This window comes from Schistocerca cancellata, chromosome 9, assembly GCF_023864275.1.
Source record: "Schistocerca cancellata isolate TAMUIC-IGC-003103 chromosome 9, iqSchCanc2.1, whole genome shotgun sequence".
Taxonomy (NCBI): domain Eukaryota; kingdom Metazoa; phylum Arthropoda; class Insecta; order Orthoptera; family Acrididae; genus Schistocerca; species Schistocerca cancellata.
Genome location: NC_064634.1, coordinates 255,852,034 through 255,919,760, shown reverse-complemented (window position 1 = coordinate 255,919,760; position 67,727 = coordinate 255,852,034). Strand labels below are relative to the sequence as shown.

At 41.4% G+C, this 67,727-nt stretch overlaps 1 protein-coding gene across 1 annotated transcript; it reads left to right on the top strand.

Annotated features, from left to right (window-relative positions):
* Nucleotides 1-32,827: 32,827 nt before the first annotated feature.
* Nucleotides 32,828-63,353, top strand: LOC126101613 (odorant receptor Or2-like). Its single transcript, XM_049912295.1, has 5 exons — nt 32,828-33,653; nt 36,721-36,820; nt 42,931-43,032; nt 52,073-52,228; nt 63,233-63,353. The coding sequence occupies exons 1-5, from the start codon at nt 32,845-32,847 to the stop codon at nt 63,287-63,289; spliced, it is 1,224 nt and encodes a 407-aa protein (XP_049768252.1). The 5' UTR covers nt 32,828-32,844; the 3' UTR covers nt 63,290-63,353.
* The last annotated feature ends 4,374 nt before the right edge of the window (nt 63,354-67,727 follow it).

The window sequence follows — 67,727 nt, the reverse complement described above, 5'->3', positions numbered from 1 at the left end:
ACATGTAACGACGTTTTGCTGCAGTTAATAGGGTAAATGTCACTGTCATTAATGTGGTACATCCAGTTCTTTGAATGATGCTCACCACATCAGGTAAGTCTAGACAGTTATACATTTTGCTGAGACACATAAATTCTACAGAAAATTTACTTTTTCTCTATATGTTATTTTGCGAATCGCTACAACAAACTGGGAACACATTCCCATTGCACAACACATGGCTGTAAGTCACATTGCCTAACACTTTTACGCTCACTGAGGTGTACGATGTGATTGCTCAAACTCATTTAAACCCAATATTCGTTTTGCTATTCCCATGATAAATCGTTGTGGTAACTGAATGTTAACTGCACTGTTTCTTTTATGTCCATTTTTGGTCAGACGCGTTCCTGGTTAAGAACATTGTACATAAGATGGCACAAATTTAAAATAGGGCATATCAAAATTTATTTTCTCCCATAATCGAAATTCAAAAGCTAACATAAATTTTACAAGATAAAACCAATGATATTAAATGTAAAAGAACAAGCTTTAAAAATTACTGCAGATTAGAAACAGAAATCAATTAATTTATTCAAATAATTCAGTGTTATGCTTAAACATTCCCAACTTCACAACCTTCTTACACTTTTGTGTTCTAAACACAAATGTCTCCCCTATAATTTTTATCAATTTTTGTAATATACCTATCAGATAAGTTAAGTTCATATCTCCCACCATACATCTCATTGTTTTTGCTAAGAATTCAGCGATGCCACTTACCAAGTTTCGTTTCCCATACATACCACATAATGCATTGAATTTTCAGGTATCTCAGTATCAAAAATATTATACGATTTATTGGTTGAATTCTTAGTTCCTGAAACATTCTTCCTAGAAGTCTTTTTAAAATATAAATTAGGAAATTAATGTACAAATATATGGGGCACATAAATATCTCGTATTAACTGCTTATTTCTCCTCAGATCTCTGAATAAGTGCTACGCTTTTTTAAAGTTATGTTGTGGATTCAAATACCACACTTCTTGAGCGAACACCTATTCCTCGAATAAATATTCTTTAGTTTCATATGATCAAATAGGGGCGAATCTTTCTATCTATCTGAAATACTACACATATGCAGTAAGGCATAACAAATTCAACTGAATTACAATAATTTGTGATATCTAATTTGAAAATTTTCGTACCACTTAACCCAGTAACTTTTTGAATCTGTTGCTCATAAAATGAAATTCGACTTCTAGTATTTTGTGTCGAAGTATTATAAACTTCAAGCTCGTATTCAGATTCGTACTTTATGACTAAAAGTCTAATTTCTGTACGTCCTACAGCAGTTTTGTCTACTTCTGGGAAAGTTTCTTGAGCTTTTCTACCATTATTCACACCTGCTCATCTTTGGAGAAGTAATAAACATAATTTTGAAACTTAGCATCAGCCCTGTTTTAAGACTCCAATATGTGAATTCAGGCCTGCCTATTACGTGAGCAGCTGTTTACTGTAAGGTACAGACTGGTTTCAGCACTTCTGAGTCATCAGCAGGGAATACTTCTATTAAAAGCAAACAAGTTTTATGTATAATTTATCTTAACGAAATTTATTCATAATCATTTTAACCTGTAGTCATTACTTCCGTATATTCTACGTCCCTCTTTCGTTTAAACTGGTAGCTATTCGTCTGCTACTGAATGATGTAACTGTGATTTTTGGCTGATTAGCTTCAAATATCTTTTGCGTGACATCGCGTGTGCTGGGTTGCTGTTGAAATTGCTCGTGAATATATCATAAAGTTTTAGTCTTCAGTGACTTATTTTAAAGTTTGTATGTATTTATATTTGCTGTAAAGGTAACTTCTTAGTGGATTTTCATTCATCTCACCCTTTCTTTCTGTGTTATTGACTCGAGCGGTCTGTTATTCGTGAGTGTTCTTACGTCGTTAGTCGAGGTTTCACGTCTCAGCAGTGTGTTTACATGTCGTGGCTTGCGGTTGAAGCTGTAGCGGTTATAAAGCTAAGTACTGTGAAAGTTGTTTGTACAGTGTTCGAATATTAAATTTAGTAGTTTTCAATCGTTCATCGAAATATTAGCAGTATGTTTACATTTGGTGGCGAGCAGTTGCAGCTGTAGCGGTTCTTAAACTCTGCCAAAGCTGTTTACGTACTGTTATAAAGTTTTTAAATTTAGCAGGTTTCAACGGTGTGTCGTGCTGTTTGTGCTGAAAAACGGTTTAATAAACTTTTGGAAACGTTCGCTCACTGTGTTTTTTAGAGTTGTCTGTGTGTTGAAGTCGTTTGGTAAATTTCATGCGGTAGTTTCAGCTGATGTTTGTTATTGTTTCTAGTGAAACATTTCAGAAATATTTGCATTCACTGTATTAACTTCGTTGTGTTTAAATGGCCGCTTGAAGTTTTGGTTTTAGCTAAGAAATTCGGTGAAGTTTTGATGGTATTGGTATTAGTTGTGGCTTAGTAGTATTAACGAAAGTTGTTGCTTTCTTAGTAGAGAGAGAATTTAGATACCACTGTTGTTAGTTCTATAAATAGGTCTACTGGTGTAATTGAACTTACGTAATATAGTCGTGTAGTTTTGTCAGTAGCTGTAAAATGTTACCACGAGTGAGAAATGTTGGCTCTGTCGTAGGATTGTGAGTAGCAGATTATGGTGTGGGATTTGTTCAAAGTATTTTAATTGGGGGGAATGCAGTGGGGAAGCTAGTGGGCATTCTAAAGAGATACACTCCTGGGAACACAGAATCTGTAGCAGAAAGAAGTTGATACAGGAGCAGGAGTGTAACATCTGTGCCCTTCAGGTGCAGTTACAACATGCGAAGGAGGAACTAAATAGGTTGAGGAGGGCCAAGGGAGTTGGGGAATTTGAACTGTCAGTTGGCAAGAAGGGAACTAGACAGTTGTACTCTGAATATGTGCAAAACATTTGATCTACTGTCAGAGTTGAGAGGAGCCTCTTGTAGCTGTAGGTGTAGGAAACATGCAGCAGTCCTGAGCAGTTGCAAAGTATAACAGAAAGAAGAAGGTTCTGCTGCTAGGTAGTTCGACGGTAGAGGCGTGGGCCTGCAGTTGCAGAAAGTGTTGGGGAGTGAGTACCAGGCCACCAGTATTGTGAAGCGTAGTGCAGGGTTGGCTCAGGTGACTGACAGCACAGGGGGATTTCACGAAAGAAGGTCTGGTAATGATTGTGTGATTGTGGGTAGAGCAGGGAGTAGTATTGACAGGAACGGGGAATATAATGTAGGTGGTGACCTAGTAAAGGTATCTCCTGAAACTGGTGGCACTGATGTGCACTTCGTGTAACTGGTTCAACGTCGTGAATGGCCCCATCTTAATGCTGCTGTTATGCGTGTTAACATGGGGCAGGAGAAACTACTGATGGCAGGTGGCATGGCTCACATTGCGTTGGTGCCAGTTGAGTCTATCAGTAGATCTGGTTTCACTACGCATGGCCTGTACCTCAATAGGTATGGGAAGGGGAGGCTGGAAAAGCTTATATGTTACAGTGTAGTGGCCGGTGGTGGGATCAATCACGGAAAAATTGCTGTTGTAGTTGGTGTTAGAGCTGCAACTTTTTTAGATTGAAGTCAGCTGATAGGTATACCTGCTTAAAGGAAGTCCCTCTAACAAAGGAATCACCTTCAGAGGAGTTTAGGGATCTAAGTAAGAAGGAATGGGAATATTCCATCAAAATATGAGACGTATTGGAGATAAGGTTAGTGAAATGCTTATAGGCGTTGACTCTGACATTATTGGTACATCAGAGCTCCACTTAAATAATTTGACATTTCAGAGGCTTTCTTTGCCAGGATACAGTTTAGCTTGCTGTTATTCAAGGAGTTCCTTCAGAGTGGGGGATTTTTGACATAATAGCTCACAATTGGTTCACCTCTTACTTTATCAACAGGCAGCAGAAGGTCATTAATCACAGTGTTGGAAATGGCGTGATGTGGGCTCTGAGTAGGGTACCATCAAATGATCAGTGTTGGAGCCACTCCTGTTCCTTATTTATATAAAGGATATGCCCTCTAGTATTAAAGGTGACTCTAAGATATTGCTGTTTGCTGATGACACTAGCTTCGTAGTAAAGTATGTTGGTGCAACATTAGCTCTGTTTCAAATAGTGCAGTTCATGACATAAGTTCATGGCTTGTAGAAAATAAACTAACGCTAAATCACAGTAAGACTCAGTTTTTGCAGTTTCTAACACACAATTCAACAAACCCGACGTTTTTACTTTTACTCAATTAATACTAAGTAGAAATCTAATTTACATTAGAATCGTACTTCCTTAACTCTTGTGCAGAAAGGTGTGCAGCATACTACTGCATCCTTTTTAACAAGCTACCACAATAATTCAAAAATCTTAACAGCAATCCAAGTGCTTTAAAATCGAAACTGAAGAGCTTCGAAATGGGTCACTCCTTCTATTCTGTTGAGGAGTTCCTTGTTTTATATTGTTGATTGTGTACAGTTAAATTTATGGCTTGACATTGTTTGAGTTCATAATCATTTTATCTGTTATTAATTCTAAATTTTAATTTCACGTACTGACATATTCCGTGACTTTGGATATTTGCTCCTCAATTTGGTCCTACAGAGCTCGATGTGTAAGTAAATAAAATAATCAACCAAAAAGGATTAAAAAGGATTAAAAAATAATGGTTGGCTACTAACAAATCATAAAAAATGACACATGCACACACACACACACACACACACACACACACACACACACACACACTCACACACACACACACACACACATATATATATATATATATATATATATATATATATATATATATATATATATATATATATATAAAGAGAGAGAGGAAAACACAAAGAAAACTATATATAACTTATAATCTCTCATGGAAAGTATTTTATTTTATTTTATTTTTTAAATACAATATGCACTGGTTGCAAATGTTAAAAATTCTACATCCATTACTTCAAGATCTAATAAAATCGGGAATTTTTTTTATACAGAAGGCTGTGGATTGCTGTGTTATAAAGGTTAAATTACGTGTTTGTATTGGTAGCACTGTCAAAAGCCGTACTGTATCGTTTCAAAGTATAAACACGCGTTGTATGTCGAATTGCTAACGTTTTTCCGAGGATAAGTGTGCGAATAGATTGGTAAATCTCTCAAAAACTAAAGTATGACGCCAAAATGAAATGTTTTTAAGAAACGTGGGTTTCATGGTAGTAGATTTTCGAATAAACCGGAATCAGTTTGTTGAACATGTGGCATGTGAAGTTACAGACAATGAAATCAGTATCTAGACAAACACCCATTAGTGCTTCGAAGATTAAAATAAAACGTTGTGTTACACAGTTTTCTCAAAACGAAAGTGATGTCAATGGTAGGTTAGGTTATATTCTGATAGATTTACTCATCCTCACAAGGGTGTTAGGTGAATCTGTGAGTTGTGCAATATGTGGAGGGCCAGTTAGTTTTCATGAAGACAGTGAGGTATCAAACGGACTATCAAGGAAATTTATCATTAATTGTGCCAGTTGTAAATATAATCATTCATTTAGGAATTCTGATAAGTGTAATAGATAATTATTTTGAAGTAAATGTTGGATGGGTTCATGGGTTGAGCTATTGGTAACGGACACACCAAAGCAGAAACAATGTGTGCCATGATGAATATACCACACCCACACTGTAAAATCGACAGGTATGGAGGATTTATTTTAGCTGCTGTGGAATCTGTTGTATGTCAGTCAATGAAGGTTGCTGCAAACGAAGCTGTTGACATAGATGGTGTTATGACTGACATACCAGTAGCTTTCGATGGCACTTTGCAGAAGCACGGCTACTGTTCTCAGAATTTTGTTGCTATGGTGAACAGTGTGAATATTGAAAAGGTAACAGATTTTAACTAAACATTGTTATAATTGTAAATCAGGGAATGAGGAAGGGCATATCTGTGACAGAAATTATGAAGGAACAAATAGTGGTATGGAGGCCTCTGCAGCTACTGAAATTTTTAGTCGATCTGTCAACGAAAGGAAAGTGTGTTACGCTAAGTTATTGGGTAATGAAGACTCAAAAGTAAACGAGTGTAACAGCGTAATAGCAGCTCAGCCTCAACATGAGAATATTATCACAAGACTGGAATGTGTTGGCCATGTCCAGAAGAGGATGGGCACCAGGTTGAGGCAGTTGAAACAAAGTCTGAGAGACAAGAAACTTTCTGACGGTAAAACCATAAGAGGCAGGCTGACAGACAAAATGATTGATGAACTGCAGCAGTATTATGGGATGACCATTAGAAATAATACTTAGAATTTGTTGAAAATGAAGCAGGCAGTATGGGCTACCTTCTTCCACAGACTGTCAACTGATGAAAAACAAGTACACCACCTTTGCCCTCCTGGACCTGATTCATGGCGCAATTACCACAATGGTGTTAGGAGCGCAAACATTGGACGATTGAACAGTGGAAAACATTGTGTGGCGTGACGAATCACGGTACACAATGTGGCGATTCGATAGCAGGGTGTGAGTATGGCGAATGCCCGGTGAACGGCATCTGCCAGCGCGTGTAGTGTCAATAGTAAAATTCTGAGGTGGTGGTGTTATGGTGAGGTCGTGTTTTTCATGGAGGGGGCTTGCACCTCCTGTTATTTCGCGTGGCACAATTACAGCACAGGCCTACAATAACGTTTTAAGCACCTTCTTGCTTCCCACTTTTGAAGAGCAATTCGGGGGTGGTGATTGCATCTTTCAACACGACGGAGCACCTGTTCATAATGCACGGCCTATGGCCGAGTGGTTACACGATAATAACATCCCTGTAATGGACTGGCCTGCACAGAGTCGTGACCTGAATCCTATAGCACACCTTTGGGATGTTCTGGAACGCCGACTTCGTGCGAAGCCTCACCGGTCGACATCGAAACCCTCCTTAGTGCAGCATTCCATAAAGAATGGTCTGCCAATCTCCAAGAAAGCTTCCATCACGTGATTCAACGTATGCCTGCGAGAGTGGAAGCTGTCATCAAGGGTAAGTGCGGGCCAGCACCATATTGAATTCCGGGATTACCGATGGAGGGGGCCACGAACTTTTAAGTCATTTTCAGCCAGTTGTCCGGATGTTTTTGATCACATATTATATATATGTTCTGAACCATCAACGACATACCGGCCGAATCAAAAAGACCAACTACAAAAGATAGAAAAACTTTGAGCATGAATTGGATAGTCTGTAGCAACAAGAGCATATTTTATATTGGAATTTGTACTAAGCTATTTGATTGCTCAGGTGCAACATGAATTTCACCGCCTATTTCTCAAGAAGCTGCCTCTGTACAAACAGCTTTATGACAGGCAAACCAAATTTTGGGATTCACAATCTGCGACATGGTCGCGATGGAACGGTGACCCGAAAATGTAGAATAAATTTCTTTTATTCACTCTATGGTCACAAACTTGCAGCTTCCCAGACTATCGGTTTCCATCAGCAATAACCATATTCGATAAAACGTTTCTCAGTTTGTGACCGCATTGTCAATACATATAAAACTACCGACGATTTGGTCCCCATTGCAAGCGAACTTCTTTAGGTTTACAGTAAACAAACAGCCTGAAGAAGGTCGCTTGCAATAGGGACCGAAACGTCGGTAGTTTTATATTTATTGAAAATGCTGTCACAATCCGAGAAAAAATTTGTTGAATGTGACAAAGGACGTGGAATCCTACGTTTATAGCAATAACCATCTTCAGATCTGTTCTATAAAAATATGTCCTAATACATTGGGGCCAGATATGCAGACGGTCATTGCTGACCGAAACCGGCAGTCTGAGGACATACAAGCTTGTGAGCACAGACGTGAATAAAACATATTTATTCTAAATTTTTGGAATTTCGTTGCTTACGAAACAGGAATAGCACTGGCCGGCCAAGCATGTTTGATAAAAACGACTAGCACATACGCGATTCATTAACGTGGAGTCCTCGGAAGCCTGGAAGAATATCAGTGATATGATTCGCTAATAACATGGCTATCCTGAGTGAAAGTGAAGAAGAATTACAAGATCTGTTGAATGGAATGAATAATCTAATGTGTACAAATTATGGACTGGGAGTAAATCGAAGAAAGACGAAAGTAATGAGAAGTAGCAGAAATGAGAACACCGAGAAACTTAACAGCAGGAGCGATGGTCACGAGGTACGTGAAGTTAAGGAATTCTGGTACCTAGGTATTAAAACAAGCAATGACGGACAGAGCAAGGAGATCATCAAAAGCAGACTAGCACTGGCAAAAATGGCATTCCTGGCCAAGAGAAGTCGAGTGGTATCAAACATAGGCCTTAATTTGAGGAAGAAATTTCTGAGAATGTACGTTTGGAGCACAGAATTGTATGATAGGGAAATATGGACTGTGGGAAAACCAGAACAGAAGAGAATCGAAGCATTTCAATTGCGGTGATACAGATGAGTATTGAAAATTAGGCGGACTGATAAGGGAAGGAATGTGGAGGTTCAGCGCAGAATTGCAAAGGAAAGGAATATGTGGAAAACACTGACAAGGAGAATGGACAGGATGGGTGTGACATCTGTTAAGACATCAGGGAACGACTTCCATGGTACTCGAGGGAGATGCAGAGGGCAAAACTGAAGAGGAAGACAGGGATTGGAATACATCCAGCAAATAACTGAGGACGTAGGTTGCAAGTCCTAGTCTGAGATGTACAGTACCAATCCAGTCCGGAATCTGAAGAGTAAAAAAAAATCAAATATTAACTACGTACGGCAACGTGAAAAGTGTACGGCGTGCTGGGTAGCGACGTCGTCCACGGCACTGCAATGGGCTTCGTGTAACAGACCTGCAGCTGACAGGTCTGACGGTTCACGTCTAGAGGCATCTTTTTCGTTTGGATTAGCGTACAACCTGTCCAGGCGGTCCACAGTAGAAATACTCCGGTGTTCTGTCCTCTATTCTCCAAATGTATGTCCTCCTAATGACCTCGTCACTGTAGCGGGAGTGGTCGTAGCTGCTGAGGCGTTCTGCTGTGTTGTCGTTTGACTGCTGCGACATAAATCACGAAATCCATCATGCGGAGTCCATTCTTCCTGGCACTGTCGACTGATGGGGGTGAGTGGTGCCGACGACCTACGCACCTCTAGAGCACTCTGTCGGAAAATGCCGGTTGCCCTAAAAGTCTTAATCTCTTCTCTCACTACCTGGATTATGAGCGCGGCGATGTCATGTTGGTCTTCCACAACCGCCAACGGACCACGTTTCGGAGTCGATTGCACTTCAGTTGTTCGGTTCTTTTGTGCGGCATTTCCTCGGTTTACTGGCTTCCTCGATTGATGTTGTGGGATTAATTATCTGAAAAGCTTATTACATGTCTTCAGCGACTACTTTCATGAAGTGTGAGATTCTTTCGACTTCTCGTAGTTTTCTGTTCACAATGTGGCTTAGGGTCAAAAGAATATATGGCTATATGTCAAACAGTGTTGTTTCCACATAATGTTGAGTCCTATTCTCTAGCTAAGCGGACTTCCCGATATTTATCGCCAGATATCTTCCTCAGTTTTGTTAGGAATTTGTCCCAGCTAAAGGGCTCTTCGTCGGAAAAATCTGGAAATTTGGGGTAAGGTCTTATGGGACGAAACTACTAAGGTCGTCGGTCTCTGTGCTTGTGCACTACTTAATCTAACTCACGCTAAGGACAACACACACACCCAGTCTTCTTGTACAGTTTTTTCCCTCTACTGCTCCCTCTAGCACCATAGAAGTCATCCCTGATCTCCTAACTGGCATCGTATCATCCTGTCCCTTCTCCTTGTCAGTGTTTCCCACATACTCCTATAATCTTCGAATCAGTGCGAAACCTCCTCGTCAGTCAACTTAATTTTCAACATTCGTCTGTAGCACCACATCTCAAATGCTTCGATTCTCTTCTCTTCTGGTTTTCCCATCGTGCATGTTTCACTACCATACAACGCGGTGCACCAAACGTACATTCTCAGAAATTTTTTTCTCAAATTAAAGCCTATGTTGGATAGTAATTGATTTCTCTTTGCCAGAAATGCCTTTTTGGGGCACCAGTGATAGTCTAATTTTGATATCCTCCTTGCTCCGTCCGTCACTGGTTACTTTGCTGCCTAGGTAGCAGAATTCCTTAGCTTCATCTGCTTCGTGACTATCAATACTGATGTTCATTTTCTTGCTGTTCTCACTTCTGCCACTTCTCACTACTTTCGTCTTTCTTCGATTTACTCTCATCCCGTATTCTGTACTCATTAGACTGTTGCTCATTAGACTATCCATTCCGTTCAGAAGATCATGTAATTCTTCTTCATTTTCACTCACGAAGTAATGTCATTAGTGTATCATATCATTGATATCTCTTCACCTTCAATTTTATTTCCACTCCTGAACCCTCTTTCTCTTGTGCATCATAGCTTCTTCGATCTACAGATTGAACAGTAGGGGCGAAAGATTACGTTCCTGTCTTACACTCTTTTTAACTTAACACTTCTTTCTTTGTTGTCTACTCCTATCAATCCCTCTTGACGCTTGTACATAATGTATATTACCCGTCTCTACCTATAGCATACCCCTGTGTGTCTAAGAATTTCGAACATCTCGCACCATTTTATACCGTCGAACGCTTTTTAAAGGTCGGCAGATCCTATAAACGTGTCTGGATTTTCCTTAGTGTTTCTTCCATTACCAACGGCAACGATAGAATTGATTCCCATGTGCCTTTACGCTTCCTAAAGGAAAACAGATGTTCATCTAACACCTCCTCAATTTTCTTTTCCTTTCTTCAGTATACATTTCCAGTCAGCAGTTTGGACGCGTGAGCTGTTAAACTGACTGTGCGGTAAACCTCTCAATTTTCTGAATTATCTGGATGATATTTTTCCAAAATTCGGATGACACGTTTCTAGACCCATACATTCAACGTGCCAACGTGGATAGTTATTTTGTTGTCACTTACCCCAAAGTTTTCAGAAATTCTGATGGAATGTTAACTAACCCTTCTGTCTTATTTGATCTTATGTGCTCCAAAGCTCTCTTAAATTATGATTCTAATGCTGTATCCCCTGTCACTTCCAAATCGAATTCTATTTCTTCCTCTATCACATGAGACATATCTTCCCACTGATAGAGGTCTTCAATGTACCCTTTTGCATTTCACAGTGGAATTCCCGTTACGCTCTTACATTTACCATTTCTGCTTTTACTTTCACTGAACGTTCTTTTGACTTTCCTATATGCTGTGTCAGTTCTTCCGACAATCATTTCTTTTTGAATTCGTTCACATTTTTCATTCAGCCATTACATCTTGCTTCTCTGCACTTCCAATTTACTTCATTCCTAAGCAACTTGTGTTTCTATATACCTGAATTTCCCTAATCATTTTTGTACGTCTTTTTTTCATCGATCTGCTGAAATGTTTCTTCTGTTACCAATGGCTTCATGGCAGTTACCTTCTTTGTACCTATGCTTTTCTTTCCAACTTCTGTGATTGTACTTTTTAGAGTAATCTATTCCTCTGCAATTGTAGTGCCTACTGGGCTGTATTTATAGCGTTAGGGAACTTCAAGCATATCTCTCCATTCCTTAGAAATTTCCTGTCCCACTTCTTTGCATATTGATTCTTCCTGACTAGTCACTTCAACGTACTCTTCATCATTGTTATATTTTGATCTGAGTCTATATCTGCTGCTGGGTAAGGCTTCCAATCCAGTATCTGACTTCGGAATCTCTGTCTCGGCATGACATACCAACTCCTTTTATCATTCTTGTACAGTGTATTCGCTATTACTAGCTGAAATTTATTACAGAATTCAAATAGTCTTTGTCCCAGGCCCATATTCCTCTGTAGCCTGTTCTTCAATTCCTTCCCATACAACTTAATTCCAGTCTTCCATGACTGTTAGATTTTCATTTCCCTTCACGAACTGCATTACCCGTTCAGTATCCTCGAATAATTTCTGTAGCTCTTCGTCTTCAGCTTGCAACGTCGGCATGTATACTTTATCTATCGATTTGGATGTTTTCAGATTTTCTAGATTCCCTACCACTTTCAAGCTTCTGACATTTCACACCGTAAGTCGTAGAACGTTATCCTTTCGCTGGTTATTCGATCATTGTCTCATGGTCACCTCCCCCTTGACAGTCCCCTCCCGAAGATCGGCATTAGGGACTACTCCAGACTCTATTGCCAATGGAGAGATCATCATGACACTTTTTTAGTTACAGGTCACATGCCCAGTGCAGTCTATGATGCAGTGGTTTGCATTAGATTCTGCATACTCATGCCACTGATCATTGCTGTTCCTTCCCTTTACGGCAGCTTCACACCCCAAGGACAAGAGAATACCCTAATCCTCTGTCCTCTCCTCCTCCTCCATTGACAGGGTCGTTGGTAGAATAAGGGTAACGTCTTATGCCGGAAGTCTTCGGCCGCCAATGCTGGTTTTAATCAAAATTTAAGCGGTGGGCGACCGAGGTCGTTGCAATTTGTAATGAAAGAAGTTAACCCTACACCACAGACACATGTCTACATCCACTAGGCACCTTTGGGTCTTGGTCAGCAAGTTGTGTAAGGTGAATAGAAGCTGTACTACTGAAATTGCTGTAACCTCACCCGAAATATTCTGCTGTAGTTCTTGAAGGCTATGGGGTGTGTTGCCATACACCTTAAACTTGAGGGCTACTCACACACAGTTATCACATACTGTCAGATGAGGTGAACTAGGTGGCAAGCTGAGACCACGACTAGACTGTCCTCTGCTAACAACTCAGTCTGGCGTCATGACTGAGTAAATGTGCTCGAAGTTTCGGGGGGCTATTTGGCCAGTTGTTCCACCATGTTGGAAGTAACTGTAGGTCTTTTCCTCTCCCGTTGATGCTACCAAAAATTCACATTTTATCATATCCACTCATCCAGTCCAGTTTTATTTTCCCCACCCTGTGTAGCCTTTCCACATCCTCCCACTAAAAGATAATCTATGTTGCTCATTTAATTCTAAGCCCTCCTCTTTCAAATGTTTCCATCAATTTCTTTATTATAAATTTGACGACCTCTACTTTGTGCTATCAGCACCTGATCATTGGCAAGTATAAATGAATAGATAGTCACATGCTACAAAGGAGTACCCATACCTCTGCATGACTCATTGCACTGTTCCAATACATACTGAGTATACACTGAAGAGTCAAAGAAGCTGTTACATATGCCTAATATCGTGTAGGGCCCAAGCGCGCACGCAGAAGTGCATCAACACGACATGGGAACTGACACCATGAATCCTGCAGAGCTGTCCATAAATGAGTAAGAGTAGGAGGTCAAGAGATCTCTTCTGCACTTTGCCAGGAGCCCATATATGCTAAATAATGTTCTTGTCTAGGGGAGTTTGGTGACCAGTGGAAGTGTTCAAACTCAGAACAGTGTTTCTGGAGCCACTCTGTAACAATTCTGGACGTGTGGGTGTCACATTGTCCTGGTGGAATTGCCCAAGTTCGTCGTAATGCTCAAAGGACATGAATGGACGCAAGTGATCAGACAAGACGTTTACGTACGTGTCAACTGTCAGACTCGTATACAGACGTACCAGGGGTCCCATATCATTCCAACTGCACACGCCCCATACCATCACAGACCCTCCACCAGCTTCAACAGTCCCCTGCTGACATTCAGGGTCCATGGATTCATGAGGCTGTATCCATACCTGTACACGTCCATTCTCTCGATACATTTTGAAGCGAGACTCGTCCGAGCAGGCAATATGTTTCCAGTCAACAACAGTCCAATTGTTGAGGTCGATGGGCCCAGGCGAGGCGTAAGGCTTTGTATCGCGCAGACGTCAAGGGTACACGAGTGGGCCTTCGGCTCCGAAAGCACATTCGTTGAATGGTTCAAATGGTTCAAATGGCTCTGAGCACTATGGGACTCAACTGCTGTGGTCATAAGTCCCCTAGAACTTAGAACTACTTAAACCTAACTAACCTAAGGACAGCACACAACACCCAGCCATCACGAGGCAGAGAAAATCCCTGACCCCGCCGGGAATCGAACCCGGGAACCCGGGCGTGGGAAGCGAGAACGCTACCGCACGACCACGAGATGCGGGCTTCGTTGAATGTTTCGCACGCTGACACTTGTTGCTGGCCCAGCATTGAAATATTCAGCAGTTTGCGGAAGGGTTGCTTTTCTGTCACGTTGAACGATTCTTTTCATTTGTCGTTGGACCCGCTCTTGCAACACCTTTTTCCGGCTGCAGCGATGTCGGAGACTGGATGTTTTACCGGCTTCCTCATATTCACGGTACACGGTACACGTTCCCCACGTCATCGCTGTCTCGGAGATGCTGTTTCCCATCGCTTGTGCGCTGCTATAACACCACGTTGAAACAGACTTGAATCTTGATAACTTGATCTGACATCTCAGCCAGACTCTTGTTGTCTTATATAGGCATTGTCGTCCGCAGCGCTGTGTTGTACCCATTTATATGTCTCTGTATTTGGATAAGCAATCGTATACCAGTTTCTTTGGCGCTTCAGTGTACATTTTCTACAGAGCCTATACTTGCGATGGAAAATGCCACAGACAAGTTCATGTGATGTTTAGGGTTGATTAATGACGTCACAATGGACCAAATTTCAGCAGAATCCTGCCCAATGCCACCGTGGACGTGTCACACGATCGATAGATTGTTATCTTCTTCCCTTCTTACCAAAACTTCACCCATTAGTTTGAAACCTCTGCGGTGGAGATCAGAGCCACGATGCCATGTTGTTTAAACTTTCTGCATCTTCGTTCTTCATGACTACACATGTATTTTTCAGCGTAGACATCATGGTGACGAAATCGTTTCTCAGAAAGTGAGATCAGTTTGTTGATACGGTCACTGTCGGAGGTTTGACTTTGTTGACGGAGACAAGCCTCACCTCTGCTTGCACCTCTTCTTCACTGTCAAATCGCGGTCCTCAAAGGTACTCTTAAAGTTCTGGAAACCAATGGAAATCGGATGGGACCAAGTCGGAACTCAATGGAGGGTGATCAAAGACAGAAGGCCTAAGACGACGGATTGTTGCAGGTGCAGTGCTGGTGTGTGGTCTGGCATTCTACTGCTGAAGGAATGAGTCCTCCATGTGTTGACGAAATCTTCGTGTTTTCAGTTTTCTGAGAGTCTCGCAGTACGCCAACATACTGGCGTTACACACTCTCATATTGCACACTACACATGAGAGATGACTGGTGGCAGACGGTAGGAAATGTGAAAGCGAAGTGGGAAAGTCGACCAGTAATATGCATGACATATAATACTTGAACCAATCTTGAGAACAGAACAAAAAATTCAGAGGATGTACAACAGTACTGCCTCGTAGACATATCGCACCAGGTGCATACTTTGTTTCGAGGTAGTGGAAAAAACATTTAGATTCAATGGCATATCTATGACATCTAAAGAAAGTATATCCCTGAGCCATAATCAGTAAGTTCTGCGACAGAACTGACAGGCATTTAAGATATCTGCCAGCAGAGACTTGCTATTGCAGACGTCCATCTTGAAGAACCAGCGGACAGTAGCGGCTAGGTCTCCCTGACGGGCAGGACACTACAAGTTAACCTTGATCGAGAGGCAACTTATATATTTTATACATTTATTTATCAAGTTCCCTGGTTCCATCCGACGTACTTGGTCATGGAACGAGTTAATGCATACACTGCATGAAACCGCCATGTTCCCCCATTGCGGCGTAGAAGCATGAAGTTTGGTGTCAAAGTGGCTACAGCTTTCCTGTGTAATGGTCGTGGTGTCCTGCGGTTTCTAATTATGGATATATGCAGACTCTGACAGTGTTGTGGGATTGTGATTGGGATTTAGTGTACAGCTCCGTCTGACAGAGTTTGTATTCTGACCTCGCGTGAACCTCAGTTGAGAGATCAAACTTGTTTTTCCACTCATGCCTCCAGTCTTTTTGTACAGCACTTCCCAGATACAACAACTAAATTGCATGCCTATGGATTACCGTCTGAGTTGTGCTACTGGATTTGTGATTTCCTGTGAGAAAAGTCACATATCATAACAACTGGCTGGAGTCATCGAGTAAAACAGAAGTGATGTCTGCCGTTTTCCATAAAATTGCTACAGGCCCTCATCCGTCAGTACTTATAAAAACGATTTAGGATATAATCTAAGCGGCACTCGTAGACTGTTGGCAGATGAAGCTATCATTTACTGTCCTGTAAAGTCATCAGAAGATTAACAGTAATTAGAAAATTATTTAGACAAAATATTTGTATAGTGTGAAAAATGGCACCTGACCCTAAATAATGGTTGCTGTGATATCACTCACGTTAATACTAAAAATAATCCGCTAAATTCGCTTACATGGTAAACTCCACAGATCTAAAGGCTGTCGACTCAACTAAATAACTGAGGATCAAAATTACGAATAACCTGAACTGTAACGATCAAACAGATACTATTGTACAGAATGCCAAACGAAGACTACATTTCACTGGCACAACACTTAACAGATACCAAAGGACTACTAAAGAGACTCCCTATACTATGCTTATCCATCTTCTTCTGGAGTTTTGCTGTGTCTTGTGGGATACACATTAGATAAGATGGGAGCAGGACATCAGGGAAGTTCAAAGAAATACAGCACGTGTTACACGGCAAACCCCTCTAAATGCCGTCAATTTGTAACACGCCTGGTTTCTCACCCAGTGCCCTGTCCACAGCACATACTTGATACTCCCGTGGCGGTCGTATTGTTCTGCTCCACATTGCTGCTGGCTTGCCTGAAGTTATCTATCGAAATATGCAGAAGTGTTTATCCAAATTAATGGATGATTACCAGTCCACAATATCACTCAGACGAGCATACGCGTAATCGCCATGACGCGGGTGTTTGTTGATGATGCGTAAGTCAAGTGATCGCACGAAAGTTATTACGCTCGTCACGCAATCACAAATATTTGGTATCAGTCCTCCTTCACACTAGTAATAAATTTTAACACAGTTGACAAAGTTAAATATAAAGTTCACAGTTCTCAATTGTACGAGCGTGTGCATAACCGTTGCGGCGCGGTTGATTGTTGATGATTCGGAACGCGATGACCGATGCACGTTCTCACGCTGTCTACAAGAAAGACACTGGCACTTGAATGCTCTCTTTTGTGGTAAATAGTATTACTGATTCACATTAGTTCATTCTGGGAGACTGAACGCGGCGCGGATGATTGATTTACGGTGCAACACGCAAGAACAGGATACACAAATACGTTATTGGCGGCACTACTCATTTTTAATTACACCAATGCGCACTTTACTCTGAATCACTGCCATATTCCATCACTTTACTGTAATAGCACTTGCAGCAACACTTGAACTTCCATAATCTCGACTCAGCAAAAATGCAGCTGCCTGCAAAGATACTCTGAAACTAAGCCTGCGATATGACAGTACGCTTACATTCTCACAGATGAACAGGAAGATCATTCGCGATCCGGTATAAAGAACATAAAGATGCGCTCAGGTTAGGAAATTATGACAAATCAGCTGTTGCGAACCATATATATGAAACAGGCCATCCCCTTAAGAGCATAGAAGACAACGTGGAAATATTGCATGTAGAAAAGAAAGGGAGGAAACTTGATTTACTAGAGGAATTTGAGATAGCTATCCATGAAAAGAAACAAAGCAATATTCTAAATGCACAAGATAATTTGAAAGAAATGAGATTTTTAGCGGGTTTTTAGAATTATTTTAGGGTAGGTATGCGACTTTAAACTTGTAGCATGACACTGACGGAGTTGCGAGAGGCTAACAGTAGCAGACCAATACAATAAGGAAATCAGGCGCCCAATAACATGGCGTTACCGTCAAGCACACGGCTGTAACCACGCCACAACACCTAGGCACGTCAGTCCACAACAGCTCCCGAGCCGACACAGTGCGACAGCATATTTGGTAGCTATGGGACGGCCATCGACTGGTGTCAACAACTTCAATGTAAGACGAGGACCCACAGTCCAATACACTTTTAAATCTGTTTTATTCTATGGACTTCCCAACCATATGTGATGGTATTTTGTCTTTTTAGTCCGTTTAATTTCATGACATAGATTTTACAACCTGATGATGGGAGCATTGTCTCTTGAAACGCGTTGTTAAAATATATGTATAAGAATCGCGGTTGAATGCTAACAGTGATAACCAGCATCCTAGTTAAATCTCACTTGATTCGAGTGTCCTCATAAAACCTCATAATAATCAGAAATGAATGTTTGCAATTAAGTACAACAGCAGTGACGTATATACAGATTCAGACATGTCACAATATATCATTCAGTCATTAATCTTGCTCACTATAGTATAGTTTAATGTTTTCCACATGGTGTTTGCACTCCTGGCATAAGGTATACTGTTTAGTACACCTTCAAAACAGGTTATATACTCTTTCCACTTGCTATGTTTCCAGTTTCGCACCTGGTCATCCGATGCATCGTGCTTTGAGTTCAGATATCCGTAGCCGCCATGGTCACTTCTGTGACTAACATGGCCACAGAAACCACAGTAATGTCTCCTGTCATTATTATTAGTCGTCCACTACGTCCATTATTATGGTTCGAATGGTTATTTGTGTTGGGTTCGTTGTTCCCTGATACTCTTCTCCTCCTCCTTTTCCTCTTGACGCATACGTGTATAATTGTTCTAAGGCGGACTCCATTGCCACTTTGTCATATCTAGGGATTGCTAGCAACTTATCCTGAACTCCAGTTGGTAGTTTATTTACGATCAGGGACACTATTGCTTCTGTCGTCATCGGTTCATTTAAATACAAGTTCCTTTCATGATAATCTTGAAAAAATTTCTTTAAGTTCTGGTCACGCCCTCTCTCGAACCTCCTATCCTGGTACAGACTGTTAGATACTTCATTTTGCTTCCGTCGTGACCAATATTGTTGCAAAAACTCCTTTTCAAATTCAGCAAACGTTGTATACGTATGTCCTATTCTCACACTCCGGTACCAGCTTTACTTTCCAACCTTGCTGCAACAAAACGTACCTTTCTCTGCTCGTCCCATAATTCAGGTAACACGCCCTTAAATTGATGAAGGAACTCTCTGGGATGCCACCTTCCATTTGGTTCGAAGTTCTGAATATTCCCTATGCCAAGGAAGCCCTCATCATTTTGTGTACCGATTAACCTACCTCCAACAATGTTTCCATCATGTAATAGTGATTTCACTTGGTTCTTCACCCACTGACCGACCTGTTCTTTAGTCGTTGCTACCTCACTGTACACCTCTTCTACTCGCCGTGCGTACGCATCCTGGTTTGGCGCAACAGCTGATATCCTGTGTTTACAGTGTTTCACTTCCTCATCCAGCTGTTCGAAATGCTCGTCGTAAAGCTCAACCATTTTACTAAGTTGTTCCTTCGCTTCTTTGACATCTGACTCTACCTTTTCAAAACGTTTAGCATAAACTGCAACGTTCTCCTCAAACCGAACGGTAAGTTCATCTATCCTCTGATGACTTAGCCAGTTTACTTAGAGCATCAATAGTCTCGTCGATCTTTTTACTGAGTTGTTCGTTTATCTGCTCTACCGATTGCCTAATATCTTCCTTTAATTGTTTTTTTTTCAAGTCTCTGGTGCTTAATGTCTTCCTTTATTTGTTTGTTATCATTCGGTAATGTTTTGTTGTCATTCAATATTGTTTTGAGCATGTCCACGATAGATAGGACAGCCCTAAGTTTACACTCATCCTCTCTGGGCGTCTCCATGATTGGTGGCGACACTGCATTAGGGCCTCCCATCTCTGTTGATAGACAACTGTCCCCTATACCGGAATCCTTCGTCATTTCACTATTACTTGCTTCTGTCTTAGTCTCTATCTGATTACTTTCGTCTAAAGAGTCTGCTTTCACCTCCCTGTCTAATGCAGTTTCAACGACCTCATTATTTGCCATATTGAACCACCGCGAAGTCACCCAAGCAAGGAATGAACAAATCACAGTAACACTCGCAGCACAATGGATGGCAATAACTTCAACCAAACTACAACGCCTTATGCCTTCAACGCTGTAATTCGTTCTCAGAAGCACACATAACATACAAGATCACGTAAAGGAAAAAACAACTAAATATTAGCTAACGTAAACATAGTTCTGCATTTGCATTAACTGTTATAAAAAAATTAGACTACTAAGTAAGCAGGGTCTGACAGTGACATTTACTTTACTGTACGATTGGCAAGGTAAATAATGTCTCATGACATTAATTTAATGATACAAAGGAATTTTAACTTCCACTGTTTGTAATTACGTTACTATAGAACGCAACCTCCACTGCCCATTAATTACTCTCGTTGCTTCAGTTGTGTGAAGTAACGTTGTGATGCGCGACTTACTTTGTGTTGTCTGGTGGCCTCGCAGTCGTAGCTGCTCCACAGCGGCGTGCCGCTGTCAGCACAGCACTTTCTCTGCAACGCGTGGTAATGGTTACAGCATCGTTCCTAGGCGCCGCTCACGTCGGATAGGGTGATGGCTGCTAAAGAGTTTTCACTTTTGCCCACGGGTGCCACTAGAGTCGTCTTCCGTAATGGCTGCCAAATAAGTGATCCCTTTCGTATATAGGTGGCGCTAGCGTCGTCAAAAGTGCACCACCGTGGAGTATATTTACATCGTAGCATTAGTTCTTTGCACTGTCACGGATCGGACGAGTGTATACACTGTGTCACTAGATCTTTAGCGTACACATTCTACAGCTCACATGACGTCACTCAACAATCCAAATCAACAGTCACTGTTTATACACAAATAGCTCACTCTCCTAATTAATTATACAGCACTTCTTATCCGAAATTGCAGGTCCTGAATACAAGTCGCCATGTAACACGCACGGGGTTTCAAATGGAAGGGGGGTGGACCTTAAACTAGTTTCTCACCTCGGACCGTGCACTCTGTCCACAGCACATACCTGATACACTCGACGCGGTTGTATTGTTCTGCTCCACACTGCTGCTGGCTTGCCTGAAATTGTCTATCGAAATATGGAAGCGAGTTTTGGGGAGCCACTCAACGTTAAATTGCAACAGTGTTCTACATCTGGTATGAACAACCATTTTCTGAGACGATAAAAGGAAATCGCTGGTTGCTCTGTTTACATTCTAATTCATAACTGTTTATCCCAATTAATGGACGATTACCAGTGAGCGCACGATTTGGATGGGATCCGGTTATGAAAAAGGGACATACAATTCAAGGTTTATTTCCCCAAAACAATTAATTAATTGCAATAAATAACACTGTGGCTTACAAATTACAGTGACACAAACAAATCAAGCTGCTTACAATATGAGGTAATAAACATGTTATATACCACAGCTAAACAGAGAAACTTGAAAACTGTTTACAATTTGATACATTAACAAATAATCGTTGTGCATTAAACTACATACTTTAACCTAATACAGTTTAATTTTTAAATGTGAAGCGCAAATGTATTATTTAAAATTAAATTTTTAGTTGAAGCTACTCCTTCCTATACCTTCTTTAAAAGAGTGATAAAATTTTCAATAGGTATCTCAGTTAAAAATGCCCCAAAACCCTTAACACAACAACATGTACATAACTAAATATATGTACGGCAAAGCCCAATATCAACAGCGCAAATCACATTGAAACTTTCGTCAACATGGGCCGCCTGCCGATCAAAACACGTTACGACTACAGCAGCGGGAAAACTTACATAGGTAATAATAACACAGGCCACCTACCAATCTTGCCAAAATCAGTTTACACGAAGGAGGAAGAAGGGGGGGGACGGGTTAACACAATAAATACCATACGCAAGTGCATTTGCCAAACCTACTACTAAAAATACAGTATAAAAAGCTCTCAATTAATGACAAATCCGGGATAGGCCCGGCAATATTGCACCTGAGCGCTAGTAGCCAAAATAAGGTAGACAGATACCAAGGTCTGACATCATCTTAGGGCTAACTGGCGCAAAAAAGAGTAAAAGAACAAGCAAATGCCAATGCTCAAGAATTTAAATAGGATTAAGTACACACGAGGCTAAAATCAATTGCTAGCACCTAGGACATCGTCTCAGGCTTAATTGACACTACAAATAAATAAAGGTAAAAGGACAGACAAATGACAATGCCCAGCAATTTAAATAAAATAGGTAAGCACAAGGCTGAAAGCAATTGCTAGCGACTTAACAAGCAGACATAAAAATATCAGACTGCCGCCACATGACAAACGGAACAGGCGCGCACGCAGTCCCCAGCAAGCCAGAAAACCAACAACACACACTCAAGCAACCGAGCCAGCCTGACCACAGTAATTTCAACACAGAATCAGGGCGCGTGAGCACACCGGGTCCACGCAAAACACACACTGCTAAATACTTCCCACCAACAGATACAGCTGCCTCCCGGGCGGGAAAACAGGGGCGACGACCGGGTACACACCAGCAGAAAACTCGACACCCAGACTCCGGCTAAAACGGAATCACGCAGAAAATATAAACAACAGGTGAAGGAAGGTTAAACGAACCCCGCCACGCAGACCGGACAGAGCAGACATACAGAAAGCCTGCCCTGCAGTCCTTACAACTCCTGGGTGCGGAAACCCAAGCGATATCGTGGCACCATTTTCAGAGGCTGAGAACCTCAAGCGATCTCGTGCGGCAGTCCATCAGTTGTCCACTACACCACACCATCAACACGCCACACTGCCCAATGCCCAAATCAACGAGGCCCGCCAACAACGAGACCACACCTCCGTGCCGGGGCGGAAGACAAAATACCACCAGCTCGGTGCGAATCCAACTGCCGAGCCGAGAGCGTGCGGCCCCCCGCGAAAAACGCTCCAGAGGGCAGCAGCCGCCTCAGCGCCCGCGCAGACCGAACCTGACGGAAACAGAAATACAAGTCGCTATCGATGGTGCCGGATACGCAACGCGCCAGAGAAATGGCACAACCAGTCCACAATAGCACTCAGACGAGCGTACGCGTAACAGACACGACGCGGTTGATTGTTGATGATGCGGAACAGGATGACCGAATGCACGTTCTTACGCTCTCTACAAGAAAGACACTGGCACGTAAATGCTCTCTTTTGTGGTAAATACACTCCTGGAAATGGAAAAAAGAACACATTGACACCGGTGTGTCAGACCCACCATACTTGCTCCGGACACTGCGAGAGGGCTGTACAAGCAATGATCACACGCACGGCACAGCGGACACACCAGGAACCGCGGTGTTGGCCGTCGAATGGCGCTAGCTGCGCAGCATTTGTGCACCGCCGCCGTCAGTGTCAGCCAGTTTGCCGTGGCATACGGAGCTCCATCGCAGTCTTTAACACTGGTAGCATGCCGCGACAGCGTGGACGTGAACCGTATGTGCAGTTGACGGACTTTGAGCGAGGGCGTATAGTGGGCATGCGGGAGGCCGGGTGGACGTACCGCCGAATTGCTCAACACGTGGGGCGTGAGGTCTCCACAGTACATCGATGTTGTCGCCAGTGGTCGGCGGAAGGTGCACGTGCCCGTCGACCTGGGACCGGACCGCAGCGACGCACGGATGCACGCCAAGACCGTAGGATCCTACGCAGTGCCGTAGGGGACCGCACCGCCACTTCCCAGCAAATTAGGGACACTGTTGCTCCTGGGGTATCGGCGAGGATCATTCGCAACCGTCTCCATGAAGCTGGGCTACGGTCCCGCACACCGTTAGGCCGTCTTCCGCTCACGCCCCAACATCGTGCAGCCCGCCTCCAGTGGTGTCGCGACAGGCGTGAATGGAGGGACGAATGGCGACGTGTCGTTTTCAGCGATGAGAATCGCTTCTGCCTTGGTGCCAATGATGGTCGTATGCGTGTTTGGCGCCGTGCAGGTGAGCGCCACAATCAGGACTGCATACGACCGAGGCACACAGGGCCAACACCCGGCATCATGGTGTGGGGAGCGATCTCCTACACTGGCCGTACACCACTGGTGATCGTTGAGGGGACACTGAATAGTGCACGGTACATCCAAACCGTCATCGAACCCATCGTTCTACCATTCCTAGACCGGCAAGGGAACTTGCTGTTCCAACAGGACAATGCACGTCCGCATGTATCCCGTGCCACCCAACGTGCTCTAGAAGGTGTAAGTCAACTACCCTGGCCAGCAAGATCTCCGGATCTGTCCCCCATTGAGCATGTTTGGGACTGGATGAAGCGTCGTCTCACGCGGTCTGCACGTCCAGCACGAGCGCTGGTCCAACTGAGGCGCCAGGTGGAAATGGCATGGCAAGCCGTTCCACAGGACTACATCCAGCATCTCTACGATCGTCTCCATGGGAGAATAGCAGCCTGCATTGCTGCGAAAGGTGGATATACACTGTACTAGTGCCGACATTGTGCATGCTCTGTTGCCTGTGTCTATGTGCCTGTGGTTCTGTCAGTGTGATCATGTGATATATCTGACCCCAGGAATGTGTCAATAAAGTTTCCCCTTCCTGGGACAATGAATTCACGGTGTTCTTATTTCAATTTCCAGGAGTGTACAAGTCGCTATCGATGATGCCGGATACGCAACGCGCCAGAGAAATGGCACAACCAGTCCACAATAGCACTCAGACGAGCGTACGCGTAACAGACACGACGCGGTTGATTGTTGATGATGCGGAACGGGATGACCGAATGCACGTTCTTACGCTCTCTACAAGAAAGACACTGGCACTTAAATGCTCTCTTTTGTGGTAAATAGTATTACTGATTCACATTAGTTCATTCTGGGAGACTGAACACGGCGCAGATAATGTACAGTGCGACACGCAAGGAGAGGATACACAAATACGTTATTAGCGGCACTGCTCAATTTTAATTACATCATTACGCACTTTACTTTGAATCACTTCCATATTCCATCACTTTACTGTAATAGTACTTCCAGCAACAGTTGACCTTCCATAATCTTATATGCAGAGCTACCCACAACACAAGAGTTCCGTCTCCCATGCTCGAATCAGCAAAAATGCGGCTACCTACAAAGATACGCCTGCGATATGACAGTACGCTTACAAATTCAATTAAATAATTGAGGATCAAAATTACGAATAACCTGAGCTGTAACTATCACACAGATACTGTTGTAGGGAAAGCTAACCAAAGACCACGTTTCACTGGCACAACACTTTGCAAAGGGCTACTAAAGAGACTCCCTATAGAATGCTTATCCATCTTCTTCTGGAATTTTGCTGTGCATGGTGGGATACGCATTAGATAGGATGGGAGGAGGACATCAGGTGAATTCTAAGAAAGACAGCACGTGTTGTATTACGGTGAAATAGGGGAAAGGGAGTCAAGGCCTACAATACTCTTGTTCGGGTGGCAATCATTAACACAAAGTGGGTTTTCGTTGCAGCAGGATGTTTTTACGAAATGTCAATCGCCAACGTTCTCCTCCGAATGGTAAAGTAATTAGTTGGCGCACATCTACATGGAGAGAAATAATCGTCGACAAAATATAAGATAAATAAAAGCTCGCATGTTAAGGACTGAGTGTTCGTTTTTCCTGCGCGTTGTTCGAGAGTGGAACGGTATCGATATAGCTTGAAGGTAGTTGAATGAACCCTCTGCCAATTATTTAATTGTGAATAGCAGAGTTTTCATGTAGATTTAGATGTACGCTGCATATTTTAAATAAGAGTCTGTTATCATGTAGACTACAGAAAACGTGATCGTAAGATATCATGTCGGTAGTGTTGAGAAGTTTGTGACCATGTGAAGACATAGAGGAGGATTCTTTTGGGAAATGATGGTCGAAATATGTGGGGGAGGGAAGCACCGAGATGGAAAGGAAAAGAAATATCGTGTTAAAGCAGAGATAAAGGGTGGGTGTGGGATGTGTTTTACGCTTGTTTATGATAAGATGTGGAGGATGTATTGTATAGGGTTGGAGGAATATATTGACACAAGTTAGGCAGGAAAAGAAGATTCATCGTAAACATTGAAACAATAAACTTGTTCGTGTCCAGTTTGCGGAAGGTGTAATAAATACTAAGAAGGGGAATGTGTTAATCGGTCTTGTTAGGAGCTCCTGCCTGCTGTTATTGCGCAGCGGTACGGCATAGTGGGGTAGTCTAGTTGTTGAAATCGGGCACAGTCTCGAAGAACTCTCGTTATTTTAACGTACTTTTAGCCCGTAAAATAGTCTCAGTTTTGTCCCATTTGGTGAGAATGTCAAAATAATCATCGTTTTACAGCAAATACCACATTAGAGAAGTCCCAGATTCAGACTAAATAGAACATTACTTCACTTTCTTCGTTGTACCAAAAGTACTACATTGAGATAATTTTTCTCAGTTCCACCGGTGCATACAGAGGAAGCACTTCATTCGAATCATTTCTTAGTATTACAGCAATCTTCGATCAGATGTACTGACATAGCAGTTTCTAAAAGTTCCACCTAATACTGTGCCTGATAGTTCTCCTCTATTAATAATAGCGAGGAAGTCTCGATCACTGACAACAAGACTTTGTCCAAAACATAAGAATATAAATGCAAATCAGTTACATTCATCGTCGATCATCCAACGACATTGTTGGATAAACGTCTTCTCTACACTTTTTCGTGTGTTATGGCGTCAGTGCCATGTGCAGCTCCTACCATTCATCCAGTTGTGATGGTGTAGGTATTTTCTTGGCTTCTTAAACCCAGCTGAGAGCTTTCTAGATCTATCAATCATCCGCAGTTCCACATGCCTTGAACATTTCTGTTTCTTTCTCATTATGGTCATTACTGCCCTTTCCACGCGACTCTGTTCTCTGAGCATTTTGTCTGTTTTCCCGAATCTTTTACCAGTTCCAAAGGGTGGAACGTTTCTATTTTTTTTAAATTTTTGACTTAAATATGTCCGCTCTAAACTCTGACTACTGCCCTCTTGCAATGTAATTTTATACGCCTTCTAAAATTCCATTCAGAAGAAGATATCCTTCGAGGAACTGAAACCTAGGTCAATGTATTAAACAATTATTTGCTACCAGTTGCCTTTGTTATTTCTCCGTTGTAAATCGAAATTGTATCTCTGTCTTGCTTTATGAGTAAATCTCATTATCTCGATAGTTTTTGCAGTGTTATAAATCAACTGGAAATACGCAGGGTGATCAAGATAAACCGTTAACCTCAAATATTTCCAGGATAAATCTGTTTTCACCCAGATGAATTGAAGACCTTGGCTGTAAACAATGGATAAGATAAAAGTTGGTTGCTTTAAAAAAATGCACAGTATAGCCTCAACAAAATCTAATAACTAAAATATGTTAAGTATATCCATTGTGATCCTTTATTCACATACGCCATTAATTACTATTATTGCAGAGTAACTACATATTTTTAAAATCGTAAATTCTAACGAAAATCATAAGTCAGTACTTAAGATCGTTTACTTGCAAAGAAACTGCACTTAACATTACACTACTGGCCATTAAAATTGCTACACTACGAAGATGACGTGCTGCAGACGCGAAATTTAACCGACAGGAAGAAGATGCTATGATATGCAAATGATTATCTTTTCAGAGCATTCACACAAGGTTGGCACCGATGGCGACACCTACAAGGTGCTGACAAGAGGAAAGTTTCCAACAGATTTCTCATACACAAACAGCAGTTGACCGTCGTCGCCTGGTGAAACGTTGTTGTGATGCCTCGTGTAAGGAGGTCAGATTGTAGCTTATTGCGATTGCGGTGTACCGTATCGCGACACTGCTGCTCGCGTTGGTCGAGATCCAATGACTGTTAGCAGAATATGGAATCGGTGGGCGGGTAATACGGAACGCCGTGCTGGAACCCAATGGCCTCGTATCACTAGCAGTCGAGATGACAGGCATCTTCTCCGCATGGCTGTAACGGATCTTGCAGCCACGTCTCGATCCCTGAGTCAACAGATGGGGACGTTTGCAAGACAACAATCATCTGCACGAACAGTTCGACTACGTTTGCAGCAGCATGGACTATCAGCTCGGAGGCCATGGCTGCGGTTACCCTTGACGCTGCATCACAGAAAGGAGCGCCTGCGATGGTGTACTCAACGACGAACCTGGGTGCACGAATGGCAAAACGTAATTTTTTCGGATGAATCCAGGTTCTGTTTACAGCATCATGATGATCGCATGCGTGATTAGTGACATCGCGGTGAACGCACAGTGGAAGCGTGAATTCGTCGTCGCCGTACTGGCGTATCACCCGGCGTAATGGTTAGGGGTGCCATTGGTTACACGTCTCGGTCACCTCTTGTTCGCATTGACGGCACTCTGAACAGTGGGGGTTACATTTCAGATGTGTTACGACCCGTGGCTCTACCCTTCATTCGATCCCTGCAAAACCCTACATTTCAGCAGGATAATGCACGGCCGCATGTTGAAGGCCCTGTACGGGCCCTTCTGGATACAGAAAATGTTCGACTGCTGCCCTGGCCAGCACATTCTCCAGGTTTCTCTCGCCATGCGCTCGTTTTACTGTATCGCCAGCACTGTGAAGTGTCAGTTGGCGGCTCCTATGTAACAGGTGGCTGTCGACCGCGGCATGTGGCGGTCTCCAGCTCTGGTCCACCTTTGGTCCATCATACTATTGTAGTGACAGTTGTCCATTAACAAGTATCTCCGCCACTATTCTCTGAACATGTGAAAAAGAACTACACGAGCCGAAGGCGTAAAACTGATTATCTCCAGCACAAGGGTCAAATAACTGTGAGAAACGCCTTGAAATGTCTTGTTAAACTCCAGAAAAGTAAGAGCACAGTGAACAGATATGACTGCAGCAACTGAAATCATGTCCCAGTACTCCGCTACTGGAGTGAAAATCGAGTGACCAGGAAGGCATCTCTGATGGTCCCCAATCGCATTCGCCAGCAGATCAGACAACCTGTAATTTACTGTCCTCGAATTAGTTTTATAACAAAAACGAAGCAAGGTCAGAGGGCGAAAAGAATCCACAATGACAATGGCAACTTGTTTCACTATCAATACTATTTTACCCACCTCAGTCTGCCGGCACAGTTCTGCCGTACTTTAAAGTCCCCGTTAACATCGCACCCAAGAGGGGCCAAAGGCGGGCATAAAATCCCTTACGGAGAGCATCCCGGGGAGGTGTTTTACGAGACGAAGAAGCAGTAACATGATGGAACACCTCATCTGCCTGAATGGCGGCCAAAAATTCAACCTTCTCATCAGGCGGGATCCTCCCGCTTAGGACTCCGCATAATCGGAAAATGGTTTCACATCGTTATGCTCTGCATACAGTTCCATGTTGTAGTGGTTTTCAGCACGAACAGTAGCACTTTGTTCAGTTAGTTGGCATCCTGCAGCGCCTGCGGCAGACGTGATACAGTGATATAAACTCCAATTCAAGAAGTTTTTCCATCATCAGGTCGTTGGGATAGAGGGTGGTACGGACTGACGTAAAAGAGCCGAGGAGGCTTATTTTGCCATCATCAGGTTGTTGGGAGGGAGGGTGGTACGGACTGACGCAAAAGAGCCGAGGAAGCTCGTATGCTGTTTTCCAGAGCTCCTTATGATGGAAAAGTGGTCGCTTGGCGAGACTGACATGGAGCCGTTCATCCGTAAACAATTTCGTCATGAAGTCCACGTGCAGAAGCTGAAGAATCAGATCAACGTTGTTCGCAAACTGCACATAAAAGGCTTTGATACGTAACAAGTGTTTCCTCCTTATTAGAATAACTGGAGCGACTGCAGACAATACATGGAATTCTGTTGCTCGCTTCAGGTGCTACATCAAGGCAATAGATTCTTTCTTCTAAGAATTCTCTTTACAAATAAAGGGAAGCTGATTCAAAGCCATATGTGTTATTAGTCGCTGAGAATTCTCACTGGCTGAGCCCGGTTGTACGTCAGTTATGGTGGAGTGTGAGCGTTTGATGTAATGTTGTTGAAGACCACGTCATTCGACTTTACTTTATGCAGTAACTTTATCAGATGAAAGACACGCACAGTTACTTATCGAAGTGCTACTGGCTTTACTAGAGGAAGTATCAACTGAAATACGAAAATGTACATTGAGGTGAAACGTCATAGGATAATTCCTAATATCGCGTTGGACTACTTTTTGCGCGCATGAGTCCAGTTACTCAACGCGGCATGGAGTCAACTAGTCGTTGGAAGGTCCTTGCAGAAAGATTGAGCCATGCTGCCTCTAAGGCCTTCCGTAATAGTGAAAGTGTTGCCGGTGCACGATTTTCTGCTCGAACTGACATCTTGATTATGTCCCATAAATGTTCAGTGCCCGCCAAAGCCATTTGCTCGAATTATCCAGTATATTCCCCAAACCAACCGCGAGCACCTGTGGACCGGTGACATGGTGCACTGTCATCCATAAAACTCCCATAGTTGTTTAGAAATCATTGGTCTCCAAGTATCAGAACATAACAATTTTCAGATGCATCAGAGGAATCAGTCCATTCCATGAAAACAGCCCAAACCACTGTGGAGCCACCACCAGATTGCACAGTGCCTTGTCGACAGCTTGGGTCCATAGCTTCGTGAGATCTCCGTCGACCTCTAATACTACATTAAGCTCTTACCATCTCTAATCGAGACCCATCCGACCAGGGCACAGTTTTCCAGCCGTTTAGGTTCTAAACGGAAAACGTTACGACACTAGAAGAGGCGCTGTAGGCGATGCCGATCTGTTAGCAAAGGACCTTGCCTCGATCGTCTGCTTCCATAACAAACAAGTCCAGATTTCGGCGCACTGTCCTAACGGATACGTTCGTCGTACATCCCACATTGATTTCTGCGGATATTTCACGCAGTGTTGCTTGTCTGTTACGACTGACAACTCTGTGCAAACGCCATTGCTATCGGTCGTTAAGTGACGGCAGTCAGCCACTCCATTGTGTGTGGTGACTGGTAACGTCAAAAATTAGATATTCTTGACACACTCTTCACATTGTGGATTTCGAAATAATGAATTCCCTAGTGATTTCCGAAATGGAAAATCCTATGAGTCTAGCCCCAGATACCATTCCGCATTCAAAGTCTGTTAATTCCCGTCGTGCGGCCGTAATCACGTCGGAAACCTTATCACGTGAATCACCTGAGCACAAATGACAGCTCCGCCAATGCACTGCCCCTTCGTACCTTGTGTACATGATACTAATGCCAACTGTATATCGCTTTCCTGACTTCCTCACCTCAGTGTATGATATGTGGCACCAGAATGAGCGGTGCCCGGCTCAATACTCGTATGTGGCTAGGAAAGCGCCCAGCCAGGTTTCCCCCGATCAGTGGATATGACACAAAAGCGTTATCACCTGGACGCTCGTTAGCCTGATTTGCCACCACTGGATTTTTCTTAGTGGAAAACTTGAGATTGAAATTCCAAGGAACCGAGATGAATTAAAACATCGCATTCCTATAGCTTGCGCAATGCTGTCAAAGGAATCTCTTCAGTCTGCCCTGATTTTCTCGTACTAACGGCTGCAAATGTGTTTTGCAATAGATGGTGGGCATGCTTTATTACGTAACTGCTATTTTAACCGAGCGATTATGGCTACATTCTTTTGTGATTTCGTTTTTCTTGTTGTCGATGACGTAATTTAGTACCATATGTCTTTATCTAATGATGCGAAACTAAGTAAAAGTTTTTGTACCTGAATTACCAGTTTAACGAATCAGTTGAATTTGTGACGTACGCCTTTCTATCAAGACTGGCAGAAACAAGTGCAGAACTGTTACCGTAGTTAACTAATGAATCGTCCATAGACGCCAAGTCTTTTACCTTCTGACTCATTAATGTGTCCAATCAAACGTAACGAAGTGTAGTTAATACCTATATGAAATTAAACTTCCTTTCTCCATTCTGCTTTTATAAATAGACTCTCCTAGCTATTTCAGGTCGGAGTGCTCCACCAGCTTCGTGCGACACTTCCGTAAAACAACAGGAACTTTCGCTTAAGATGTCGATAGGTTTACTTTTCAAAATAGGCAAAGATAAATTCTAAATATTACAATTTTTCTGAAACTACTAAAAGAAATTTGAAGAGTGAAATGCTATTCGAATCTGCTTCTTTATAAGTAAGATATTACATAAAGTTACCTCACCTTAAATTTTCAGTTCCTTGATACTTGCAAATCACATTATGTTTATCACATCGGAAAAAAACGTACCGAAATTTTTACTTCATACTGATATCGTAACTAATGACTATAAAACTTTGTGCAGGTGTTTATGTTTCAAGTTATCATAGCCAAAAGCTCAACGCGACCTTCGTGGGCGTGTTTTGTGTTCTACAAACATAATTTTTTTGTTTAGGGAAATGCAGTAAATACGTTTAAAACAGGTTCGAGCTATCTTATTTCGTGTGTGTCGACTACTTTCTGCTAACGGATGCACCGTCAGTCACGCAAAGGAGAGAGGCGCAATTTTAAATTTCCAGTTTCAGATATTTATTTAACACTTCATGGAGGCAGCGGGAGGTATTCATTATTTATTTTCATTGATGTCCTACGCTTGTTTACATTATATAACTTGAACATAACTACGCTCAAAACAACATGAATAAGTCATCCACAAAATATCGAAACTTTACCAGATTATTTAATATTTAGCAGTATAGAGCTGCGCTCGTGTATATAGGGGCCACTTGGAACGCAGTTTCCGAAGAACGAGCGAGTTAGTGAGTCGTTCAGTAGGCCTTTCCGTTCTCCAGCGGTTGTGCCGGTGTCGATATATAGACTGGAGTAGCGAAGGGCTACTTAATCAAAACGTATCGACTGTTTGGAATTCGATAGATATTTTCCTCTGACATGGGCCATGGATGGGAAGACGACTTGGAAAAGTCTCTGTCCTGGACTGAGAGTGGCGAGTCCGTACTGAAGCTCAACATTCGCCACCTGTGGCTATTCGGCCTCTGGCCACTGAACGAGTCCTGGGCGTTCCACATATACACAGCGTACGGTTACATTATAGGCCTCTGGAATTTCATTGAGTGCTTGCTGGCCATTTACTTTGCCTGGGGAGACATGGACGAGGTGACGCTAGTGTTCATGGCAATCGCCTCCAACTTGAACGGCCTGATCAAGATGACGTTCTTCCTGTACGACAGGCGACGCTACAACTCCCTGGCCCGCCGCGTGGGCGCGCTGCTGTCGGTCCAGCGCGACGTCTGCGACAGGGAGCCGCCTCTGGCGGCCATCTTGCGCAGCTCCCAGGGCCGCGCCTTCCGCCTCACGCTGTCGCTGTTACTCTTCATGTTCTCGCAGTGCTTCGTGTGGTTCCCCATGCCCTTGATCGCACACCCGGAGCTGAGGCGCCTGCCCTTCGCCCAGCACGCCTGGGACGACAACAAGAACCTGTACGGCCTCTCGTACTTCGCCCAGTGCGCGGCAGGCTTGTGGATGACGCAGATGAGCTTCGGCATGGACTGTCTCTTCGCGTCGGTCATGATCCTGCTGGCCGCGCAACTCGATATTCTCGCACGGCGTGTTGCGGCTTTGAGGAAGGAGGCGTACAAGGAGAAAGCCGAACACCGTGAGAAGAGGCCAACGGCAGGCTTCTGCGATAAAATGTACGATGATTTGTGCCTTTGCGTTGAAAGTCATCAAAAAATTCTTAGGTACGTGGTGCTACACTTTACAAATCGTAGGGACGATTAAAATACGAGGGCTATTAGGAAAGTGAGGAATGATCGGTCGCGAAATGGAAAGCACTGTGAATATCCGACGAGGCTTATCAGAAACGTTTTGGGCAGTGTCTCTAGTATGCCGGGCGGCCTGTGTGGCCGAGTGGTTCTAGGCGCTTCAGTCTGGAACTGCGTGACCGCTACGGTCGCAGGTTTGAACCCTGACTTGGGCATGGATGTGTATGATATCCTTAGGTTAGTTACGTTTAAGTAGTTCTAAGTTCTAGGGGACTGATGACCTCAGATGTTAAGTCCCAAGAGCCACATTTTAGTATGCCCGTCGATTGCATGAAGATGCTCTTTACAGCTATGAGCGCACTGTGAGCGAGTAAAGGTGCCTAGAACAACAATGTCTCCCATCGAGTAGAGGGCCCGCTAAGAGACTTCGCCTTAATGATGCAGCCCACGTAACACAACTGCCACGCACTTTCTCCTTCATGACAAGTCTCAGCCGCACTCTGCAGGGGCAGTGAAGACGCTCCTGCAGCCTTTTCGATGGGAAGTGTTCGATCACCTACAAAACAGCCCTAATTGGCTCGTCCTGAGTGTCATCTCTGCTCAAATGAAACGCTGAATACGAAGGCAACACTTGGGCGCAAGCTACGTAGTATTGACCAGCGTAGAGAATTATCGGAAAGCGCAGGCGGCTGCCTTCTATGACGATGGAGTTGGAAATTTGGTATAAGGCTCCAACAAATGTCTAAGTTGGAGGAGGACTATTTAGGAGAAGTACCTGGAAGATGTAGCTAAATTGGAAAAGAAAACAGTTTTTATTTTCACTGTGGTTTACATTTCGCGACTGATCGTTCCTCACTTTCCGAAAAACCCTCGTGTGGAAAGCCATATCGTTTCATGAACTGTATCCATCAGAAAGAGTTTCCGGCTATTAAGAAAAAATTACGCAAGTGAACAAATGTTTTCCTATATGTCAGACACACGTATGTTTTTATCAGTCAATATACTGAAGAACTTATTTGGTTTTTAACGGAAACGTCCTTAACCTAAACTACCGTTCTTCAACAACAAGCTTAAAAGTACACTGATACAATGAAAGTATCTGGCAAATTAAAACTGTTCGCAGGAGAGCTTCTGTGAAGTTTGGCAGGTAGGAGACGATGAAGTGGCAGGAGTAGAGCTGTGAGGACGGGGTGTGGGTTGTGCTTGGCTAGCTCAGATGGTAGAGCACATGCCCACGAAAAGCAAAGGTCCCGAGTCGAGTTTCGGTAGGGCACACAGTTTTAGTCTGCCAGGGAGTCCGCTGCAGAGTCAAAATTTCATTCTGGACACTGATACAATGTTAATCTAGAATTGCAAACAAGAGTTTCCCAAAAGTAGATGATCAATTTCTTAAAAGTGGAGCCGTGGTCTGATGGTTGCTGTTAAGCATTGTTTACGACAAGGTGAGGCCTTAAACCTCACATTTATCTTATATCAAGGCTTTTCTTCTTAAAAACTTTTTATTAGTGAACGTTGACATGTATTGTATGTGATGCAATTCGAATGGATGGAATAGAATTTCGGATTGGCACTCACGATGACCTATTGTATGACGTAACTGAAAGAAAATAGACATTCCATTTAATGAAATTGTAATATTTTTGATATATATAGGGTGGTCAGAACTAGCCTTAAACGCTTGTAAGGAGGTTGGAGGGTAGGTTGGGTTAAGAAACAATTTTTAAGAAAAATTTCAATATATTGCGCCATTTCAAACTTCATAAGTATTGAAGTCAGCCAATCAGGCTGTTGCATGCACAAATTTAAGCAGCCTGCCAGAGGCGGTGATACGAAATCTGTTCTTTTGTTCAGTATGAGAAAACCAAACGAAGAACACATTTGGCAACACCGTCTCTGGCAGGCTGCTTGAATTTGCTCCCACAACGACCTGATTGACCCATTTCAATGCTACTTAAATCGAAAATCATGAAACTTATAATTTTGTTTTTCTTAAGGATTATTTTTCAGCACAACATACATTGCAACACCCTTACAGATTTTTCAAACTGTTTCGTATCGTTGATTGGAAATGTTATCCTAGTATTGTAAAAATATTGTCCATATATGAAATATATGTGGAGAGCTTTCATATAGTTTATTATTATTCAGGTGATGAACGTATATTAAGTATGTACAACCACGAACTACTTACAACCATAACTGCTTTTTCTAAAACAAATTTAGGTGGTTTTAGATGTGTATGACACATCCCTCTCCCACATATAGATAGGTGACTTTGATACATCTTCAGTTATCAAGGTAAGGTACCATTTTGTCTGTTGTAATGTTCATAACCTACAGAGAAGCAGTGCAACAATCTTTCCAGAAAGCTCATCTCTGAATCTACAAGATGTTTGATGCTCATATATGAAATATGGATTATTTAGAACGCGAATTGCGTTTTCAGTCATAGTGAACGGACTGACAAGTTCACTATAGAACATATGGCACTATAAAAACAATAACTCTTTCCAGATAATTTATGTGCTCATTCCAGCATCGAAACTTCTGCTCTTTCCCCCCTCCCCCCACCCTGTCTTCTGCCACTGTGTTCGTATTCGTCATGAATGAACCAAGTACCGTCGGAACATTACATTATAATCTTTCACTTTTTCTTGATTCTAATGGATTTTACTTGCCAATACAAGTATATCTCGCACTCTCTTCTTTTTAACGTCCAAAGAATTCGCACAGGATAACTGCTAATAGAACCAACCAGGAAATTTAATATCCTACCATTCCATTATGAACCAAATAATAAATGGGCTCTTGATCTCTAAGTTGTGTTTTGGGACGACTATATGCAGAAGTAAAAGATTACTCCATAACAATAACCTGCTATGTTCCAAGTCATATGTATTATCTTAAAGTTTATGAAGATCTTTTTTCATACGTAAGCTACCTTCGAAAAAAAGTACATTTGTTATTTATCTAATTATAACGTAAGAATGAGAGCAGCATTTCTCTCATAGTGAAACAACGGTTTCATTTTCTTCTGTTACAGTTTCGTCACTCATCTGCAGAACGCAATGAGTCCTGTCGCCATGACGCAGTTCGCTTTCAGTGTCCTTGTCATATGTCTAGGGCTCTTTCAAGCAACATTCGTAAGTCCATTACAGTAAGCACTAAGATTTTGTGATGTTTATTAGAAGTTAGGCAATTCACAATTTCTTACAGGCTGATTTACTTGGCTTACAACATCAAGTATGTAATTATTCAGTTTTTCAAATATATCTTTGTGTGATGTTATTTAATTACAACAAATAATCGATAGTAGAAATGCCTGTCAAAGACACGATAGACATTCCCGTGGACATATTTATTTACTTTAATTCTGTAGCATCGGTGTGACTGTGTTACTAAGGAGCGAGTTACGAGTTTTCGAAAAATCTTGGTAATACTTGTTCATTAAAGACACTACTTACGTTTTCCACTCAGTTTGTCAAGTTCTACCGCTATGCAAAGTACGCCCCTACTCACCAATACACATTATCACTAATGCTCGCAGAAACAATCTCGCAACAGTGCGTCTGAAGCGATAATGTAATCAGTAATTCCAGTTCTAATGTTTCGAAGATTGTTAGTACGAGGTAAATATATTGTTGCCTGTCTCCTGTGTTGGATAGCTACTGATTGCTAGAACAACACTTGCTTTAAAAATAGCTATAACAAGTCCTTCTTGAGTATCTTACAGAATGAGTACATCCTACATATACGCGATCGAGTCACATTATCGTGATTACATCCTGTGTTAGATATATGTGATGTCCAACAAGGCATGATAATTGGCTCTCGGATCGAAGGTGAGATCATTTACCAAACGGGCAACATGTCACACAGCTCGCATTACTCGAAGAGCATAGGGACGAGTTCAGTATACTCCACTCCCCGGATATAAACCCAATCGAGAATCTGTGGAACCACCTCGATCGCGATGTTCGCGCCACGGAACCTCAACCGAGAAACCCAACATAACTGGGCACGACTCTGGAGTTGGCATGGCTCACAACTCCGCGGTACTTTCAAGAACTTCACTGACTCTTTTCCTCCACGCGTCGCAGTGGTCCAAGCTGCAAAAGGTAGGTATTCAGGCTGTTGAGATGTGCTCATAATAACGTGAGTAGATAGGGTATAATTGCTTGATTACAGTCTAAGACGAGAAAACATTTTTGGTTGTGAATCAGTTCAGCCAGCAAATATCAACTAACCCTTTGTTGTTATTCGGTTAGTTTATGCACATACGTAAGTTTAACTCATGACTCTAGAAGTATAGAGTTATGTTTGTGTGGGATGACTTGTCACACTACTATCTTCTCCTTAAAATACTCCCTAAACATTAGTAATATTTCTTTTTAGTTCTTCCACCAAGCTCGTGAAAGAAATGTTGTAGAATTTGAATATTTTTAATAGCTTTGCGAAATCGTGCATATTCTTTCCACACTGGGATCTAATATTATTATCCCGACCTTTTATATAAACCACGCGCAAAAGCTCTGTGTTAAGAATCCTGCAGTTTATACTCTTTAAAGTAAAATAATACAGTAAACGTTCATAACATTTTAAATTTACGAATTTACTTCCTTATTACTGTTTTCGCAAAATTTGAGAGATTCACTCTGTCTTTTTTACGTAACGTTTTCTACAAGCAAGGACGTATATTATGACTTTCTTGTATACAAGTAACCAAAGAAACATTTTACCTCACACTCAGTGATACATTATTTATGCTTCTTCTGATAATTTCCAAGATAGGTTAGGTTGTCTAAAAACACGCAGTATTTCGCTTTGAAGCCGGCTCCGCCAAATTAGTAGCCTCTAAACATTAGCAGACTACTATTTACAATTGCTTGTTGTTCTTTATTTCTGTCGTGTCCACGAAATAGTTATTTCAATAGTAAATGCTACTTGCCTTCGTCAATAACTTTATCAGGAAGTCTTTTTTTGTTTTTCTGTTGTTCTATGCATATTTGATCGAATAAAAATGACGCATCACCTCATTAACATAAGTTTCTGTTTGTTAAAATTTCTAATAAACGAGGACTGTGATGAGAAAAGGCTTGATTCGTAATGCAGCATTTTTCTTAATATGGAATGATGAAAATTATGTTGCATATGCGCCTCTTCACGAAGATGCTGAGAAAGTATTGTACTATATCTGGACTGCGTTCATCAACTGTTTACAGTTGCTTCTTATTCTTAATTTATGTTGTGTCCACGTAATAGTTCTTTCAATAGTAAACACTTCGTGAATAACTTTGTCAGGAAGGCATTTTTGTTTCTGTTTTTTTTCTGGTCTTCTGGCATATTTTACCCATTAAAAACAACGCATCCTCCTTAACATAAGTTTCTCTTTGTTACAAGTTCCGAATAAACGAGGTCTGTGATGTGAAAAGGCTGGTTTCGTAATGCAGCATGTTCCTTAATGTGGAATGACGAAAATGATGTTCCTTCTACGCTTTTCTCGAAGACGCTGAGAGCGTATTGTGCGATGTCTGGACTGTTTGCAACACTTCCTTCCCACAGTGTTCACCCACAGGGCTTTTCCAGTTGTACTGATAGGAAATGTAAATTATAATTACAAAAGTGAAACAACTATAGTGAACGTAACCAGCGTATGCAGGAGAAAATATGGCTTGAACGAGTCCAGATACGAATAAAAATAAATTATAATCAGAACGACTAGTCACCTATAAGTGAAACAGAAGGGAATATTTTTTATCAAAGCATTTACCCCAGACGCTCATGTTTTGCCCTAGTAACATGTTGGACGTCGGCTTCAAGCTTGTGACGTCATGGCAAGTCCCCTTATAATACGTCCATAAATATTGTCTAAGGTCACTTGTGGACTAATATTTACATATCTCCGTTTTTCTTAATCCGATTGGTATTTAGTAAACCAAATATACTTATTTATCATAACTGGAATAGTTCCTACACTATCCTATAGATTTCTCTTTGGTAATGTAAATATTATTATTCTGATGCAAAATTAAATAAATCAATTTCTACAGAATTTTTGCAATGTTATCTTGAAATTATTCTCACTACAAGATTTATAATATTTCTGTCCTACATGTTGCTATTCCTCATACACCTTTAATTATTTCTCTTCTCCTGATATGATCACTTTTCACTGCTTACAAAGAATTGTCGTTTGAATACTTTACTGGGTAAAAAGACGAAATCTGGATCTTTGGATTTTATTCCTTGTTAAAAAACAGGTTCTCTGTTTTCTAAAGTGGCTGATATATTATGGTGAAAATTTCGGGCCAGATGTGTTGTATTATGAATCTATAGTTCCGCAACCGCAATGAATAGCGCAGACCTTTACTATTAAAAGAAAATGAGTCGTCAGCGTGCACTCACTGCATTTTCCCCACAGCGGATCCCCACAATTCCATCAGGTACCACTTTTCACAATGGCTGTTCAGGGCAGACCACTGTTCCAATATATCGGAACACCAAATCAAATTCCATACGAGTGATAGTTCTATCAAGACAAACCCACAAACAAGAATTAATTCGTTAACCTAACGCCAGTTCACGACGAAATCTCGAAGGATTCAATTATTTAGTTACATCCCCCAATTAATAATGAGCTGGCAAGAGCTCACCTGTGGTTTAATATCGATTCGAATCTGAACAACACAACCTTACGTTCGGCACCTGTGCCAATCTTCACAATATTTGCACAGATTATCTTTATTGTGACGACATTTGGTGAACGTTCAACACCCTCGCTGACTTACTACTATCAACTACGAGTTCAAACACGCTCTGATAATCTGTCTCCGTCTTACCCAAACCGTTTCCCGTTAAAATCCGTACTATTACAATCACTAAAACCACTGAGGAACAATTGAGAACGAATAAAAGAACAATATTATTAGCACTTTTAATAATTTCAGTTTGTCGTTTTGTGCCATCGTGACTATAAACAGCGGCCAGCTGTAGCATTAAATACGATCTTTGCCGCTCATCAAGCTCTTTGGCTGGAACATTCATCATAACGGTACTAGCGGCGTCCTTTTCGCCTCTGGCGCTTTTCTATAGCAGTACATACACAGAAATTTATATATGTAACAGAATATTTTACAGTAGCAATATTATTTTTGTCTATGAATTTGTTTATTAAATTATTTCTGTAACGTGTTGATGCGACGGGTTTGCCAGTAACGTACACCAAATAATATTTGTACGTAACAATTGGAAGAATGTCATTTGAGGGGATGAGCCTTGATCTACAGTTTCCAACTTCTGGCCAACATGACGTCCCAACGGTAAAACATGACGGGGGTCCGGTGATGATCTGGGAACCAATATCGTGGTATTCCATCGCCACCATGGTTACTCGGCAGACGTTACTGTCAAGTATTGAGTGCCAAGTCTGGCTGATCGGGACAAACCTATCGTACAGTGTTTGTTCCGCAATGGTGATGCATTATTCCAAGGCAAGCGGACCCTAATTTACACTACTCATATCGTACAGGACTGATTTTGCGAGCACAGGGATGAACTGTCGCATTTGTCCCGGGCACCAGTCACCAAGTTTCAATATAACTGAACCTCTGTGGTCTACTTTGGAGCCTTAGTTACGCTACCTCTGCGCATTTGAGTCCTTGCCTCAACTTACTACTAGCTAGCTAGAAGAATAATAAAATATTCCGATGTGAAGAAGGATTGCAGCCAGTCCGTAATTTGTGGCAGATCTGCATTCCGACTGCAACATAGTCATCATAGGTGCTATATTAGAACTCACACAGACAAAAACATGTTATAACATCATCTTGTGACTGTTAACGCTAACAGTAATGCTTTATTCTGTCATGTAACTGATAGTATTAACTGTCAAAAGTTAATGCTCTGAGATGTTTGTGCCTGTGTGATTCTTCTGGTAATACACCGATGATGACTGTGTTACGGCTGAAATCTAAATTTGCAACAAATTGTGGATTTTGAAGACTGTCTGCTGTCCTCCATTAAATTTGATTATTCAACGGTCGCTGTGGCCCACCAGTATCCGATGGATTCCAATTTAATATAGTAAGATTCCCTGGAAATTCATACAAGACCCTGTTTATCTGTCCCGAGATGACTGGAAGTTGTTCCGAAAGCCATCGTTATTCCACATAGTATTTGACATTGTAATGTGTTGTACTTTTGTCCACCTTCCACGACCACCGCATTTTATTCTTATTGTGTTTTGACCGTTTATCATATTTTTTGAGGTCGGTTTTTGAAGACCGCCCCATCTTTTTCCGTGGGAGAGTGTCTGAAATCGACAGACTGACCGGTAAACCAATTTGCGGTTACTGATCATCCGCGCGAATTCGGTCCGTGTTTTGCTTACCACACTCTCTCACAAGTTACAGTGTTGCACGTTACGCTATACGAACAGGTCCTCCACCTCACTTAAGTGATCCAGAAAATACCTGTACAGAACCATTGCGTTTCTCTTTCTCGATTTTCTAGCTTCCTTTCATGTCGCAGTTCTGATACTCCACGTTCCCACAAGTAGAATGTCACCCTTCCACGGTTTCCTCCTCCTTGCCTGTCCCCTCCCATGTATCCAAATTGGGACTAATCCGGCGTCTTTGTCAAAGAGAGATTATCATGACATGTTTCCAATTACGGGCTACGTATCTTGCGGATACATGTTACCTATCTTAAACGCCGACGTCTCCATTGCCTTCGGCTTACTCGTGTCGTTGATCATTGCAGATTCTTCGGCTTTTTTAGGGGCAGTTTCTGACTTCGATACCAACAGGTTGCCCTGAAGCTTTGTCTTCCCCTCCGTCCTCATTGCTGGTAGAAAGAAGGTGACTTCTTATACCCCAAGTGTTGGGCCACCATTAATGACGATTTTTTTTATATCTGAAGCACTGACGTAATGAAAAAGGGACCGAAAGAGTTTTGGTTACTGGTCACAGAGGCTACCCAAGGATAACGGGTTCAAACACAAAATGGATGTCTCTTTTTATGAAAAGGTCGCTGCATGTTTCACTCGCATTATTATGTCTGGTTTTTTCTTGAGGTTCTAACGACTTCAACGTTGACAGAATGTTAGAATCTAACGCCTGTTCGGCATCTGTTTTCCCCTCCTTTTCAACTACAGTGAAGGTTTTATTTTCGAGTATAAGTCTTAAGTTATTCCTCGTCGGTATTCGTATCACGCAGGACTGTAAGCTCTAGTGATAAAGCATTCTTGTTGCAGAGCGAGGACTTCAGCGCTGTCTTTAAGTGTGCGTCCTTCCTTCCGATTCCGTGCGCTCACGTGTTTCTTTATTGCTGGGCAGCCAATAATGTCACGGTGCAGGTGAGTACTGGACCAAGAGAAACGAGACGTCTTTGCTTCTCGTTAGATGTTTCCAGGAAAATTACAGACTGATAAAGCGTTATATCGAATACACATAGAAGGTAATTTATTCATGTCTTTCATAAGTACAGTAGAAGGAATGGTGGAGCGTGAACAAATATATCTATTATTAGCTCATTCGGCATTCCTGGGTTATGTACAGGAAAAACTACGGAAAATAAGTGGAAGAACATGTGATAAGACTATCATATACTTTGGACATATTTGGTATTTATAGATCTGATCAGGGTAGAAAAAAATACAGTTCAGCCGCTAAAAGCAGGCGATGGGCATAGTTTGATGTCAATTTTACATTAGTAAACGAAAAACGGAGTCTTTTAGCTGCGTTTTAGACTTGGACTGGAACTTACCAACAGCCTCTCAGATCATCTCACATCTGCGAGTTATTACCCATTTAGACATCTGGTGAGAAGTTTCTCATTCACTCGTTTCCCGTTAACCTGATCTTTGCTATCGACGTTCACAGAGAGAATGTATTCATCGGATGTTAGAGGGTCCTCTTGAGTTTTACATTCCTGTAAAGTTTACTCCATAACAGTAGACTAGCGCTTTTTTTAGTATATATTGAATACTTTACTACTGAACATGAAAGAATATCAAGAACAGAATGTAGACTAGTCCTCGTGGACACAGTTTGTATTTTAGGACGAAAGAATCGGTACACGTCTGGTTATATTCTCCCTTCTTGCAAGATAATGTCACATAGTCCAACGACAGTAGGTATAGAACACAACTGACGTAAGAATTTATGCTGTGTTATATCTTTATTTCTAGAAAGGTAAGTATAGCTTTCAATCAGGTTCATACTGGTTGAACTAGATATGATACCTTTCTCTTCAGCGATGTGTTCTACTGAAAACAATTAAGAAAAGTTAGAATAAATTGCTTTCATCTCTCTGACTGTGAGAATACGCAATGTTTCTGTACTGACTATTACTTTTTGTCTTGTAAAGTTTTGTGCTTTTCAGTATGCTGAAAGGTTCCTGGCAATGAGCCATGTTACCCAAACACGACTATCGTATGTCAGAGTATCGATGTGGTAAAAGGACATGACCGCAGAAACGGAATTAACTTCAAGAAAATAATTTGCACGTCACTGATATGCACAAACAGTGTAGTACAATCAAGACTGCGAGCACTTTTGCTCTTATCTTTCCACACGTATTGTATGTTTCAGTGCCTCAACAAAGTCGAAGAGCAATTATAGCGCAGAGTAGTGTGTCTAGAATGGAAACAGGACGAATACTTTGTTTTCCCAGAAAGTTGAGGCTCCGTATTGTTGTGCTAATACATGGCTATATCGCAACTAAGACATAAATGATTAACAAATATAGACATAATTTATAAGAGAACTAATAAACATTTAGCGACAACTGGCGGAATTAACAAGATTTGTTACTATTGTAGTTGAGGTAATGGAAACTTACACTCCATAGAGGAAAGAAAATGGAAACAAAAAATCCTAAGAGATAATTTGGCGTTGTTGTTGTTGTTGTCGTGGTCTTCAGTCCTGAGACTGGTTTGATGCAGCTCTCCAAGCTACTCTATCCTGTGCAAGCTGCTTCATCTCCCAGTACCTACTGCAACCTACATCCTTCTGAATCTGCTTAGTGTATTCATCTCTTGGTCTCCTTCTACAATTTTTACCCTCCACGCTGCCCTCCAATACTAAATTGGTGATCCCTTGATGCCTCAGAACATGTCCTACCAACCGATCCCTTCTTCTGGTCAAGTTGTGCCACAAACTTCTCTTCTCCCCAATCCTGTTCAATACTTCCTCATTAGTTATGTGATCAACCCATCTAATCTTCAGCGTAGAAAACTATTGACTAATTGTGCAGGTTGTTGTTTTATAGTCGAAACGCTCGAACAGTCAATCAGTGAGTCACGGATAATGAGAGAAAACGGGATAAGGAAAGATGTTCGCCAGAGCTAAGTAAATCACTGCATCCGTGCTCACTATGTACACAATTTGTGATGCGGCGAACAGTTCGCAGGCAGTGAAACGGTACGTACGGCAAAACAGTGTAAAGTAGGATACCCTAAATTTTAATTCATATAAATTATTTTCGGTGATCAATAAGTTTGCAAATTAAGCTTATTCAGATATCTTACATATTTAACAACATCCTACTAGTCCGATTTCAGATTAAAATAAATCATCGCAGCGTAAAATAAGCGTGTACTTGGCTAGGAACAAAAAACCGGCTTTTCCACTCCCTCCTGGTGAGGTAAAATAGGGTACCTATTTAAATGAATGAAAAAAAAACTTTAAAACAAGGAAAAAGTTTTATTTTAATGGAAAAAATACATCAAAACATATAGAAATCCCGAAAACTACTAACAAGTGTTATGACATATCTTTTTTGAGTTACCAAAACTGGTTTCTGACAAATTTAAATAGATGAAGACTTCGAAGTATTTCACTGACATAAGAAAGAGTCTTAATAACTGGTCTTAATGAAAATCCGGAAACACACTTCATTAATAACAAAAAATCACAAAGTTGTTGTTTCTGCCTTGGCACTGCGAAATTGATGATGAGGGCAGACACGACAAGATACACACGCCTCCATCCCTTCATTGACAACGGGTCTGAAAATAGGCTTTGACAAAATATCCATGCTTCGTCTGGGTCTTCTTCGCCTCATGTACTCAAATAACCTTGTTGTTTTTTAAATTATTTCGGCTGTTGTAGTCTTTCCAACACTCGTTTCCTGATTTTTCGCTTTGTGTTTCTTCCCTACAAATGAATTGTCCCTTTTAGTATTTTTCTTCTTTACCATTTCTGACTTTTTCTTCCAATTCAAAATCGTTGTTGTGTGGAGAGGTCAGTATTCCTACGTTGTTCTTTCTCCCACTTGTGATTTTCTTAGCACTTTCTACCAAGTCACCTTTCTGAGCACGGCCAGGTTAACCCATGTGGAGGCCCAGGGCTAGAAAAAATGTGTGCCGCCTGCTTACTTCATGTAGATCTAATACATTTCTGGGAAAGTAAAATAGGAAAGGTAAGTCAATACACGTACTTCTACATCAGCCATTCCATGTATTAGATGATATACCTAACTGAACGTTCCAGTTGCATAAACGAGCCCCCCCTCACACACACGCACACACACACACACACACACACACACACACACACACACACACACACACACACAAATTAGTATCTCAAAGATGTCTTTTCCTCGTTTTCGTCCAAGTGAAATATTCTATCAACCCTAGAAGTCAAGAGAACTGGTCATCTCATGTTCAACTGATAAAATGGCGAGAGCGGAAATTCCTTCTCCTTGCACTGTAGCATGTAATTTGTTCTTGATAAGGGCTATTTTGCAGAGTCTTCTCTCAGCTTCATGATTCGCAAATCGTATTGAGCGGAAAATTCGGTAAGCAATACTAAATTTGTAAAAAGACAATTTTCAACCATCAATTTACATAAGTCGACTGACGAAATGATTGGCAGTCTTTTCTGTTCTTAAAATTTCACTCAAATGAATAATTTCACATCTAAAACTTTCTTCATCGAGATCACCTCGATATTTTTCCCAAAGGTTGACGTTTCCTTTAAACGTTCTTTAGCTTATTGTTTTCTTGTATTATTTGTTAGAAGTAGGAAAATATTTGATGCTTTGCAATACTTTTATTCTCGATTTTTCATTTCTGCTTGTAGTTAGTCAACAGCTGCAGTAAGTGCCCCTCGAAATTTATCAAGTCCACTCAATTCTTTTGATTTTTCTCTATCAGGGAATCTCCTTGTTTTGCATTTGCTTTCGTAGCCACAATCTCGACACACATGCTCACTTAATCTGCTAGCTTGGTTTTCATATTCATCTAAATTTTCCCTAAAATAGCTGAAACACGGAACCAATGATAGCAACTCTTAATATCCGCTAATTAAGTCCAGCCCAGGATTTTGCTAATATTTGTTAGTTTTGTCCATTCTAGACAAGACGTCATCTCAGAATACAACTAATCCTCCAGTTCTTCAAATTTTTTTCTGAAGTGATTCCGCCTCATTTCTTGTTGCCACCTTTTCTTCTTTGTTCTCGACAACATCTTCAAGTGACACATAAATGGCATCGAAATTCTGTCGTACAGGTGATAATGCTTTCTCAGGGCACGACCATCTAGTGTCGGATAGTGTGTTAAGTCCACGATTACTCTTGTTAAGAATGTGCCAACGGTGAACAGAAGCTAAAAAAAAGTCATATAATCGTTGCAAAACTTGAAAAACATCAGCTGATTAGAACAATTTCTCCACATTGTTTTGGACCAGCCCAACACAGTGGACATAGAAACGCTAATGAAGTCATTTCCTATATCTTTCCACTTAAACCTAAATACTTACCACTCACATTACTGGTATTTTTATAGGAGTGCGAACGACGGTCTTCTGTCCTAATATTATATTATAACCAACAGTGTTGGACAAATATAACCGATGGCCACGACCTGGATGTGTTGTTTCGAAAATGTGTCAAATGAGCAATTATTCCAAGGAAACCTTGATAATTGCCTTTATTTGGGGCTGAAAAAATTTCGTTATCACTACGGGAAGAAAGTCCTCTTGTTCAGAAATGTTTATGTATTTCTATAACGCCGAAAGACTTCTTACCAATAATTTTCGTCCGTTTTGACCATATGCTGCAGTTCCCTCGTTCTCCGGTGTAGACGTCACGACACTGAATTTTAGCGATAATTAGCGCAGTTTTCATCAATCATCAATTTATCTTTCCCCTTCCTCCCGTCAGAAAATCCACAGGTTGAAAGTAGAGTAAACATTAACTAAGTCCATGCCTTCACTGAATAATTAAAAGAAAATATAAAGTGCATTTCCTGTGATTCGGAATATCGCAGCAATCTGAATTCATTTTTCTCTCTGCTTAGAAGTTTTCTAAGGAACAAGTTTTTGGATAAGTATATTTTTGTGACTTGCAGACACATTCAGAGTTGCTACATTGTTCATAACCTAGTCTAAACCTTTCACTAAATACATTTCCACGAATAGGTTTTTCACGTTTTTCCATTTTGCTGGATCCCCATCTCATGCTCCATATTTAACTATTTCACTGTCAGTACCGTCAACGGTTTCGGTTTCATGATCGCATTCACCACCGCCTCTCTTACAAAATACTGCTCCACAACAATTTCAGATTCACTGAAACTCGTCAACACTTCTTAGAAGAAGTAGGCACAAGTAGAGGAGGTTCTGGTTCAGTATAAACTTCACTAACGTTATCAACAGAGTAGTCTTTCTTCGTAAAATACTAAGTCACTTTCAGCAGTTTCTTCACAGACTTAGCAGCTGCTTTCTGAGACTTTGGTTTGATGGCACCACTGTAAAACTTTCTCACGCTTTGAGATTCCATTTCAGGTCCTTAAAACGAGGATGAAACTCAAATATGATTTACGTACTAGCTGTTTAGAACAAGCGATGTCACCGCAGGTACTAACAAGAGACAGTCTTCAAATATACTGTACAGTAGAACACTATAAACAATACTGCCACACGAATTAACAGTTGAGCTCTGCAAGAATAGATAAGCGATAAAAGCAGCGAAGAGAAGAAGGGAGGGCGAGGCGAGAGTCTCTTACAGTTCAAGGAAGTGTTTGATGTAACCCGTGTACTGTTGTGATCAAAACGTTGTACCAGACTCCATGCATACAGAGTTTATAAATGAACGGATCTTGTTGACATGAAAGGATACGTCCTACTGCGCAAATGTGTAGTGACTTAATTTTGCGCTGGATTAGGACTGGGTGTTCTGTAACTACACGAGACTGCAGAACGCTTGTGTTCAGAGACAAAATATGAATCACGATTATCGTGCACTATATTCGATCTTATTTTTCAATACTCATTTACGCTAATTTATTAAGGTGGTGGATGTAACAAACATAGAAATTTGTTTGATATTATTGGTCATATTTTATCCTATGACAACCATTACACCTTGAGTGATTCTTATTAGACATTGCTAAGAACCATTCATAAGCCAAGATAGCATAAAATATTGTTTATTCAACGCAACCGGTTTCATCAGTCTTAGCTGTCATATTCAGGTCTTAAAGATTTTTTTGTAGTAAACCTGATTCATTTTACGCTCACTTCATGAACAAGACGTCAAGTGGATAAAACTCATAACATTATAAGCGTTTGTCGTCGCTAAAATATTTAATATCACACAGCATTTTGTCCAAAAGGTTGTGCGAAAGTGGAATTGCGATGTGTAGTATGTTTTTAATAATTAAAAGAGACTGCCCTTTAATATTCTCATAATGAGACAGTCTTACTAGACAGCCAGTAGATAAATCAAACACAGTGGATGCCGTTCCCCCCACTCCCCTAACCCCGCCCACCTGAATCCCTGGTCTAGAGCCCCCATAACCTCCCCATTCCCTGCTTCAGCATTAGTAGCTTTCCCCAGTATGGTTTTGTCCCACACAATGTGTCCAATATTACCACACAGTGCAAGACCGAACAAAACGTGGTGTCTGTAAGTTAGCATTCACGTAATGGCATCAAACGAACACTGAAATGTAGTAAAAACATGCTTAAGCGAGATGACTGGGTGTTGTGTGATGTCCTTAGGTTAGTTAGGTTTAAGTAGTTCTAAGTTCTAGGGGACTGATGACCTCAGATGTTAAGTCCCATAGCGCTCAGAGCCATTTTTTTGCTTAATCGAAATAGCTACTTAACTGTTTCTTATGAGGTAATGTTTCTCCAAGACACTGCTTCAGGAAGCACCAACATTGAAGAAAATTTCAGCAAGAAATTCAAAACTATAAACTATCTAGAAAGGGAAGCAACTTGTGACCTCTACTTATAGTTCCCGAGTGTTATCAAACTGATGACAGCAATAGTCACGGAAATCTGAAGCTGCTCTGTCCGACTCACATACCCAGTTTTATAGTGCTGTCTCTTGCTAAGTGTTGCAGTCGGTTGTTTGGAATCAGCTGAACAGAGTACATCACTGAATTACCTGTTTGGATGTGCCTGTTAATGACAGATGGTTTCTAACCTGACAAGGATTTCCTCTGTAGGGAACGGTGTTTCATCTCACCCAGTTTCAGAATGAAGAAGGGAACGGCGTGCATTGGGCATCTGGATTTGGGTACCTGTGAGACAGCCATTGCTCACAGCTGCACATCTTGTTTGGGACAGACTACGTAGGAAATGCCCAGCAGCTGACTGGAGGCGTGAAGTGTGATGTACGAATCGCATTTTTGCCTCATTTCAAGTGATGCCACGCGACCAGTGCACCTAAGATCCCATGGGGCGTTTCAGCCACACTCTTTGGAGAATATAGCCCAGGGCGGACGTGATTATGACCCATTTTGAAGGTGTTTTGCGTCGCATGAGATGAGCCTACTCATTGATGTTAGCGTGAACATGTACCAGAATTCTCGATGTCTGGACTTCACTCCACAGTGAAAAGGACTTACTATGTAGCGGAGTAGCGGAGCAGTGAGGGAAATATTGATTCACTTCTGTTCTAGAACAGCGACTGCTTGTCTCATTTCTTGTGTCTTCCATGAGTATCAAGAACACAGTTTTTGATAAAGTGATGACTGTTGCTTCACTGTCAAATTGTTGGATATCATGATACTTAAAATAATTCATACTTTGTGTTAACTGCTTGAACGCAAGAGCCAAATACACAAGGAAAAGAACTCTTTTTCTAGATTATTGGGTAAGTTGTAAACAGCAACGTATTGAGAGACAGAAAGTACTTTATGATGGCTCTCAATCTTCCACTGTAACCGAGACCATCAACATAAGGTAGCCAAGGAGGTGGAAACGTGGGTTCTACTATGCCAAGGCTGATGGGTAGCTACAACAGGAAAACACAATTAATTAGTAGGAGTGCAAAATAAGAAAGTATTTATTAGTTAACTTTGTTGTAGTCCATGACCTGCTGGTTGACCATTATAGAAGACGCGACTAGACTAAGCGTTTGAAGAAAGACATAATTTACAAGTCAGAAATCTTGCAATGACGAATTAATCTCTCGTAATCTTGAATGTAGAATCCGGTGAATTTGAAGACTAACTTGGCTGTCGACATGACAGAACGCAGAATTGTTTATAACTGCCAACTTACTACTGTTGACTTTACTGTAGTACTATTACGGAACTTTACAACAGGGCTAGAAAGACTCGACGGCAGCAATGATTGAACGGCAGATGATGACTGACTGATATCGGCGCTGGCTGACTAACTGTAGACTGGCCCCGGCCGTTGTGGCCGAGCGGTTCTAGGCGATTCTGTTCGGTACCGCGCTGCTGCTACGGTCGCAGGTTCGAATCCTGCCTCGAGCATGGATGTGTTTGATGTCCTTAGATTAGTTAGGTTTAAGTAGTTCTAAGCCTAGGGACTGATGACCTCAGATGTTCAGTCCCGTAGTGCTTGGAGCCATTTGACTTTGTAGACCGGCGCAACTGCAGTACACTCCTGCTACACATGAAGTGGCCTAGCGGCACCTGGCGGTGAGCATAAGTACTGCGACTGGCTGTGTACTCTTTGGCTACCACAGACGTTCTCATGTTCGGTTTATCGAGAGAATCGCATCCGGCGGATCGATCTCTCAGGCGGCGGTGTGGTCGTATGACTGACGACATCAAACTTTAGACAGAAAATATTTGACAGAGCGAGCACTGAGATGCAGTCCAAATTTTCACTTGAAATTGTCCCCAAAATTCACAATAAATCTATTTCTACACCGACTGACAAGCTATCATGACTGACCACGGTGGTCGTATGGATTCTATTAAGAGACGCTCTGGGCACTCGTTTACTGCAATATGCGAAAAAAGTGACATAACATGTCAATGGGAAACTCCCCTTCACTCCTTATAAGACTTCGATGTTACAGTATGACTCGGAGAAAGTGTTACATGATTTGACACGTTAGAGGTTCCTGCCTAATACCTGCATCGGGTAATGTACGACGCTAACTGGTATTGATGTCGACAGGCGGAGGCCGTGTCAGCAGCTGCGTACAGCTGTTCCTGGGTGGAGGCGAGCGAGCGTTTCAAGCACGCCATGAGGATCCTCGTCAGCCGTGCGCGGAAGCCGTTGGTGCTCACCGCTGGACATCTGTACCCCATCGACAGGGAAGCGTTTCTCTCGGTAAGTTCCTGAGAATGACGGTCCGTAGTTATGATGTAGCTTCAAGCGACGGATCGTGGAACCGATTCTTGGCAAGGAGGGTGCGGGATGCCGGAGTCTGCTACAACTGTTCCGCTCCCCCGACCCTCCCCCGGTACATAACACATCTCACTTCCTTTTACGTGCCACAGATGCCTAGGATTTTAATAATAATAAAACTAATACACATAATGTTTTTAATGCAATAATAATTTGTTTACACCGTTTTACCATAACATCCGACAAATTTCACTCCAGTCAAATACTCATCTTCTTAAACTTGGGCAGTACATGTGACACGAAATTCAGATGACAGCTATAAATGTTGTGTTGGCAGAAGAGCCAACACCGTGTTAGTAGAGGAGTCCGGAATGCACGCGTTTTATCTCACGCAGGCTGGCGTGATGAGGGAAGAGCTACACTGACGTGAGGTCTGGAACATGACAAGGAATTAGGATTCAGAAAGTGGACGTAATTAGTTTGATACTTAACTTTAGTCCATTAATGATGAACGTCGCTCTTGACGGTGCATGGTTCGCAATATTCTCTGTTCAGAATACATTCATAGTAACTGAATATGGCGCCTTGCTAGGTCGTAGCAAATGACGTAGCTGAAGGCTATGCTAAACTGTCGTCTCTGCAAATAAGAGCGTATGTAGACAGTGAACCATCGCTAGCAAAGTCGACTGTGCAACTGGGGCGAGTGCTAGGGAGTCTCTCTAGACCTGCCGTGTGGCGGCGCTCGGTCTGCAATCACTGACAGTGGCGACACGCGGGTTCCACGTATACTAACGGACCGCGGCCGATTTAAAGGCTACCACCTAGCAAGCGTGGTGTCTGGCGATGACACCACAATAATAACCACAACTTCTCAGAACATTCTCTACGTAACTATTCATACTATATAAAACCGAAGTGTGCACTTCCCGATATTAGTATTTCACTTTAAATTTTCGCAACTACCCGTTAGACTTTAACCCGAGAGTGTAACTAATATGAAACCGGTACTAATGCCTTAAAGTATTCCCTTTATTTTAAGAAATTGTACCGATAAACGAGCAACGCAATCTTACTAATATGGGAAAGACACGGGTTTTTGGGGTGGAGGGACTAAACCAAGAAGAGGATACACCAGATATATTTTTCCCTTTATTTGATGAGCCACTTCGAACAGTTATGAAAAATGTGATTTTACAGGCAAGCTCAACAATCTAAATTTTTAAACAGAGACACAAAACAAGTGTCTAAATAGATTTTAATTAAATACAAATGTGACCTGAAATCCAAAAATAATATCAAGATTTTCAACGCAAAAAGCTGAAACAAAATTGAGATTATGGAAAATATACATGCCCAAAAGATCCATAACTTTACTTAGGATTTTGACAGAGTGAAGTTTTTCCCCCAGTGTTACGAACAGTATATGATATGGTGATAGTGTGATGATCTTTCTCATTGACTTACTCGCCAGGCTACGTGTGGAATAACTTCATCAATGTCAGACAAATAGGTTGAGTTAATCTAAACACACCAGAAAGTAACTAATATATCATACTCTGCTAATCAACACGGTAGAAGCAGTCAAGTCTGTTGTTTAACCTTAACACAACCACTAACAGGAGTACAGTTCAATATGAGCCACCCTTAAAGCCTGTATATAAAACCTTTCCTCATTTTAAACAGATGTTCATATCTGGGGGAAATTTACTCTAAACCACCTTTAAACAGCGGAGTAAAATAGAAAATAATTATCCTGAGGCATCTTTAAGGGTAAATTTAACAAAATTATCAAAAGTTATGCAGACCTTATTGGGTGAAGTAAAACTGCAAGCAAATGTTCAGAATTTTTTAAAACAGTAAGCCTTTTTTAAAGGGAAGCAAAAAACATCTCAAAGACTAAGCGAAGTTCATAATACATCTACGTCTACACACACATGGATACTCTGCAAATCACATTTAAGTGCCTGGCCGAGGGTTCATCGAATCATCTTCACAACTCTTATTCCAATCCCCTATAGCGCGCGGAAAAAATAAACACCTATGTCTTTCCGCACGAGCTCTGATTTCCCTTATTTTATCTTGGTGATCGTTCCTCCCTATGTAGGTCTGTGTCAACAAAATACTTTTGCATTTGGAGGAGAAAGTTGGTGAATGGAATTTCGTGAGAAGATTCTGTCGCAACGAAAAACGCCTTTCTTTTAATGATGTCTAGCCCAAAACCTGTATCATTTCTGTGGCACACTCTCCCATATTTCGCGATAATACAAAACGTGCAGCCTTTCTTTGAACTTTGTCGATGCACTCTCTGTCCTATCTCCTAAGGATCCCACGCCGCGCAGCAGTATTCTAAAAGAGGACGGACAAGCGTTGTGTAGGCAGTCTCCTTAGTAGATCTGTTACATTTTCTAAGTGTCCTGCCAATAAAACTCCGTCTTTGGTTAGCCTTGCCCACAACATTTTCTGTGTGTTCCTTCCAAATTAAGTTGTTCGTAATTGTAATATCTAGGTATTTAGTTGAATTTACGGCTTTTAGCTTAAACTGATTTATCGTGTAATGGAAGTTTAACGAGTTCCTTTTAACACTCATGTAGATGACCTCACACTTTTCGTGATTTAGGGTCAACTGCCACTTTTCGCACTACTCCGATATTTCTTCTAAATCGTTTTGCAGTTGGTTTTGATCTTCTGATGACTTCATAAGTCGATAAGTGACAGCGTCATCTGCAAACAACCAAAGACGGCTGCTCAGGTTGTCTCCCAAATCGTTCATATGGATAAGGAACAGCAAGGGGCTATAACACCACCTTGGGAAACGGCAGATATCACTTCCGTTTTACTCGATGACTTTCCGTCAGTTACTACGAACTGTGACCTCTCAGACAGCAAATCACAAATGTAGTCACATAACTGAGACGATATTCGATAAGCACGCAATTTCACTAGGAGCCACTTGTGTGGTACAGTGTGAAAAGCCTTCCGGAATTCCAGAAATACGGAATCGATCTGAAATCCCTTGTCAATAGCACTCAGCGCTTCATGTGAATAAAGAGCTAGTTGTTTTTCACAAGAACGATGTTTTCTAAATCCATGTTGACTGTGTGTCAATAGACCGTATTCATCGATGTAATTCACAATGTTGGAACTCAATACATGTTCCAAAATCCTGCTGCATATCGACGTTAACGGTATGGGCCTGTAATTTAGTGGATTACTCGTACTACCTTTCGTGAATATTGGTGTGACGTGTGCAACTTTCCATGCTTTGGGTACGGATCTTTCGTCCAGCAAACGTTTGTATATGATTGTTAAGTATGGAGCTAATGCATGAGCCTACTCCGAAAGGAACCTAATTGGTGTACAGCGCATCTCGTGGTCGTGCGGTAGCGTTCTCGCTTCCCACGCCCGGGTTCCCGGGTTCGATTCCCGGCGGGGTCAGGGATTTTCTCTGCCTCGTGATGGCTGGGTGTTGTGTGCTGTCCTTAGGTTAGTTAGGTTTAAGTAGTTCTAAGATCTAGGGGACTTATGACCACAGCAGTTGAGTCCCATAGTGCTCAGAGCCATTGGTGTACAGTCTAGACCAACAGACTTGATTTTATTGAGGGATTTGCTTCACTAATCCGAAGATAATTACTTCTACGTTACTCATGTTGGCAGCTGTTCTCGATTAGAATCAGAAATATTTACTTCGTCTTCTTTTGTGAAGGCATTTCGGAAGGCTGTGTTTAGTAACTCTGCTTTGGGAGCACTGTCTTCGATAGTATCTCCATTGCTATCGTGCAGAGAAGGCATTGATTGTTTCTTGCGGCTAACATACTTCACATACGACCAGAATCGCTTTGGATTTTCTACCAGGTTTCGAGACAAAGTTTCGTTGTGGAAACTGTTATAGGCATCTCGCATTGATGTCTGCGCTAAATTTCGAGCTTCTGCAAAAGATCGCCAATCTTGGGGATATTGCGTCTGTTTAAATTTGGCATGTTTGTTTCGTTGTTTCTGCAACAGTGCTCTGACCGTTTTGTGTACCAAGGAGGATAAGCTCCGCCGTTCGTTAATTTATTTGGTATAAATCTCTCAATTGCTGCCGATACTATTTCTTTGAATCTAAGCCACATCTGGTCTACACTTAAATTATTAATTTGGATTAAGTGGAGATTGTCTCTCAGGAAGGAGTCAAGTGAATTTTTTTCTGCTTTTTTGAATAAGTACATTTTTCGCTTATTTTTCAAGGATTTGTGGATTAACATTATTCAATCTCGCTACGACAACCCTGTGTTCACTAATCCCTGAATCGGTTTTGATGCTCGTTATTAGCTCAGGATTATTTGTTACTAAGAGGTCAAGTGTGTTTACCCAATCGTTTACTATTAGGGTGGGCTCACGAACTAACTGCTCGAAATAATTTTCAGAGAATGCGTTTAGCACCATTTCGGATGATAGTTATGCGTACCTCCGGAATTAAACAATGAGTTTACACTGAGTCACCCCGAAACGGCGAGTTCTTTTTTTTTCTAGATCCTCCTCAGCCTGTCGGGAGACGTTCCTGAATCAAAGTTACCATTAGTTAGCAAACTGTAAGTTCCGTAGAACGTGACACTTTGGAGGGGGCTAAGAACGCGGCCACAACGGAGACTAATCAAGTAATATTACGCCGATGTAGTGTGGGAAAACACAGTGTAATGCGGGCAGGGAAACTTTGAGAGTAACCTCTAATGGTGTGAAGCGAAGAAAAACTTCCAAACAAATAACATTCAAATAAAGCGGCTGACCAACAATGGTAGTAGCCAGCAGAGTAGCTCACACGGACAAACGGGCTCTCTACTGCAAGCACAGTGGACAGATTAAACCCAGTTCCGCCATGCGACGTGCTGTTCCTGCGAATGGTTCTGTGAGGTCGCCGCTCCTGCCCGAGCACACCCCTTGTCCACGACGCTGCACCAAGGCCCTCTGCTTGCTTCCTCACACACGTGGCCGTTCAGGCGGCAGAATGCACTGCTCTCTGTGTGTGACGCGCGAACTCCGCCTATCCACTACTTGTCTCTCCAGACTATCTGCATAATTCGTGGTGGATCCCTCTTGTGGCCGCGTTAAAACAAGGAGCCCATTGACAGATGTATACCCGAGGTGTAAACCCTGCAGCCAAATACACGGGCGTTATATATTAGGTAGTAGTAAGCACATTTTCATAGGGCATTGGAATATGTGAGCGGGGCCCTTGCGTGTCTTAAAGTAATACGAAACTATAACCAGTATGTGAGACCTTAACTTTTCCCGGCGAATCGAATGTTCAAATAAATTACGGGTTTGCTGCCGGGTGACGTCGTCGAACAGCGCCGATATTTCGACTGGAGTACACCCTGCCATTTTCAAGGCACAAATGCAAGGAAGAAAAAATGTGCTAGCAAATTTAATACCTCGGTCCACAGAGGAGAAACAAGGAAGACACCACACACAGAACAAGTGCCAACACAACCAAACTTAAGCAACAGCAGAAATATCGATAGTTACCATTAATCAACAGGTGAGGTAGCATTAATTCTGTCCCTCTCTTTTTTGATGGGGGACAGAGCCGGATTCCAAGCAGCATTTAAACAAAATTCACCATCTCTCTTAATAAGGTTGCTTGACAGTCTGATTTCAACAGCTTCCTTAATAACACTATCCAAATACTTGGACGTGCAAGCCAGAATCTCCGTGTTGTTGTATTCCACAGGATGACCGGTGTCAAGGCAATGTTCTGCAATAGCGGATTTGCTCGGCTGTTGTAAGTGTGTGTGACGCTTATGTTCAATACACCGGTCTTCCACAGTCCTGATTGTCTGACCAATATATGACATGCCACAACTGCAAGGAATACGATAGACCCCAGCCTTACTCAAACCAAGATCATCTTTTACGGACGCCAACAGGGCCTTAATCTTAGAAGGTGGTCGAAAAACACATTTTACGTCATATTTCCGCAAAATACGGCCAATCCTGTTGGAAATGCTTCCTGCGTAAGGCAAAAAGGCCGTAGACGTAGGTGCCACTTCGTTGCTATCGTCACTCACCCGTTGCACAGAAGGCTGATGGCGCAAGACACGTTTGATCTGCCTCTCACTATAACCATTCTGATGAAAGGTGACTACAAAATGTGATAGCTCAGCTGCCAAACTTTCAGGGTCTGAGATAACGTGGGACAGAATTAGTGCTACCTCACCTGTTGATTAATGGTAACTATCGATATTTCTGCTGTTGCTTACGTTTGGTTGTGTTGGCACTTGTTCTGTGTGTGGTGTCTTCCTTGTTTCTCCTCTGTGAACCGAGGTATTAAATTTGCTTGCACATTTTTTCTTCCTTGCATTTGTGCCTCGAGAATGGCATGGTGTGCTCCTGCCGAAATATCGGCGCTGTTCAACGACGTTACCTGGCAGCAAACCCGTAAGTTATTTATAACCAAGATACTAAATTATTGTACCACAAACTATAAGTGTAGTTTCATCCTCTCTTATAGAGAAAAAGTGTGCCACACACGTATAAATTTGATCTTGAGATGCCTACGATCTGATAGTGAAAGGCATGACTTACAAGAGAGCCAAATCTCAATGCATTCGGGACTGCTGGACTTTTCTGGATGTGGCTCAGAGCCACTTCGCGTTGGGCGAAAGTTACATCCAAGGAAGAAAGAAACACTGTCTGCCGATAGCAGTTTGTCATCCTACTATTCCTGCTGTAGGCTGCAAAATTTTGCAATAATTTCAGAAGCAAAAGTAATAAATGGTAGAACTGAGCTCAGTTCCCATTATTACAGAATTTGCAAGCATGGAAGTTAATAAGCAATAGATACACATGGCCTCCAACAGATCACGTGGAAATGCAATAGCACACATTTTCAAAAGCAGAAAGTAGCTAATATATTTTAAGATCCTCACAATATAATTAAATGAATTGGAAAGTAACGTGAGACACAAACTGCATCCATAGATGGCAATGAAAAACCAATATTGATCATTGTACGCAGGTGGTAACCTCGATGGGATCAAAGACATCTAACTTAGCGTACAATGAAAAGTGCTCTCCAAAACTGAAAATCATGCAATACACACTGTCAGGTCACATTAATGTGACGATGTAGAAAGACTGAATAACCATATTTTGCAGCGCGCACGCTGCGAAGGTTGTGGGAAGATTGTCAGTGAAATTCTCGAAGGCACCGACTGTGATGTTGGAACGTACTGACTATGTGGCCATGCTGCACTAGGTTTCTCGTCTTAGGATCCATGGTGTGAACAGCACAATCGACATAGCCCCACCGATTTGCTGTTGACTTTAAATCCTGGGAGTCTGGTGGCAAGGAGAATATGGTAAACTGGTCCTTGCGCTCTTCGATCCATGCAAGTACAGTCTGAACTGTGTGACCCATTGCATTGTTCTGCTCGTAGATGTCATCGTGCCGAGGTAAAATAAACTGCATGTGGGGGTAGACAAAGCCTCTAAGGATAGATGCATACTTATGATGGTCCATTGTAACTTCCAGAATAACAAGATCACCCAGGGAATGCCACGAAACCATTTCCCACCTGAAAAAGAATTTCATGATGGCTTTCGACAGCTTGTAGAACCTGGAGGAATTTCCAGTTGTAGAGGGACTTACAGTATACGTATAGTCTGTTTTTAAAGATTATTTTCTTATTTCTTAAACTCCTCTCCAAAAAGACGAATTCAAGTTTCAGATGTACCAAACGCCTCGTCTCTGACGCTGACACACGGAATCGGTGCTCTCTTTTTTGTTCTGGTGCTTTCCTCCAATATTCGTAAATTTTTACTTACGAGATTTCCATACAAAACTGATTGCTTAAAAATAAATTGGTCATTATATTTTCTGTATGCTCCAAAACATATGTAAGTGAAGTTAAAATACACAGCGCATAAAGCAAGAAAAACAATAGAAAAATAATTTTTATGATACAGTAAAGTACGTTTGTTCTGAGAAAAAAGGCATAAATTACGGTGCCTTCATCACGCTCGGCTGTTCGGCCACGACTTACGATCAGCTGGCTGATTAAATTGGCTGCTCAACTTTGCGATTGCCTTACCCAAACTGCTGAGGCCGTCTGCTTATAAGCACTTTTACATTTCATTTGTTACGCTGTAAAACAAATAAAGCTGTGCTCAGACTGAAGGATAGTTGCAACACTGCAGTGTTTTACTAGGCATGGTGTGTGCCCTCAATGTCTCCCTACCTCTGAACCGACTTATGCAGCCCGTTACAGAGGGATCCACATTCACACACGTTCTTCCAAATACGATGCTACTTGACCTGGTGTTATAGCTGAAAGAAGTGATAAGGACAATCTTAGTACCAGCTGGGCATCGAAACCTAAGATTAAATTTTGTTTCCTGGAACTTATGGCACTTAGCCACAAAGTCACATTTCTGAACAAACCAATAATAAGTTATTTATCAAATAGAAACTGCACTGAACCAAGGGAAATACGTCAATTCTGTACAAGAAAGAAAATAAGGTGGCATTATATGTTATTCGTTATTTGATTTACAGATGATTTGCTAGAGAATAGATCTATTTGAATGATCTACTTAATCCAATAATACTCCAGAGAGAAATCTATTCAAATAATATCCATCTCTTTTCACCACTTTTCCTTACGTTTTCTTTTGCTTTCTGGTAATATTATCAAATGTAACGTGTTCTGTTAGTTCATTTGCTCGATTTACTAATCGAATTCTATGGTGTAACTGAAGATTTTTTTAAATTATAAGCAAAGCTGACACTTATTGGCTGTTGTCACACTCTTCAAAGTAAATCTTTTTAATTCGTTCTGTTCCAAATGTGTCTAAGTATCAGTGTTATTTTAATAGCTGACTGAAAGCTAGCATTGATTCACCAGCTATTATTTCGCGGTAATATACAGAACTGAACAATGAAGTTCAGTAAAATTCATTATTCGATTATCACTTTAATATCCGTTATATTGTGGTAACACTTGTTCACTCACGGGTGTAAATTACACCTCTTCTCCGTAGAAAACATGGAAAATCAAAAGTTAAAAATAAACTTTAGTTCTAAATGCGTTTGAACGCTTACCTGGGCAACGAGCGTTCTAGTGTGTATTACCCCGAAAGGAGGGTTCGTCTGAGGCGCTTGTCTACATGCTTGAGTAGCAGCCAAGCTCTTGAGCCAGGCGCCATCGTAGAACTCTCTGGCAGCCAAAACGAGTTTCGTCCCTGTGCTACACTCTTAGGCTGGCTCGTCACATTTGTTGCCGTCAGTATTAAATGCATTCATTTCGTGCTTGACACAATCTTTAAAGCGCAATACAGGTCTTCCTTGGGAGTCTCTTGACATTTTCTGTCTCACTAAGTAGTGTGCATCGGGGAAAACGGGAGTGGTGTATATGTTGTGTCCTGCCCACAACAGGTGATATTCCTTGAGAGTAGTGGTGATACTCGGTAGCTTTGCAATATTCAGGACCATCTCGTTTGTCACATGGTTTGTCCATGTTATACCTCGAATGTTTCATAAACACCCATACTCTTGTACCGACTTTCCTGAAAGTGTTTGTTCCTTCGCCAGTTTTCATTCTTATTTGGCCATCCAAGGAAAGGTCTTCTGACACTGGCGAGCTGAGGCAGTAGAATTTGTCGACTACATTCAACAAGGGGTCATCAAATATTATGGCAGATACACTATGTGATCAAAATCATCCTGACACCGCCAAAAACATACGTTTTTCATATTAAGTGCATTGTGTTACCACCTAATGCCAGGTACTCTGTATCAGCGACCTCAGCAGTCATTATATATATTCACAGAGCAGAATGAGGCGCTCCGAGGAACTCACAGACTTCAAACGTGGTCTGGTGATTGGATGTCACTTGTGTCACCCACCTGTACGTCAGATTTCCACGCTCCCAAACATCCCTAGGTCCACTGATTCCGATGTGATAGTGAAGTTGAAACGTGAAGGAACACCTACAGCACAAAAACGTACAGGCCGACCTCGTCTGTTGACTGACAGACCGCCGGCAGTTAAAGAGGGTCCTGATGTGTAATAGGCAGACATCTACCCAGACCGTCACACAGGAATTCCAAACTGCTTCAGCATTCACTGCAGCTACCATGACAGTTAGGCGGGAGGTGAGAAAATTTGAATTTAATGATGGAGCGGCTGCTCATAAGCGACACATAATGCCATTCATAACACTTAAGTTATGTAAATAATAAGCCAGTGAAATTAATATAAAATTATCAACCTGCGGTTAATATGTCAATATTTTAATCTTACTCGTGTTCTCCTAATGACGATAAAGCAAATGAAGCGAACACTAAAAATATATAATCTTCACCTGTGAATATTCTAGCCTTATTTTATTACACTGCGTGAATATAATACACTGAAATGAATTAAAATGAAAAAAAAATTGTATATGCCTAAGTGAACCACAATTACTTGACTAATGCAGGAATGCAGACATGGAATAAACTTATTGTTTCGGTAAATATAAATTTTGTTGTAGTTGATAATGAAAGGATATGGTGATACTTGCTGCATTGCTGACCTCTTCGTCTTAAGTACTTTAAACTGAAGAATACCCATACTTAGATTTTTTTTATTCCCTTCAGTATTATTTTAAATTTGTCACTTTGCAGTAGGAGATTTTGATCTGTGGAAGTTTTATTCATTTTGTTTCTATGTGTATGATGATTCATTATCTTGGCATTTGAGTTGGTTCTCAGATTAGAATATCATCCATCCATCAGATAATAAATTAGTCAGATGATCTATTTTCATTAACCTTATGATATTTCTCAAGGTTAATTAAACAGGTATTTTATCTGTTTCGAAAATAAACATAGTTTTCTGGTAATATAACTTTAGACACAAAGTAGAATTGTAAAAAATTAGTTTTCTGTCTAATTTTTGAAGACACATGATCTATAATCCTATATGATATTATTTATGACATTTCCCATATTTTCTTTTTCAGCTTGTAAATGCATCTTATTCGTACTACGCGCTTTTGAGCCAAATGAACAATCGCTAGAATCCAAACTGTTGCTGAAATCTGGATCTCAAAGAACACAGACGTAAGAAATCAATAAGAAATCATTGAGTAATTGTTGTTAACAGGTTAGAAAGTCATTGTCATGGCATATACAGTAGCCCTACAGAAGAAAATAGTTGTGAGTTACATTAGATAGAAAGCATTCTTGTTTCAATGTGGGTACTGAATTTTTCTCAGAACTTTTCCATGTGTTCTCAGTTACGATGACAGGTAGGCAGTTCTGATAATTATGTAGAGTTAGTAGCAAAATTTTGAGCTTTAATTGCCTTTTCCCATGTCTGCTTAAAACGAAGAATCATTCTTTGAATATTGTTGGCAACTGCAAATGAACTACCCCATCTCACTTTGTGATTACTTTTACTAGGGCTCTAGTCTTTTTCTTATAGTATTTCTTCATTCCTTTTTCTCCTACACTGAAAGGCTATTCACTACCTCATTCCACTAAGGTAAGTACCATTTGTTTTTTCTTAATGATAGATCATTGTGTTATAACATGCAACCAGAAATGTAGAAGTGTGTGTATCAAACAAACACAAATTATTTGTATTATCTCAGTAGCTGTTCACACTTGATATTGACTACTCATTGCCAGTACATTTATCTGCTGTGCATTTTCAGATGCTATGTTTACTTGAATAATGTGAATGAACTGTAGCACTGGCATAGTAAAGTTATTGTTCCGATATAAGTTGTTAACGTTAAGTTTTATCGTTGTGATTTCGTTTTAAATTCTCTATGAGGCCGCACTTGTAGCCTTCTTTTACAGTTCTTCAGTCGCATTTGCGGTTAACACCTTGAGAAAAGAACATAATGTCTTCAACAAACCCCCTTGAGAGGCTCTTACCTAGAACATTTTAAAAAAAATGCTGTTATTTTTGTATATGTTTTACTTTTTTGTGAAGGTTCTGTTACTAACTAATGCCATACACTTCAGTCTTATTTTTTAACTTTACTCCAACTAATGAATCTTTTAATTTTGTTTTAAAACTGCCCATTGTAATTTGGTTAATATGCCTGTGGAATTGTGAACCAAAACAGATTTAAAAATATATATACATATTATCATCTGTTACATAGAGTTTACATGTTACTTGTTCAATACTGACATGCAATAACCATATTTCAGTCAAGTGATGTAATTTTAACATTTTAGTATTAGGCATTACATGACTTTAAAAAATAAAATGCATTTTGTAGAAATGTATCAACTCAGATTATCTTACATTGTTAGTCATTCGTATCATATTCTGAGGTTCATTGAACGAAACCAGTATTCACATGATTAATTAATGCAAAAAAATGATCATTAGTATCAATGTCTGTTCATTTCTAAGTGTACATGGACGTGAACAGAGACAATTGTCGCCCTGAAATTTGAGACTGCATAATTCTTTATCCATAGTGCTTAGGAAATTGCAGTTTCATGGTGCAACTGATTGTGGCCAGATAAAGCAGTATTAGAAAACAAAATAATATCTATCGGTTTTAGTTTCATTAATTCAGCAATTTGTTGGCAGATGAATTTTAAAGGCGCATTTAATTTTCGGTACCATTATCGGTACCAAAGAACGTTACTGAAACTGCGGCACGCTTCTCTCAATATCTACAGAAAAATGCGATGTCCTGAATCTCCTAAATTACATTACATTTAGGACAACAGCAAAAATTTTGTTCATATAATCATTACTTTGAAAAGGACTCCCCCAAGAATGTTGTTTGACATAACCACATACAGACATTTCTATGAAGTATTAGGAATAATAGAAATATATAATCATAATCTTCACTTGGAGACATTCAGCGAATAGAGCTGAAACCATTGTGATGTCATATATACAATTTAAGGTCTGAGAATAAGTTTTCCAAAAAGTACATGTCACTGCTGCATATTATTGTGGACACACAAACTTTCTACAATCTCTTCCTTACTCTTGACTCGTTGGTAGAGGCCTCATCAGATCTTTCTACTACTAACATTTGTTGACGATCGGCCATGGTCAGGTTTATTATCACACTGTTCCATGTCTGAACAGCTACATCAAACATTATTTCAGTATTGTTAATTAAACCAGTACTGAAAAATACTATTACATCGATCACACGTTCATCTAACGCAAACGTTTTCAGTACACTATCTGATAAGCAGTTGTTGCAACTTGGAAACATGTAAATATTCACCAAACAAATCGGAATCTGAAAGAACAAAAAAAAAAAAAAGAAAAAAAGGTTCAAATGGCTCTGACCACTATGGGACTTAACTTCTGAGGTCATCAGTGCCCTAGAACTTAGAACTACTTAAACCTAACTAACCTAAGGACATCACACACATCCATGCCCGTGGCAGGATTCGAACCTGCGGCCGTAGCGGTCGCGCGGTTCCAGACTGTAGCGCTTAGAACTGCTCGGCTACTCCAGCCGCCCTGACAGATCACTACATAATATCTATATTACTTCTGTCACAGTTGTAGACAAGTAATGTTTATGACTGTGTTCTTTTCCTGTAGTTTTATCAATGACTTGCATCTTGTGGGGGCAGTCTGTTGTTCTGGCCTGTAGAAATTATGCTATATCAAATTGCCCAGGCAACTCCACCATTTTTCTTATCACTCGAAACAGCTGTCGACCGTCCAACGTATTACAAATGTTCGCGCGCATTTGTTCTATAAGGAAGGGGCCCACCTCTCGGTTCTTTCTCGCATTCGGAAGGACGACGGTTCAATCCCGTCTCCGGCCATCCTGATTTAGGTTTTCCGTGATTTCCCTAAATCGCTTCAGGCAAATGCTGGGATGGTTCCTTTGAAAGGGCACGGCCGATTTCCTTCCCCATCCTTCCTTCACCCGAGCTTGCGCTCCGTCTCTAATGACCTCGTTGTCGACGGGACGTTAAACACTAATCTCCTCCTCCTCCTCCTCGGTTCTTTCTCTCAGAAAAAGATCACAAAGGATAAAAAATAACAGATACAAACGAGAATAGAGGAAGTGATTTAACTGAGCGGGTAGAGTGCATCGTCTCAGCGTGTATGGGGCCACTCTTAGATTCGATCACACGAGCGGAATGTTTTCAGAACGGCAGCTGCGCAGTACATTTGTGCCTTCGGAATTTCACAATCTGCCAGCCGCATCGCCCGTAGCGGAATGGAATTGACGTGAAGACAGCCGCCGTGCTGGGCCACGAGAATCAATTGGACAGGACACATCACACGAGCCGTGGGGCACGTGCGGCAAGACCAGCCAGCTAACGCAGTCAGTTTTGTCCGCTGACAGTAGGCAAAGTTACTTCCTCCGCACTGGGCTTGGGCCTAGAGCACAGCAGTCCTTGACACAGAGAAAACGCATACAGCAATTTCAGCGCTGGATTTAGAGAAAGACCCTTGTATTTGGGAATAAAGGACAGAATAACGATGGAAAGAAGGAAAACGTGGAAAGGCACTTAATTTTCTGTGAATTACCTCTACATTCCACAGAGCCTGCAACTATACGGGGAAAATGTGTTAGTAAAGCTAAGGCTACACGGGCATTTCTCAACGCAACAATTTTACGGAAATTGCCGCACGTTTTCTTACCACAGACACCTGGCTATACCATACGTTACATAAGGCAGCAAAGTTCCAAGCGGTAAAAGGCGTAGGTTTGGGAGCACGCCGACTAAATGAAGTGTTGTTAAACGTAGCTTCCTCTGTCGCACGGTCCATTGTGCGCTGGTCGGAGTAAAGCAAGCGCGTCTACAATTGAGAAGTACAATGACAGACGGAAACACAACATGAAAAACGATTATTTCGCTATTGGTTGTGAGACGATGGAAACGGGAAAATGAGAATGTGATGGAGACATTCAATAATATTGTAGATCAACCTCGTATAGGACAGTTCCTCAAAATACACGGAAGACTGAAAAATTCAGCCACGGCACAGTGGATGTGCTTTTTTGACTTAAAAATCGACTTCTCTGTAGTACTAAAGATTGTATTCGAAGCTGATTATTGTTTCACTACTGAAAATTGAAAATCTATTAAGGCAACATCAATTTGCCTTTACTACAATCACTTCAAAATGAATCCCAACCAACTCCGTGTCTCTCTGTAGCTGAGGAAACTTCTACACTTCCACAAAATGTAATGTGGCCTTATCAAAGGAAAATTCTAAAATTCGGAATGAGCTTCAATTATCGGATCAGCAGAGCCGGAAGATTTCTCGAACGTGCGTTTGGAATACTAGGCAATAAGTGACGCGTTTTTCACTTTTCTCTTAACTTTCATGTTGAGTTTGGGCTTCTCATAATCAGAACATGTTGGTTGTTACACAACTTTGTCGAGAAACTAAAAGGCACATTATTGTATTGTTTAGAAAGTGTACCGATTCCTGGAAGCTTGGAAAGTCAAAGGGGGATCGACGCAGCAGGAAAATTTGCGGCTTATTTC

What these genes read in the sequence shown, in the direction of transcription:
- LOC126101613 (XM_049912295.1), top strand. Translation starts at nt 32,845, where the DNA reads ATGGGCCATGGATGGGAAGACGACTTGGAAAAGTCTCTGTCCTGGACT. An exon ending in GGCTCTTTCAAGCAACATTC is followed by an intron (nt 36,821 to 42,930) that starts GTAAGTCCATTA and finishes TTCTTGTTGCAG; the next exon opens with AGCGAGGACTTCAGCGCTGT. An exon ending in CCAATAATGTCACGGTGCAG is followed by an intron (nt 43,033 to 52,072) that starts GTGAGTACTGGA and finishes TGATGTCGACAG; the next exon opens with GCGGAGGCCGTGTCAGCAGC.